Raw genomic sequence first — 65,031 nt, 5'->3', positions numbered from 1 at the left:
TACAACAGGTTACTTATGGAACAAGGTTGTTTGACCGGTTTTATGGATCATGAATGTCTAGTTATTACACATTGCTCTTCGTTTTTACTTATTTGTTTTTCACTTTAAATTGTATGACATATTCCTTAAACATGACTCACTGAATCTGAGGTAAAGCTGAATGAACTGTGAGCAGGGTAAGATTTAGAAGAAGAAAAAAAATCTTTTGATAAAGTGCTACACTAAAGATTATCTATGAAAATCACATCCCTGTGCCGTTCACTCAAGTGTTCTCTGAAGAGACAGCAGTAAGTTTATGGGGTTAGAATCCGGGGTTATATTCTTCGCAATGGAAGCAACGATAGCCCAACGTAGCTATGCTCTAATACAAACATTCAGGTGGTAAAGAGTGCCGCATGTGCCTTCCACACTTCTCAGAAAGGGATATTTTTAAAAGGTAAACTCAACTGTAAAATGAGGTAGAAATCCATAAAGAAGGTGGGTGTAAGAGATGATTCATCATCTTTGCTTGAAATAGTTTTGCAATCATCTGAACTTAGGAATAACCTCATAAACAATTGAGAACTGCACAATGTCTAAACAATATTATTTAAAAGTAAGAAATATCTCATAGACTCATTTTTCAATGTGTCTGTCGTAGTGCTTTTGTTTGTTTTTATTTTGGAGTTTTGAGCTTATCAATGACCAAACAAAACTATCTGCCACGAAGAATCGAACATTGGATTTAAGCATTGTAAGTCTGCAAACTTAATTGCTGCTGATCCATTAGCGGACTAGTTATACTACACGTGTTGTAAATAACAACCTTACTGGAGCTAATGTAACTTCAAAATTATATATTTTTGTATTTTTTGCTCAGCGCTTCATTACAAAATGGGCTATGTGTGTCGTACTCACCACAGGCGTTAAAAGTTGAGTATTAGAGTCATAAACCCTCAGAAGTAACCTGAACCATCGGGGTACTTTAACAACATATATCATAACTAATAAATAATTGTTAAATGATTGAAATTAACAGCATTCTCATTATAATTTCAGTGTTATGAATTGTCATATTTGCGATATTTGTATGTCAAAAAATTAAGTATTATTGTATCATTATCAGGTTATTTAAAATTAACTGGTGAAAATAATTCAACTTTCAATCCTTTTGTCAAAAACATATTACTTCATTTCCTTCTCTAACGTTTCTACATTCTTAAACACTAGCGTATTGTCGTAAATTATTGTAGGCCTACGTTATAAATAACGTTCAAACTGCACTACACTCGCGTGAACAAAATCCACTTATTTGTGCAAAGTAACTCAACATGCGCGATAGCAAACACGGATCCAAATGCTTCACAGTATCCAAAAATAAATATTTGTCTTAAAATAATCTTATACACACTTCACAGCTATATATTATTTATAATCTTCGTTCGAATGTGTAGAATAAAACTTAACATTAACGCTTAGAACTTACTTACAACTTATTTTAAAATACCAGTTGCTTCAGTATATCCTTCAGTTCTTATCGTGTTTTTGTATAGTATGGATAATAAAATCAGCTTTTCTAATCGTTTGACGAAGAAAAGCAGTGAAGAGTTAATCCACGAATGGAATAATCTGTGAGATAGCATTTTGACATGGTTGTTGTTTTTTTAATCATTATTTGTTAAAATATTCTGTGTTACAGTTGTGGAATGTCTTAGTAATCTAACTATCTGGATAGCCACTGGACAATGATAGCTATTGAAATTTCATCCTGGGTTTCATATTACTGTCTATGGTATTGCAGGTTTTTTTTTAATCCTAATAAGTTGATCAATAATGACAGATTGTTTGTTAGATGGTGTGAATAATAACGTAGAATAATGTGTTTAATACATGATTTGGAATATATGGTAGTAATAAGTTTGCTTATCCATAAACCATCTTCGCATAACCTGTTGAGAAAGTAATCAATGCTTTTTGGGTGCGAAATTTGTTTTTTTTTTATAAGGTAAGAGTTAAACAGTTTTCCGAGTAGCCAAGATGAAGACTAATGGAGATTTGCATATGGAGACTATGGGTTTTATAGGTACGTTTTCCGAGGGTCGCAGGTTCGAATGCTTGTCGCACCAAACATGCTCACCCGTTCAGCCGTGGGGGCGTTATAATGTAAGGGTCAGTCCCATTATTCGTTAATAAAAGAGTAGCCCAAGTGTTGGTGGTGAGTGGTGATGACTAGCTGCCTTCCCTCTAGTCTTACACTGGTAACTTATGGACGGCTAGCGCAGATAGCCCTTGCGTAACTTTGCTCAAAAGTAAAAAAACAAACAGGTATGTTTTCGAAAATGACTGGACTCTCGGTCTATCCTTCTCGTATCATTTCTTAGAGCTACCTCTCAACATTTTCTGATATCTTTGCAATACTCTTTCTTCCATTTAACCAGAATGGCAACCTTTTCTTTGGCTGTATTAATGGCTGAAGCTTGTTTCGCATATTCAGCATTACTTTTTCCAACATGGTCTCTATTCTTGATCTAATGCTCTCTTCACTGGGACAAAGACTATTCAATGTTATCAACATAAAATTTTATTCATTTATCTCGTTTTGTTTCTTTGAAAGGCAGATTTTTTAAAAACGCACTGTTTCAAACACAACCTTAGATGTCAATAGGCTACACTCATTTTGAAAGCAATACAATGAAAAATTATTCAACTTATCATTCTTGTTTTCACTCCAGAGCACTAGAGCAAAGCCGTGTCAGACTTCGGCGGTGGTTGTGTTCGTCCTTACGTCTTCAGTGTTGACTACTGTAATAGAATTGCTTTATCAAACGCAGAACCATCGAACTAGATGTATAGAACTAAAAACTTTGCTTGTTTATCTGGCTGATACGGCTACACACTGATTATGTAGTGCCTACGCACAAGTAACTCGCGCATCCACGCGTGATACGAGGATGAGTTGTTACTTGGAGACTCATAAAGCGTTCTGGTAATCATAGAATACGGCTTCTGGTGTATTGTCAAGTCGTTAGTAGTGTGGTAAAATGGTTATTGTTATCACTAAGGTTATAAGTAGAACTAAGAAAAATGCTTTTAGACATTCTGTTTTGAATTACGCACAAAGCTACACAATGGACTATCTGTGCTTTGCCCACCACGGGTATCGAAACCAGGTTGTAAGCCCGCAGACATACCGCTGAGCCACTGGGGGCATTTTCAGACAAGGTAGCGTAAATCATTTATGCATTTATATTTGCATAAGATGAAGGCAGAAAAAATTAAGTCTTTCCAACAAAGTCAGTCAGTCAGTCAGACTGACAAATTTGTGATTTTAAATGCTTTTATTTTTACTACCGACTTTCTCAAATGCTTTGGTGGATTCTTCTTGATGGCAGCTAATTTATTTACTTCTTAACAGTATGTGCATTATAATAACCATAAATATGACATTAAAATCTTGAATAATTATATTCTGGGCTTAATTTTGGGCTCAAGGTAAATTTTAAAGGAGAGCCTCAAAACTGAACTCCATACCATATATAAGTGTTTGAACAATACAAATATACAAATAATAGGTGGATAACATAAAAAACATTAATACTAATGTTTATAGCAATTTTTAAATGGTTAAGCAAATATTTATACAAAAGTTTGTTGGTTTGTTTGTTTTGGAATTTCGCACAAAGCTACTCGAGGGCTATCTGTGCTAGTCGTCCCTAATTTAGCAGTGTAAGACTAGAGGCAAGGCAGCTAGTCATCACCACCCACCGCCAACTCTTGGGCTACTCTTTTACCAACGAATAGTGGGATTGACCGACACATTATACACCCCCACGGCTGGGAGGGCGAGCATGTTTAGCGCGACGCGGGCGCGACCCTCGGATTACGAGTCGCACGCCTCACGCGCTTGGCCATGCCAGGCCCTCTTATACAAAATAATATGTTAATAGAAAATGACAAACTACTGGGTTTATATAAAACGACTAAATCACTCTTTACGTGATGGGCCATTATGAACTGTATTGAAGTATCCATGATAGAAAAATGTACTGGTCAATAAAATTTAGGTATTACGTGAAGGCCGTATTTAAGGGGGAAGTGGGAACTCTATAAGAGTTCCATCTTGGTTAAAATCCAATGCATTCTTCATACGATGGGTCAGATATATATGTTTTTTGAACGATTATTACACTAGTTTCTGTGTTAAAAATAGGTTTAGATCATTTCGTTTTGAGAAATTGATTAAAATAAAATAATACTATTATCCAAACATGTAGTTGAGATGGAAAACAGCAATAACTTGTGGGGTGAGATTGTCTTGCCATTCTCAGTTTGACTGGTGGCCTTTGAAAACGTTCAAAACATAGCAATGGCGGTCGCTTGTGCATGCTGAAAATCACGAGACTTCCAATCTCGTATTATTTATATCTATGCTATTCAGCAGTGGCTGAACTGGGGGAAGCAAGGGGATACTTTTGTCCCCGGGCGCAGCATCGGGGTTGGGGGCGCCAGATTTATGTTACATAATTAGGAATTATAGCTTACATTTTGTCACGAGTTGGCGCGAAAACTGACTTTGTCCCCGGGCGCTGAAAACCCTAGCTACGCAACTGCTGTTGGGCCTCTGGTATTAAGTGGAAGGCTTTGCCGACGGTTACAAGCGATATACAAAATGTACAGTTGAAACTCTTATACTTTCCTTGCTGTAAACATTTATAGAATCAACAATGAACTATGCGACAAAATTATTATATTTATTACTATGAAGCAATATGACATAATTTTCCCGAAAATAAAAATCTAAAAACAACAGTGTGTAACTAATTTGTCACCTTGATTTCTTGTAGAATAGTCAGTTAGGTTCCGCTAACTGGAGATTCAGAGAATACTCAGTTGAAGATTGTGTTTATGCTTGTCTATAAACTGGCTGAATTTGTATTCATAGAGCCAAATTTTATTACAAAAACAATCAAAATAACACAAACCAAAATATGTGCAAGTGTTCATGATGGACGTATTGAATTTGTATGAAAAGAATGGAGAAACATTTAAAATATTTTTCTCAGCACTCCATTGCAGTCCCCGTGTTAGCTGTACTAAATATTTAAAAAATACATATTTAAAAAAGACCGAGAGGTTTTATTGATATTATTATGTTTTGTATTTAGAGCCAGATGTGCTTATAACAACGCCTTGCACACGCGCCCCTCATCCATTGTGATCCCACTGTAAAGATGTTAGATCTCCTAGCCTTTACCTGATTTGATTTGGCAATAACAAAAAAAAAAAAAAGATTTTTTTTCCGGTATAGTCTTTCCAGAAATGTCTCTTCCTTTAAGAAAACATGACTCGTGAAATTCTCGTGCGTATCAAAGAAAGGTGTATGATGGTATGGTCCATTACTATATTGGAATCCTTAACCACCTGGCTATGCCGGACCTTGACGACAAAACCTTATTATTGGGTTGAGGAATAATTCGTGAGCGTTTTTTCAAGTTAAAAAAAATATATTCATAAATGAAACGCTTTCGCAAAATATTTCACGTCATTTGGTAGATATTTTTTTGCTCTAATAGATGGTGTGTTTGATTTTTATGTCTTTAATTTTTGCTTTCATTTTCAGCTCATTAAATGGAATGTCAAGTGGACAAAATTGAGCATTTTCGACACCATCTGCTTTTCGCATTTAATTTCTTGCAAGTTCGTTTAAAACAATGCATACTATATACCTAGGTATTACATGAAATAAAGTATCATAATAAATGTTTTGGGTGTAATGTGTTCATGCATTGAAGTATTGTATAGTCTTGCATGTAATGCTTGAATGAAATTATTTAAAAACGCTCACGAATTATTCCTCAACCTAATATTTTATTTGGTAAAATTGTTGGAGTAGTTGGTAGCTTAATGTTATTTATAATTATCTAACTAACTTAATATTTTTGTAAGCAGTTCCTCAAATTTGTATTGTTTACGTTGTGTCTTATAATAACAAAAATTGCTGTAAATTTGAAAATCAGATTTTGTATAAATTTCATTTACAAGATTAGCTTTTCCTGTTTTGTGCTGTCTTCTATATGCAAACTTTTCATAACGCATTCCACAAGCCTTCCGTAACCCCCATTGGAATCGCTTATTTCAACATATCTCTCATTGTGTCACTTTATATTTGCAGAGTCTGATAATAAAAGAATTGCTGTAAACTTAAAAAGTTAAATTTTATTAAAAGTTAAAACGGCATCCAGAAACCAAACACTCCCAATTAAAAAATCTAACTTCCGAATATTTCAAAAGATAGTGTTTGCAATTAAATGCAAGAAAAGCTACATTTCGTTCGTTTGTCCATCAGAACAACAAAAGTGCTCTTATTGCCTCATATCGTGTTATTTACCGTATTGCAAAAGTATACAAGTGCAGAAGATTTTATAAAACCATGCACAAAGGATTTGGTAGAGTACACGATTAATGAGAAATTTCTTTAAAACATTAACTCTGTGCCCCTTTCTGACAATTCGGTTTTTCGAAGAATCGAGGATATGTCAGCAACTTGCTTAACGGAGTTAATAAGACGGGTAAAAGCGAGTCCAACGTTTTCGTTCAGATGGATGAATCAACATATGTCGCAGGTTATGCGATGCTGCTTGTGTTTGTTCGCTATATTCACGAAGCTAGTTTTGAATAAGACATGCTAATTTGCAAACCTTTGCTAACTCAAACAACAGGCGAATAAATATTTAAACTGGTCGATTTATTTATGGAAGAACATAAGATCCAATGATAGCGTTGCTCAAGTACTTGCACTGATGGGGCTGTAGCTATGATTGGAAAATTTTCAGGCTCAGTGGCATGCATAAAAAAGAAAAACTCTGATATCGACAGTATCCACTCCTGTCTTCATCGTCATGCGTTTGCAATGAAACGAATGCCAGAAGACTTAAAAGAAGTATTGAATGATATCATAAAAATAGTTATTTTATAAAATCAAAACCACTCAGGATGTGAGGATCTTTAGTTTACTCTGATAGAATATGGGAAGTTTCCATAAAAATTTGCTGTTTCATACTGAAGTCCAATGGCTTTCTCGAGGAGAAATGCTTGTTTGGTATTACGAATCGCACGAGGAGATAGTTTTATTTTTATCCGAATGCCCATTTGAACTTGCATACAAATTAAGGAACAAATGCTGGATACAGAAAGTGGCTTACCTTTCTTAGGTATTTACCTATCTAAATGAAGTGAATGCTACAATGCAGAGTAACGTACTTCAAAGCTCAGAGTAAAATGGAAGCGCTTCAACGTAAGCTAAAACTTTGGGGTGAATGTATACTTATGGAAGGACTTGACTGCTTCGAAAATCTCAGTGTTTTTTTTACTTATGAATGAAATTTCCTTAAGTGAAGATGCAAAGGTTTCAGTCTTGCAGCACATATCTGATATGTTTACAACTATTGGGAAGAACTTCCCTCCTCACTTAGAAAAAATTATTGTGGATTCAAAATCCCTTGGTTAACTCTGTAAATATCAATTATTTGCCTTTGAAAGAGAAAGAACAGCTTATAGAAATTTCAACTGATTATGCCCTAAAAATAAGTTTTCAGCAGGAAGAAATTGCAAATTTTGGACTCAAATGGCCATGGAATACCCTGAAATAAGAAACAGAGCTTTGAAAAGTTTGATGCGTTTTCCAACAGCATATCTTTGTGAGCAAACATTTTCACTGTACACAGCTACAAAGACCAAATTTAGAAACGGGCTAAATATTGAAGATGATTTGTGCTTACAGGTAAAACCATAACTCCAAATATTGAACTACTTTGTGAACAAAAGTAAGCCCATCCGAGCCACTAATAAATAAATAAGAACGCTGTACTTTTACTGATATAAGTTTTACAAGCAGAATATTTTGAGCAAGTTAGTAGAAGTAAACATTTTTGTTTAAATATTGATATTTTTAATAAATTTATATTCTAAAAGCTTGAAGTAAACTTTATCTGGTGCTAGTGACAGATTGTTTCTATTTTTATTTTATTTTTTTTATTAAGTCTCTGGAATGAGAATGTTTTTTTCATTCTGATGTGAAGCTTCACAGGTCTAAAAAGTTTAAGAACCCTTGAATTCTAGATCACCAAGTGTTTACAAAGTTGTTCAAGAAGACGAAAATAAAGCTAACTCAGCGACACCTAAACTGTAAACACTAAATTATATACAAATTCATTGGATAACGATTTTTACATTTCAACAGTAAATTAAGCACAGAGAGTCAAGACTATATGACACATTTGAAAATATTAGGAAAACAAACAGCATTAATAAATTTCTAAGATATAATAAATAAGTTATTTGATAGCTTTATAACCGATTTTGTTTTCAACGCAACACGAAATGAGCCTGATCAGTAGGATGTAAACGTATATCAAGAGGGCGTCCTTTTTATAACTGAAAGTATGAAGGATAATTAGTAAACAAATATTTAGGTTCTGTAAACAAATAGACATTAGATTTAAAATGAGAACGAAGAGAGTAATTCGTACCATGAAGTTGAAAAATGTAGTTAGACTCCTGAAGAACAGGCTTTTCCTTGCAATTGTACTTACGTGTTCCTTCGTATATTGCATCGTGAGTTTAGTGAGAGAGGTATGTCCGTAGACTGAACATTAAGCTTAGGTTGATTTTACGATTAAGTTATAAAGTTAATTATTTAGACTAAAGTTTAGTAGCTTTACAACTATTAAACAGGTGATACGTGTTAAATTTAATATCATTGATTAGTAATTTGTGTCATTTGTGATAACTAATTAAAATGTTACGGAAAATTTGTGTAGTTATACTATTATAGAATTTTGAATAATATTAGATAAGAATAAGATAGCTTCAATTTCAAGTTGCAAATCATATTCATAAATAAATCAGGTCAATATGGTAATTAATATCACCATATCATTGAATGGCTCAGTTGCAAAATGTTAGACTGTATTAAAAAAAATCAGAAACAAAAAATATGTGGGAGCTAACAGTGTACTTATGAGCAGTTTTATGATTCATTAAGCACTGTCTATGGCAGTGGCATCTAAAATGTGATACTTCTTCAGATACATTATTTTAAATCCAGTATTTTAGGTGTTAGACAGTATTTAAATTATAGGAATTAATCTTGTAATAATGTTGTTTTTATGTATTTGTGTTAGTGTCAAAATACATATGACCTTAATTGAAACAAATTTTATTATAAGAGAAAACCACAAATTAAGACAATTCAAAAACAGAATCAGTAATTAGTCTCTGAAGAATATCTCAATTTCTTGTAATCATTCTTTTGTTTTATTATTTGGAAGCTAGGAACAATTTTGTCAGGATCATTACCTTACAAATAAATTTTTTTTAATGTAAGGGAATAAAAATTAAGATTGTCATTATTAATGACATGGTTTAACAATCACTGAAAGGGAAAGAAAGGTTTGACTTGCATGAATATAAAAGTTTATACAGATCCAACAATGTAAGATTATGTAAATTTGTTGTTAAAACATATATTCCTGACATTAGCAAACAACCAACATTTGGCAAAAACTAGTAACAAAATATGACATTCCAGTTAATACCAAATTTATTCAAAAACCAGGCACAAAACTAAGGTCTATACCATGTAAAAACTACACTGACAAACATCACACCAACATTATTTATAAAATACAATGTGATAACTGCCACGACTTCTATATTGGAGAAACAAGTAGAAAAATGGAAACCAGATTCAAAGAACATAAGTCACCTTCACATGTTTTTGAACACTGCAAGTCAAATAAACACAACATAACCATACAAAACACTCAAATACTAAATAAAGAAACAAACATAAACCAAAGCAAAATTAAAGAAGCCTTACTTATACAACAACTTAAACCCAAAATAAACCAATATAAAGGAATGCCTTTATACCTATATTAATATATATATATATATATATAAAATAATAAATAAAATTATATATTCAAACATTTAATACCGCCCTCTACATTCCGACACTCAGTTACACAACCCCTTTCAAACATGTGGTCAGCTTCCGGTCAGTTACCTCTTTCTTTGTGAACCTGACGATGACCGAAGAAGGTCGAAACATTGTTAGCTCTTCTATGTAAAATATTTTCTCAACCCAAACGAGCCGTTTTTGCATATAAATTAAAACTGAAAGATTTTTCATGTAATCATAAACTAAGTATATAGAGAAACAACAAGCAAAACTGTTAATACTTAATAATTAAGTAATTAATTGTTTTTATTTCAATGTATTTTAAACCTTTAAACACCTTAGCATGTAATTTGTACAGAATAATAAATTACATTTTGTTGTACACATCTGAAGATTTTGCACAGTGTTAGACAAATTCTATGGTCAGTCTTTGCAGGCCAACAAGTATTGAGCAGATAACTTATGATTGAAGAGCTATTAATGTTTTTAAAAAGAACAGTAAGAATTACTGTTGAAATTATAAGCTAGTTAATCTTAATGGGATAAGTTTCAGGAAAAGCTGATAAGAAACATTTTGCAGAATGATTTATTAGTATTGTAAAGAAAACACAATATGGATCTACCAACGAGAAACTGGTGTTACTGGTCTGCTATCCTTCATTTTTTCCAATGATGTCACTGATTATCATGATGGTGGAAAGTTTGTGAACTTTAGTGTAGTTATGTTGTCAAATGCCCTTTATTAAGGTACTATATATAGATTAGCTAAGAAAACTAGCAAATTGTGGTTCATAAAAGACTGGTTAATTTGATTTGTAAGATGATCAGATTGGAAAAGACAAAGTTGTTATTAATGGAGTCCTCTCAGATTGGATCCTTTTTGTCAGCAGAATACCTCAGAAGTCAGGGATATGGCCTTTGTATTTTCTTGTTTACTTTAAGGATATTGAAAAGGACACAACTAAAGTTTTGTGGTGACTTTAAATTATTCAGTATTGAGGATGTTGAACTACTGTAGAGTGATTTGTATCAATTTCTGTACAGTACTTCCCTTTATTCACAATATTAGCTTTTCCTGTTTTGTGCTGCCCTCTATATGTAAACTGTCTTTATAACACATTCCACAAGTATTCCTCAACTACCTTTTGGAATCAGATATTTCAACATATCATACAAATCATCATCTTTCATCTCTCCACTAATAGGAGAACACTACTATTGCTTGTGACTTCCTCTATGCACTACTACCAAACTGTCCCTTGTACAGCAGTGTTTGAGTTTAGACTTGAATCTTCCATTTATAATACAAATACTCAGTATTCCTATCATTATTTTACTCTGACATATCTTTTGCAATACCCCTCTTCAATCCATCTCATGTTTTTACAGGAAACCTGTAGAGTTTTCTGGAGGTGTCCTCTCGCTCCTCACTTCCATATTAACCTGTCTGTCATCTTCTGCTCAGGCCCTGTAAACGTAATTTATTTGTTGTTGGGACCTTTTGCATTAGGATGCTATATGGTCATGGACTTGTCTCTATACCCCTTAAATTTAAACTACTCATTTAGAATGCATAGCACATGTAACAACTTTCTACCAATAGCAGTACAATACATACTCCCAGAGCAGCTGGCTCCCTCTGTATTACATTACTTGTACCTCACATTCTTAATTTAGCATTTTACATTGGTATCAAAAGAACCATCAGCAGAACGTAATATAAATTTGGAAATGCTTGATGACAAAAAACCCACTTGAAATAAAAATGTATCTTGGAATGGCTGATATGGGTATTAACATTTTTACTAATAACCTGAAGATAATCTAAGAAGATCAAAACTTTGTTCTATGCTTTATTAGTAAAAGTGAAAATATCCATACCAACTGTTGCGAGATACAAATTTGGAAACTGTGGCTTATACATGCTCATCAAGGTTGTTCAAATTACTTTGTACTAGATCTGGAAAGTAGGTTTGATTTACTTGTCCCAAATGAATGTTCTAATATTTTTTATGGTAGATAAATTGAGTAAACTATAACAGGAAATTTGTATTTTTAATATGGTGGAAAATGTGCCCTCTGCATTTTTGTTTGAAGTATAAATTTGATTATGATGATGAAATCATTCAGTTTATTTCAGAAAATAAATCATGTCTTGTGCAATCAGTGTTGTTGCAGATAAAAATGAAAGTTTGAATTACATATTCTGCATTGCGGCAAACTGTTTGAAGCACTTGCTGCATTGATACATTTTCTCTGCCATCTTAATGGTGTAACTGTTTTCTTTACATCATCATGTCAGGCACCATTGGGAGAAGCCTAGAACACTGTGACAAGTTGGATATTATTGCATCACAGAAAGTTCTGCACATTAATAATGATAAATTAAAAATATCCTTCACATTCCAGGACTCGCAGTCTTTACTTTATACTAAGAGTATTTTATGCATGTTGAAAAGATCTGAACAGTAGTCAAGGAACTTTTTAGCTTACTGTCAAAATCTCCCAATTCATCTACATTATAAGGTCAAATTGCTAAATGTGACAACTTCAAATTAGGAATCCTAGCTGTCATAAGGTCTGTTGATGGTATGTTTAATTTTCTACACACAGACATCGTTTAGAATTGGATGCACTCCACTGACACTTTTGAATTGGATGCACTCCACTGACACTTTTAGAGTAACTACTTTAAATTTTGATTTTTGCCATTTTCATCTTTACATTTTTGTCCTCTAGTCTTATTACTCCCACATTCCTAGAAAAGAACATATAATTCTATACACATAGGTTTATCAACTTTACAATCAAACTGGGTAAGAGTTACTTCAACACAAAACAATATAACATATCAGTATCACTTTGAAGCAGTAAAGAGAACTTGGCTAATGGAGACAAAACTCCAGTAAAGAATGTAATGTCCACAACAAACTTTGGAGAAGTTTAATTTTTAATACCCCTCTCACCCTTGACCTGCTGTTACCACCAGTTTGGTTGTGTTTTCTATATACTGTTCACTGACTTGATAAGATCATAACATAACTTCAGTTGTTCTGGATCCATGCCCTAGCTACTGTGTACCACATACAAACTCAGGATTTTCATTCTCCATTTCTACAATATTACCTAAATCTTTCATTTCTATCCTTTTGGGGGAATTTATAATATAAATGAAAAATATTTGTTAAAATATTTCACACTACAGCAAAGGATGTTCCCATGAGAGCCTCTTTGTTGGCAAATCCTCCTCATCAGTGAACCACAAATTTAAAACAACTGTAACTATTAAATTAGTACCAATTACTAGTCCTGTTGTCTGTCACAGGTAAATCTTTTGATCAAGACAGTGAATTGTAAAAGCTACTTTCTTTTCAGCAGTTTTATCACAAGTTCCTTCATAATTCAGCTTGGAAAGGAACCAACTTTGTTTTCAGCATTTTTTTTACACTGTGCTCTAAAAACTTATCTATCATCTTTGTGAATTCTTCAAAGCCTTGGGTACTACAGTGGGATAGTGGTAAGTTTACAGGCTTACAACACCAAAGTCCAAGTTTCTATTCCCTGTGGTGGGCACAACGGATAGCCCAATGTGGCTTCTTTCTAAAACAAACATATTACTTCATAGCATTGTATGTTATGATAGGCACTTTTCATATCAACTGTATTTGTATCCAAACTTAAATGTTTTGAATTTTTCAGTGTATGATTTGTCAGCAATGCTCTTAAAATTTCTTTCTGTCTACTTTCCAGCTTCTTTATCCAAATGAGTGAGTCTGATTTTGAGGATTTTATAACACCATTCATATTTAAAAGCAACATCTTCTATCCTCCTTATGAAAGAGAATTTAAAATTTATCAAATTGTGAAGCATATTTTTCCATTTCATGCAAATTGCACTTTACAAAAGTACTGTATGCCTTATTTGTGTCTTGTACTCTTAAACCATAGTTTTATTGCATCCAGGTTTATTAGCCATTTCTGTACTGTAGTTATGTGATGATGGTAAGAACTGATTGCTGTATGTTTGTTTTTAAGCTCTTGTTTGGACCCTGGTCTCAACTTTTTATCACAAAAAAAATATTCCAATGTGATGTACACAAATACTCAAAACTTGTTTGTTATTGAGGTGTTTAACACTTGTATATGATGAATATGTTGTATAGGGTGGCGCAAAAGTCCCTACCCATCCATATGTTATTATGTTATATTCAATAATACTAATGATGAGTTGAAGACAGCTGTTACCATGGCATTTGGAGCAATAACCCCTGCTATGTTAGGAAAATGTTTCATAGAACATGGCATTGCATCGTCTGTTTTTTTTACTGTCCTCCCACCAGGATTCTATAGACTTGCACAGTACTTCTGTGTTTGCAAGATCACAGGTCTTATTCTTAGCTAATTTTATTGTCATCAAATCATTTATCAGTTTGGACTGCAAGTCATCCTCAATAACTGCCATTTGGGAAAATCCACGTTCTGGTTCAGCAGATGACAATGAAATCACCTGCGTGAAGCATATCAAGGCCAACACTGTTGATCCAGGGAAAGGTTTACCGTCCTCAACAGTAATTTGACTTAACATGTAGGCCCACAATCTACTTGTACTACTAGCCAGGGACTCTCCTGATTTGGCAAATCTTTGGCTTTGAGCAGTGTCTCATGTAAGTCAGCTTGGCAAGTATCAGCTGCAATGTTGAAACTTAGCTTCCAGCAGAGCACCAAAGTGGTCTAATAGTGTCTGGAGTTCATTATGGCTGTAAGATGACAATGCTTTCTTCCTTTTAGGCCAGTTGCTTGGTTCAAAAATTTGAAAGGCACCAATAAAATCTTTATCAAATTCTTCAAATCTCTCATTCAGATATGTAACAATTTTACCTATGAAGATGGAAGTTTCTTCAACCATGGATTGAGCAACTGTCTCTTTTGTGGCACTTTTTGAGCCTCTGTCCCTTGTCTGACCACTAATAGCAATCACCTTTCCTCTAAGTAACCACTTGCCAGTTTGTTCACATGTTGTGAGCTCTTTAACAATTTTTTGGGATCTCTCAACATGATTCAGATTGCCTAACTTCTCTTTGCAAACAGCGAGTTTGTCAGAAACAATGTTCACAGTAGCAGAATTGTCTTGCATTTTGAAACTAAGAGATGTCAAAATGGGCAGAACTGCCAAGAGTATGTCCATGTACAGGATGAATTTAAGGCTTGTCAAAGTACTGTATAATCCTGCAGCTTTCTGTCCACGTTCCCCTTTGTCATGCAGCTTTACTTGATACAAATGCTCTGCTAAAGCTGAGCAGTTATGAGAAACTGACTCCAGAGCATGCTCTTTTTATACAAGGCCACCCATCAGGTTCCTGTCCCTTTTGCTGGCTTTCTAACAACAATGTTGTTGGCTTTACCAGCTTTTTTAAGGCCAGCCCAGTTCTGTGGTGAATTGTCATAAAATTTCCATAGGTTTTCTAAAAATGTTTGGATACTATTAAGGTAAGGGATGTCCTTGATGGTCTTCTTAATTGCAAGTTTCAATCTGTGACTAACACAGTGGATCCCTGTCAAATAAGGTTTTATTGCCTTCTATATGTTGACAAGTCCTTTATTTGTGCCAAAATTGACAGCTGCCCCATCAGCTGTTAGACATACAATTGATTCAAGCCAGTCGGGAAACTTGTCACATATGGACAATGCTGCAAGTACAAAAAATTGGTACCCAATATTAGTTACTTCCTGTAAAAACAAACAAAATGTAAATTTGTACTTTGGAAAAGTCAATTGCTCCATTATCTATTACATTAGTTGTCCTAGGTTAAGCTCCAATTCAGTCAGTGGTAAATACATGGTTGTTGGTTTAAATCAATTGAAAAATGCTTGAGTTTTCACTGATGTATATTAATAATGGAATGACTATGTAAACCTGAATTAAAACACAAATGTACATGAAATATTGTCCATTTTAATTTTTCTTAATTAGGAATTCAGGATAAATCCAGAAAATTCTCATCCCAGGTAATTAAGAAACCTTTACCTGAATTAAGTGCCTGTAGCAAGTGTTCAGAATCAGCCTTTCAACTGATTGCAGACACAGGAAGTGGGTTACTGGGTAACAGTCACTGTCCAAGTATCTTACATAGACTGTTTCCTGCTCAATGTTGGCAGTGTCTGTTGACCCGTCAGTCATAATGCCAAAGAATGAGGTGCGCAGACGAGATCTGACATTAATTCTAATTGTTTCTGCAATATACTCTGTAAAGATAACTGCTTGTTTGTCATTGGCATAATGTTCTGTTAAGTTCATACCAAAGTTGTGCTCCTGCAGCAACAGAAGCTCTTGAAAATTGCTGATTGGTTTGGCATTCAAAGCCATATAAAGGGCAGTCCTGAACAGCACAATCAAACGATCTTTCTCAGTCTGGTTAAGTTTGCTCAATTCTTTCATCATGGGAGTTAAATCAGGTGTTTCTTTTGCTGTCTTAGCTTAATAACTTGGACTGTGGGTGCGACTGTTTTCATGCTTCTTAAAACACTTGCTCTCAGGTTGGAAGATCCTGTTATGAAGGTGTTCTTCTGCTTTTCACTACTATGGCCATATTCCTGACAAATTGAGCAAAACATCAGTCCGGTAGCGTTATTATACTCCAGCCATGGTCGGCCTCTATTCCATTCATCCTGGAAACGATGAGTAGGCTCAGCGCCAGTACTGGCGGTAACAGTTTTTTCTTTAACATTTGGGCTTGGGTCAACAAGCTTGGGCTTTTTCACTCGGGGTTCCATGGTATTGCCTTCTGATTCATAAGTCTTACTCGTGAAACCAAACTGAAATAGATCGTTAGACTTTCCCATTTTTAGTGCAGGCCATCACTCCAGGTACACTGTACGAGTATCGTTATGTAATTAACACGTGTACCATGGAACATTCTATATATAAACCTCTAACGTTAGTGCAGGCCATCACTCCAGATACACTGTACGAGTACCATTGTACCTCTGTGTATTATATCAAGTTTTTGACAATTTCATTGATATGTTGAGGTGAGTTTTCTCTACAGTAGTATTATTATGACAACAGTATGTGTATCCATATTTAAGTTATATATAAATACATGTTCATGAGCTAATCCATGTACTTTCATCCAGCATCTCTTGTTACTATTGATGTTTAAAACATACAAGATATATTAACTCTGCTGACCAAAGTTCTCTGACCAGGTTGAGTGGTAATTTCAGACTTTGAGAGATGAAAACAATGTACACCATCTCTTGAGTTCAAACTTCATTAACATTTATAAGTTAATGAAGATTAATGTGTGGGTGCTTGTGAAAAGTTTTACCAAGTTATTTAATAATGTTCTACTGCACAGACATTGGTAATTTGATCTTTGAACATTAGCAAAAAATAAATAAGTTTCTGAAAACCATTTAAAAACTAAATTAATATTTTGAAACATATTGAGGAAACCATTTGGTTTAAATGCATCAAAAGTGTTTCTGAAAAAGAAAAAGAAACCTTACAAGTTGTGCTTGTGTACCTTTTTTTAAATTTTATTACAGGGTAGTACTGTTGAGACAGAAGAGCTAGATTTACAAAAAATACACCTTCCAGGAAGATCTTTCCAGTGGCATGTTGGCAGAGACTTCAAAGAGAACAACAGTGAAAAAGTTGTCACTTGTAGGAACTCTGTTCAAGGAAAAGTTCTGATAGCAGATGATCGAGGTAAATATGTGTAGATGTAACAGCAAAAAGATAACTCAGAACAACAGTAACAGGATACAGTCTGTTAAGCTGACAAATCAGTACATGTAAAACATATTTTTAATATGTACACACTGGGTAAATATGTTTCTAGCCTTAATTGTGGCTTTAAAAGAAATGTATGATAAAAATGTAAATATAGTGATTTAAATTAAAGAAATAAGGGGGCATTACATGAACATGTGGAGGGAACAAATGTATAGATTATTAAGCCAAAAAGCTCATATTTAAAGTTAAATATACATAGATATATGTGAATAAATTTTGTAAAATATTGGTATTATGTCATACAAGTGTGAATATATCTTTAATCCATACTAATCACATTTCTAAGGTAAATATATTTAAAATTATGGTTTGTTGTTTGACTCTTAGAATCTTGATATGAACTAATGTTTTCTCGTATATGTGTAGACTTTAGAAAGCTGAGACTATCTGTAAAATTGTGCACAAATGTTTGTTTTGGTGATTCCACACAGTCATGAATATAACCATTTTTTAGTTTCAGCAAACTCTTGATAATAGCATAACCCAGACATTTATTAATTTTCTCAAATATACAGCAAAAAATTGTATAAAAAAATTAGGTGTAGTATATCAGCATAAATATATAGTAAAAATATAGTGCACTGGAACATCTATCCTCTTAATATAATTTATTTTGAAAATTTAACTGGTGACAATAGATGCTATTAATTTTTGTTTTTATGTGTACTTGTATTTTTGAAATATTTAGTTACAATGTCTGTTTGTTGGTAAAATGTTTTTGTTCTTTGATATCCTTATGTGAAGAATGGAAGAAAGAAATTATTTAGTAAAAGTTAATGCAATATTACAGTAAAAGGAGTGCACTTAATCAGATTCTCATATGTAGAAAGAAAACTTTCTGCTTGATCAGTAAAGCTTTGATTCTTTGCAATTAAACTTCATTGTTGGTAAAAGTAAATATATATTAAACAGAACAGTTTCTTTATGATTAAATTTAATTGTAAGTAAAATTAAACCTCATTTCATCAAAACAGTTTCTGTGAAATTGAGCTACAATGTTGATAAAACTAAATCTTAATTTAACTAAGCAGTTATTTTGCAGTTGGTAAAAATAAATCTTTATTGAACAAAATTTTAATTTTAATTTGGAAATTATGATTGTAAATGGTGAAGATAGCTAAGGAAGGGGATTTTCGTTAAATGTTCATTTGGTTTTCTGTACGTTCTACTGATTAAACATGTGTGATTCAGGAAAGAATTCCTCAAACCTCTTGAGAATTATTAACTTTTTACCAGGTACTACTACTATTTCAGTTCCATCTTTATATTCAGTTCATCTTGTGAGTTACATGTGTACAACAGGATCTGGAACATTTCTAACTTTGTGTGTCACTTGCAAGATAATTTGAGAAAATATTCCAACAAAAAAGGTAGACATAATGTGAACACCAAAGGACTGTTTGATTACCCACACTAGGGGATAAAACCTGGGAAAATTAAAGAAATAAACTTTTCTTTGCTTAGAGATATATTATCAGATATCCAGCACTTCATTATCAAATATCTAGCACTTGAGAACTTTATACCATGTGACTATTTTGACACAACACGTGTTTAGAGTTGAAAATTTAATAATCAAATGTGTCGAGTAATTCGTTCTCATTGACTCATAATGTGCACACACACTTAACAGTGTGTGGACTACTAGAGTACTAATTTCTGGGAAGAAAACAAATGTACAGTTTTTGGAAAACAAGTTAAACTACTTATAATTATGAAGTTTTTTTTTTCTTTTTTTTTGACAAAGCTACACAAGTCTTTATTCACTGCAGATAAAAAACTATGGATTTTATCAATGTGGTCCCCCATTTGGACAGTGGTAAGTCTTTGAATTTACAATGCTAAAATCAGGGGTTTGATTTCCCTCAGTGGACACAGCAGATAGCCTGATGTGGCTTTGTTGTAAGAAAACACACACTTAGCATTGTAAGTATGCAAAATTACTGCTGACCCAGAGAAAAATTCATAACTTGTCCCTTATGTTCACATCCCCGCTGCCAACTATACATTTGTCACTGTGACAAACACAATCATGCTACTAAGTTATCTTTGAATGTCAATAATAAACATGGCAGGCCCGTACTCTTAAGGAAACTGAAACCAATGTAACAAAGAATTAAAAACAAATTTCATATACAATTATGGTTATCATCATTAAAATAGTTTAACATAAATCTGGCAATTCTTTATTATTCTTAAGCACAGTACACATTAGAAATACATGCTTGTTCATATAGGAGTGTTTATTTTTAATTTTTGTTTACATTTGGAGATTGAAATAAATCATAACCTATGTCACGTCACATTATTACTAGTAGGAAGCTCTTTCTCTGATATTTCATGAGAATGTCCAAACTTAAATGATCTATGTTGTTTTCTGCTTACAGACATACTTGAAACCATACAATCTGATACAGAAAAGTAATGTTTCTGATTTGTTTTTGTTTTAATTCATTTGTTAACTACATGTATTCATCTGGATGCAGTATTTATGGAAAACTGTCCGTGTATTCTAAAAATATATATATTTGTGTGCATTTCATTTGGTTATATTCTGCAACTATTTTGCCCTACTATTCATAGGATATGTTTGTCAACGTCATGATGTTTTGCCAAGTGGATGTTGTAACGTAAATGCTCATACCACCAAGCAATATTGCTGTGAAACCTGCCAAGAAAATGGCTGCTGTAGCATCTATGAATATTGCATATCGTGCTGTCTTCAACCAGATAAGGTACCTTCAGTAATTTTCTTTGTATACTGGTGTGCTCTATAGCATGTATAATTTAATTTCTTGAAATACTTTTAAAAATTTTTGTTTGAATTGTAAAGCATGCTGTAGTGTCTAATTGGTAAGCATGAGATATGGTGTAACAGAAAACAGTTTTGTCATTGTATAATCAAATATCTTGCTCTTGTGCTCCGAAACTAGAATGTTTTTTGACAAATCTTAGTTCTTTTTACATTGGTTTTTAACTTTCAATTTGGGTTGTTTTATGGAAGTTGGTTTTACCAATATTTAGTATTCTTAACAATATAAAATGTATAAATATTTTAACTTGTTAACTACTGGATTTCCATTTCATTTATTTCTTTCCCCACTTTATTCAAGTCTATCTTGTTAAAATATTTAACAATCTACAAATTTAATTGAATAAGACTAGAGAATAAGAAAGAAACTGAAATGTTACCTATTTAAAACCATGGTAGAAACTTTCCACAGAAAATTAAGTGCTTCTGTCTATACAGTGTCTAGTATTTCAATAAAACATGTATCTTTAAGATTACTTCTGTGGACAACTGTATACATATTTTTCATATGTAAGTGCATAAAGTAACTTGTCAATTTGTTTTTTCTGACTTCAGAAAGTACTACTCCAGAAAATTTTGGGTAAAGCATCAGAAAAATTTAACGTGCTACTTGCATCTATCACTGACCAGTTTGAACTTTGTTTGACAAAGTGCAGAACATCATCACAGGTATGTATAAGTTCTTGTGTTGTAATAATTTCTTTAAATTTATAATTCCCTGTTGATTGGACTGAAGTGTGACTGTTCTTCTCTATTTATTGAAATACTTTAGAAGAATATGTGGTGCATTATATGGTATGCAAAGAACTAACAACAAAAGAAGATGCAGATAGGATGGTGAGTTTAGAAAATGAACCATAACAAGGTGTATGTTTGGTTTTGACTGAAAATACCTTAGAAAATATTCATTTACAATGGAAGCCTGTAATACCCAATAGTGTGCAGGAAATCCTACATTTTAATATCATGTTAGACGTCTTAAAAATATCTATATAGGACTTTACATGCATGCAATTTTCATTCTATTTTTAATTGTTATGTAAACTGCTGCATACAACATGTTTTCAATGTTTGGAAAAAACTTACAACAAAACACAACATTCCAATAAACACCAAATTTATTCAAAAACCAGGTACAGAATTAAAGTCCATACTATGTAAAAACTGCACTGACAAACACAATATCAACATAAAATACAATGCAACAACTGCCACAACTTATATATTGGAGAAACAAGCAGACAAATGGAAACTAGATACAAAGAACAAAAAAAAACACCTTCACATGTTTTTAAATACTGTAAATCAAATAAACCTAACATAACCGTAGAAAACATCCAGATATTAAACAGGGAAGCAGATGTAAACAAATGCAAAATCAAAGAAGCCCTATTTATACAACAACTAAAACCAAAAGTATACCAATATAAAGGAACACCTTAATAATCTAAAATCCAACTGCAACGCCCCCTACAGTTCCAAACCCATTTATACTCTCATTCCTAAGACATGTGGCCAGCAATGGTCATTTGCAAACTCTGTTTGTTAACCTGAAGATGATCTAGGAAGGTTGAAATGTTGTTCTCTGCTTATCAATAAAAGTGTTAATATCCATACCAGGTGTTCTGAGATACGTTAATATGTAAACTGTTTCTGGTACATTTATAACCTGCATGAATTTGTAAGGAAACACTTTTGTTTAAAATGTAATCTTCAGTGCACAGCAGCTGAAAGAACCTTGTTATGCTGTTCAGAATGAATCACTGCTGTGAAACATCTTTTAACTATTATTTAATAAAACTGTTGAAATAGTAACATGTTGTGAAGAACAGAACTATATGCTTCCCGTGAGAGCTGGACAATCTCGCACATACACAAGTACATTCTTATTGACCACAAGAACCTTGCATGGTCAGATTGCTTGGATGCTCATCTGTGATGTGCAGGTTTAAATCCCATCAATAAACAGGCTTGCATTTTCAGTCAGAGGGGCATCATAAAGTAACAGTCAGCCTCATTTTTGTTGGTAAAAGAGCAGCCCAAGATTAGGTGGTAGGTGTTGACTATGTGACATCCCTCTAGTCTATCACTTGAAAATTAGGGACAGCTAGTGCAAACAACCCTTGTGTATCTTTACATAACAGTTTTAAAAATAGTTTCATTATTAGTTATATAACTATGTATATACCGTGTTTCTCCGAAAATAAGACAGGGCTTGTATTAATTTTCACTCCAAAATATGACACTAGGGCTTATTTTCGGGGGATGTCTTATTTTGATATATTAAAAAAATGAAGTTACAAAGTAAAAATTATAAGACCTCTAAATAAATGGAAATTACAAAAAACATTCAGAAACTCAATTTGATCAATTCTTAAACAAACAGGTTGCAGTGTTATTCTGTGTGTACCTAGCATGTACTGATTTAGGAGATTTCCATTTTTTTTAAAATCTAACTTGTCAAAGGTTATCAACTGTGAGCTAATTTAATGGTTCATTAAAACATAAAAAGTCTCGTATACTTAAATATTTTCTATGAAAGTAATGCATGGTCTAAATGTTATTACTCAAATATTTAACAGAACTAGTTACCACATAAAAGTTCTTTTTTTCATCAGAAGAGACTCTTGAAAACAGTGTAAGTATACTTGTCGGAATTTCCTGAATATGCAACATACCATATCAAGACCACTTCTTGAAAACTAGTACTATAAAAAGTGTGAAAGGTATACTTACCTAAAATAATAGCTTGCATCTTAAACCCTATCTTCCGATTTTTTTTTTATTTGCTGCCTTTTTATTGGTCAATGTATATAGCAAATGGTTGTGACATACAATTTTCTTCCCCACTGGAAAACAAAAACCAGTTTGAAATAAGTCTTCATAAATAATACTTCGTTTTCTGAAGTCTTGCTCTAATTTCCTACACAACATTTTCTGTTATGCTGAACTGATAAAGAGCTTTGCAGTGTAATTTTAGATTTATTATGATAAGGGTTGGACATCCTAAAAATGTGTATGGCATATTGTCCACCATATTAGAAGTAGAATTTTATTAGCAGTGTTTTAAGTTGAAAGTTCATGGTAATTCAGTATTTCCTAGACTAAGTTAGTAAGTTAGTTATTATTTAGTCACTGATAAAATGCAGCACTAAACTTTACAAGTAAGTTTTTGATGTAGGGATTTGTGAACCTATTCACAATCTGGTGAAAGCTTTTCTGGAAGTTGTTTTGTTTGAACTGACATTATGTGATTTTAGATGTGGCCTGAAACTTAAGATTGAGTTTCTCTTCTAAATAAGTGTTTCAAGGTATGGTGCACATAGAAGATGAACTTGTTTTTACCAAATATTTCTTTATTTATAATGACAGCACCTTATCCTCAAACCTCTGGTTTCCAAAATATTTGATCCTTGGGTCTGGTAGTCTGTTTAGAGAAGTGTGCGAGTTGTACTAGCAACAAATTAATGGCAAGTGTGATAACTATCCTTTGTTATGTGCCAGGCAAACATGAGGGTTTATATATAAGATATGATAACTGTCAACAGCATGTAGTCCTTTGTTATGTGCCAGGCAAACATGAGGGTTTATATACAAGATATGATAACTGTCAACAACAGCATGTAGTCCTTTGTTATGTGCCAAACAAACATGAGGGTTTATATATAAGGTACGATAACTGTCAACAGCATGTAGTCCTTAATGTGCTAAGCAAACATGAGGATTTATACATAAGATATGATAACTGTCAACAGCATGTAGTCCTTTGTTATGTGCCAACAAACATAGGGTTTATATATAAGATATGATAACTGTCAACAGCATGTAATTCTTTGTTTAGTCCTTTGTTACCAAACAAATGAGGGTTTATAAGGTTTAACATATAAACCTCTTAAGGTAACATGAGGATTTATACATAAGATATGATAACTGTCAACAGTAATAAGTTTGACATTAATTTTAGTGTATTTTCATAAAAGTTTTAGGTATTCTGTGAAAGTGTTTGGTTCTTAATGGGCTGGCTCTCAACTAGTTTTTTGTCCAAAGTCAATCACCTCACAAAGTGTGTGTGTGTGACTGATTTCCTGATATGACATGAATGTAAATGCTATTAGTTTATGATTTAAATTGAGACATTAAATATGTGCTTTGTATAGTTGAATAATTAAGTTGTTGAAAGAATCAAAGCATAGATGGTTTTTATTTATATTATCTTTGAATTTTTCCCACAGAGTGTGGAACATGAGAATTCATATAAAGATCCAAAGGCAAAACACTGTTACGGAGAGTCCCCCCCTGTTGCTCAGCCCAGTGTTTCCTAGCAATGACTGGCACTTTTAAGTTGTATATATTGTATATCTAGTCCTTGCCAAATGTAAATAAGTATACGTATACACATGAATCTAAATATCTTTCTACTGTATACAGTATAGATACGTTTACCTGTAAATATTACATTTATCTTCGTCTTTTAATAACCAAGAATTTGTTCTCAAGACTTGCACTTTCTCTGTGTGATGCATATTAGCTATAACGAAACATAAATGAACATATGCTTGTAGTGAGTCCACAGAGCCTTGCCTAGTGATCACCTTTTCTGCATTGTGCATACTTACGGTTTCCACTTACAAGTAACAGGTTGTAACTTTAGACAAGTCTCCTACAAAATGGTAAACTTCCACATTTATAAACAACATGAACACAACTGACTTATCCATCTGGCATTTTAGTTCATATTAAGTTATGCAGGAGTAGAAACACTCCAACCAGCTAACCCAAACGATCCTATTGGGAAAAGATTGACTGCCATTTTGGACCTCCAGGATCTAAAATGAGGTAAGTCTTCAAAGAGATCTCATAGAGTAGGTACAGTTTATGTTTAAAAGATGCTGTGTTGGGTTCTTGTGAACTGGAAATAAGACACTGAAAACTGAAGCTTTTTAAATAAAAATGAATACTTGCCTATCAGAGCTTTATGTCTATATAATCTTAGTAAAATGAAGTGAAAGTTCTGTTACTTTAATATAATGAATACTCACCTATCAGAGCTTTATGTCTATATAATCTTAGTAAAATGAAGTGAAAGTTCTGTTACTTTAATATAATGAATACTCACCTATCAGAGCTTTATGTCTATATAATCTTAGTAGAATGAAGTGAAAGTTCTGTTACTTTAATATAATGAATACTCACCTATCAGAGCTTTATGTCTATATAATCTTAGTAAAATGAAGTGAAAGTTCTGTTACTTTAATATAATGAATACTTGCCTATCAGAGCTTTATGTCTATATAATCTTAGTAAAATGAAGTGAAAGTTCTGTTACTTTAATATAATGAATACTTGCCTATCAGAGCTTTATGTCTATATAATCTTAGTAAAATGAAGTGAAAGTTCTGTTACTTTAATATAATGAATACTCACCTATCAGAGCTTTATGTCTATATAATCTTAGTAGAATGAAGTGAAAGTTCTGTTACTTTAATATAATGAATACTCACCTATCAGAGCTTTATGTCTATATAATCTTAGTAGAATGAAGTGAAAGTTCTGTTACTTTAATATTTGAATTGGTTGATATTAATCTAATAATATGTCGCTTCCTACATTTCTAACACAGTCTTCTATGTTTGTAGCTGTTGGAGAAATCTGGCTGAGGGTTGTAAAAGGAAAGTAGGTAAGTGGAAAAGTGCTTTGTAAAGTAAATAGAAAGTAAAAATACTAAATGTTATAAGAGTTCTGTTTTATTTTTTTAAAAACAAGTAATATAGTTTAGAAATGGTCAGATTATACTTGCATATTTACTTAAAATTCTGTTCTTAACTTTGAGAGATGCAACAAGATATATTACCTTGTTTCTTAAAATTCATAGGTAAATTTATATTTAAATAAACACTCAACTGTTCTTCGTGATAATGAGGAACCCACTTGAAGTAAAAATGTACTTCAAGGTGGCTGGTATGGGTATTAACACTTTTACTAATAAAGCAGAGAACAGTGTTTCAGATTAACCTGAAGATGACCTAAGAAGGTTGAAACGTTGTTTTTCACTTTATTAGTAAAAGTGTTAAAACTATACCAGCTGCCCTGAGATATGCTCAACTTTACTCTATGGTAAATACTTTTGTTTTGGTTATGAGCTTTTGATTCTCTTATTAAAGTCTTTGTCAGGCAACAATGTATTGAATGAGAAACAGTATCTGCCACCTAGTGTTAACATTTGTTTTGAAATGAAAGAGTTTTGATGGATACATAGCTAACAGCTATAGACTTACACTTTTACATAAATTGAAGTATATAGCCAGTACGTTTTTATTTTATTCTACAAAGTTGTGGATATAAGGTAGGAGCCACTTATTTTGCAATTCTTTTTTTGCTTAACTTTTTCATAGCCTCTTGAATTTAGTTTCTTACCACAAGTTTTATTGTTTATTGAGTTGATTTAAGAAAACATTTTAATTTTTACAGCTGTACTAATAATGATGACCAAGTGTATTTATTTTATAAACATGAAATGAAAGCACATGTGAATATTGTTATAAACTTTATTGTGCATTTCAACTATTAATTAGCGTTTAAAATCATAAACTTTTCTAACATTTTTTTTGCAGAAACATGCATCAGTAGAATAAATATTAATGTTGACAGTTGAATGAAAGGTTGAAGAGAAAATGTCTAGTCCTCTTAAAGAACATCTACTTTTCAACAAATAGTTTAATTGCTAAGACGCACCTTCAGTCGGGGCTTTAGGTGTTGGATGAAGCATCGAATATGCGAGTTGTGATTTCAACTCTCAAACTTGCATCCACTACATCATTATAATATGGTAAAATTTATTATGTGCTTGAGTGATTTTGTTTGTTTTTTTCGTAAAAGTAATGAACTGTGATATTAGGAGGGGGTGGTAGATGAAGTTCCAGTAGTAAGATTTAACTGTATTTCTATTTTGTTGAAATCCATTGTTTATTTTGGTTATGTTTAACTACTACATGTACAATTAATCATAATTTTAAGGCTAACTTATCATGTCATAATTAAAAACATGTTGTGGATCATACTTTGTTTTATGCACACTATGGTATCATTTATAAGTAAGAAGAAATATTAGTCCTAAAAATTTGTGGGAAATCACAACTGTGTTAACAGTTTCACAGACCCTCTATTGAACATTTATTTACATTTTGGTAAATAAACTGTAAAGTCTGTTCTTAGAGCCACAAAACTCTCTTAATACACAATTAGGTTGGTGTGAAGAGGTTGAAAATGTAGATATATTGCTGATCCCTTACATATCTATACTAGTTTTGTGTTTTTTATATAATCAGTTTATGTTCAGTACGGGTCAAGAGTCTACACACAAAACTTAAAATTACATGAAAAACCGTGAGAAAACAAATCTCACACATGAGTACACATATGTGAAAGTACAATGTAAAACTATTATATTTACCATTGTGTTTAGTATAAAATAATAATTTTATTAATATATATTATATGATCTCCTAAGCTCCTCAGGTGTGTTTATAGATTTATGTTTATAAAGTTTTTATTATTCTAACACCAAATCAAGTTGATCCTTCAGTTTGTTTTCTCATACAAGAAAACAAGATATGCTGTGAGATATTACTACTATTATTCTTCATTATCTGATGGTTTGAGAAATTTTTTTTCTCTCTCTCTAGGGGTTTAGGTATATAAATTTCTATACCCATGAGGGTCAGGTACACTAGACCTCTTCCTCCTTCCTTTACATTGTTTGAGTGGACTTGTTAATATATTTAAAGTAAATACAGAGGGCCAGAGTGACAAGCATCACTCTAACTCGGGCCCTTTTCAGGGCAATGTTCATGTATATTTTTTAAAACAAGTCTAGAATGTAGGTGGCCTTTTTTATTTCAGCACTAGTTTTTTTATTATATTATTTTTTTAGTTTATTATTATTATTTTTTTTAAACTTAATTTTAGCTTAAAGATCTGATGTACAAGTTTAACAGGGAGAGGTGTTTAGGTCTCTCTCCATCATATATGCAACATCTGTCTAGTTTGCATAACAGCTCATTTTTTTACCAATTTTTATAAAAATATTTTATTTTACTATGTAGAAGTCTAATTGGTATTGTTTGTGTATTTGTGTATAAACTTTGAGAAAGTGGTTTTAGGTACTCTATATGCTGTATTAATTAATGTATTCTGTCATGTTTGGAGTTTGGTTTGCAATTGTTTTTCACTTATGTTAATCCATGCAGGAGCTGCATAGTCTATTACTGGTCTAATGTATGTCTTGTATACTTTAATGATGTTTTATGGTGTTGTTCTGTAATTTTTACAGTTAGACTCCTAACATAGTTTATTCTTCACCAAATTTTAGTTTTTATGTTGTTTACCTGTTTTATTCAGGTAAGTTTAGAATCATATGTTAACCCTAAAAATTTTGCAGATGTAGCAATCTGGAGAAGCTCTCTGTTCACGTAGATCTGGGGTTGTACTTTTTGTTGTTTTGTTGATTTTGAAAATATCACTAACTGTGTCTGCTGTGTTTATTTTAATTCTATATTTTTCGCAGTATTCACTTATTCTGTTTAGTTGAGGTTGTAAGTTAGTGGCTGCTATTTCTGGTGTAGGGGCACATTTCCAAATTGCTGCATCATCAGCAAACCGTGATGTGTATCTGTGATTTGGGCCTTTAAGTGGCATATTATTTACATACATGATGAAGAGAATTGGAATAACCACCCCTCCTTGAAGGACACCAGTTTTAGGAGTGAAGAACTCTGAGAAAGTTCCCTCTACTTTTATTCTACATTTTCTATTTTCCTAACAGTTAGATAACCAGCAAATGATTCCACGCGGTAGTCCCATTTTGTACATACGGAACCGAAGACCATTGTGCCATACAGTGTCGAATACTTTCTCGATATCGAGGAAGCAGACGACAGTGCATTCTTTTTTATTAAAGCTGTTTATTATTGTTTCAGTTAATCTAATTAAATGATCTGTTGTTTGTCTATATTTTCTAAATCCATTTTGTTCCTCTGGTAATTTTGAAGTAATCTCCAAAAAAGTGGAGAGTCTATTACTTATTATACTTTCAAGAATTTTGCCTACCCAGCTGGTCAGGCTGATTGATCGATAACTATTTGGATTGTTAGCTGGTTTTCCTTCTTTGTGGAACATTAATATATTAGCTTGCTTCCAAGAAACTGGGATGTATCCAGAGTATAGAGATAAATTAAATATGGCTAATAGGTGGTCAAATAATTTTGGAGTGCCTTTTTTGAGAAGTATTGTTTGTATTCCATCATTTCCTGGTGCTTTGTTTTTTGAATTTTTGATTGCTTGTTTGAGTTCAGTTGGTGTGATTTTTTTTTTTTTGGTGAGTAGTAGGGTATTGTAGTCATATGTGTTATTAATGTTGCTGTTAATTATGTTGACTGGAAAATGGGGTTTATATAGTTCTATGTTGTTTGTTATTTTTTTCTGATCTATTTGTAATTTCAAATTGAAACTTTTTTTTTTTTAATCTTAGGACCCAGTTGGTTTTAAAATGTTTAGGTATTGCACATTCTGTGATATCAGTATGCTTGGTAAACTGTTTGTAATAAGGTAACTGATGTTGTACAAAGAAACCATTTCATCATATTATTGGGAAAACTAAAAAGATTACAAAAAATGAGCTAGTACATAAAAAAATATAAAATTGTAGGAACTACACTTAATAATACCAGTTGGGTTCTGAAAATTTCTTGTATATGTGTATTACAGCTACCTACCAACCACAAGAAGGGAAGGACCTCCATGTGTCAAGTAATTTATTGAAACCCCCAGGAAATGCTTAGTGTTGCAAAAATGTTTTGTGTTAACTATGTTTAGTAAAAAAACAAATTAAATGTGTTCTCTCTATTTTTAATTACATATTTATTGACATAAAACATTTCTTATTATAATTTAAGTTTGTCTTGCACCAGGTGATGATTTCTCATATTGGTGGCATTACTTAATGAATCTTATACATTGGTGTTTTAGAGGTACTCAAAATAAATGTTTAAACCATCAAATTCCACTCCAAACTCTGTTGTTTTTTCCATAAGGTCTACACAAGTGCTTTAGGTATTATATACATATTAAGCATTAAATTATGTCATTGTATCTTTTTTTCAAGATAGTTTTAAACTCATGGCCAATGACAAAAACATGTTACTAAAAAATGATGAACACTCTTTTTTTTTTGTTATTTTTAATATTTTGTACCTTCAACCTTTTATATAACCTGAATTATACTAAAACTTTTAATTCTTTAAAGTGTTTTGTATTTCTACACTAAGTTAAATGCACAATGTTACTTATATTACTCATAATAAGGTAAAAAATAAAATGTTTTCAACTTTTCTGTATTAAAATATGTTTACCTCTCCCACTCTCCACCAGAGTTGCCCGATGAGGCTTCAGCATCTAAATAACCCAAAGTGAAAATTGTAATTTTATGGACGATATGTTGATGTGCAAGTCAGATATAATTCTAGAATCTTTTACCATGTATTTCATTTCCTACAAGTTCAATCTAATACCAAACATTTGTGCATAACATACACTTTACTCTCCATAACTGTGACCTCCAACATGACTGGTAGAAGTCTTCAGCGTTAGTAGTGTACGTATGTATGTATGTATGTATGTGTGTGTGTGTGTGTGTGTGTGTTTGTTTGAGAACCTTCAAGGTATGCAACCCTTTCAATATTGTACATGCATGTGTCAAAACTGTGTATGCCGAATTAGTTATTGCACCAGCGTTAGCAATCGTCGTTGAAACTATGCTTGGAACAGATGCCGCCAAAAAGGGTAAGAAAATTCCACTGTCCAATGAACCCAATTTCGCGCAGAATTGTAGACTTGTCATCAGATTTGAAGGATCAAGTTTCCGAACACTTCGAAGCACCTGAAGATGAATTGTCTCTGATATGGTCTTTTCAAGTTGATGAATCTACTGACGTTAGTGGAAAAGCTCAAGTTCTGGCTTTTGTTCGATTCGTAAAAGATGGGAAAAATCATAAACGAATACTTATTTTGCAAAGATTTAAAAAGTACAGCAAAAGGCCAAGACATTTTTGAGTTAGTGAATGAAAACATTTTGCTCTTCATATTATATTGGAATAACTGTGTCAGTGTTTACACCGAAGGCTGTCCTTCAATGCAAGGAAAAAACAAGGGATTCGTCACTCTGGTGCACCAACAAAATCCAAACATTAGGATTGTTCACTGCATGATTCACAGAGGCACTCGCCTCCAAATCTTTGCCGAAAGATTTGCAGTCTGTTATGAATCAAGTTATTCAAGTGATTAATTTCATCAAGTCTCAATCACTTCAATCTCGACTTTTCTCTTTTCTCTGTGAGGCGATGGATTCAGACTACAAAAAGCTGCTGTATTACACTGAAGTTCGATGGCCTTCGAAAGGAAAGGTGTTAAAGCGTCTTGTCAAATTAAAAACAAGTAATTTCTTTCTTGGAGGTTGAGGAAGCAGGTTTTGAATTTTCTTTTCATGATGAGATCTGGTGGCTGAAGGTTCAATTTCTCTCTGACTTGTTTGACAAATTCTCTGAACTTAAGTCTCCAAGGACCATCTGAAAACATTTTTACTGCAACGTCCAAACTGAAGGCCTTCAATGAAAAAGTGACGCTGTGGAAGAATAAGATCTCGAAAGAAGTCCTTGATTATTTTCGTTCTGTTACTGAATGTCCGTCAAAGAAGAAAATTGTCCTTCAAATTTTGAACACAATAAGCGACCTACAGCCCGTACTAAAACATTACTTCCTGTCACTTGCCGTCAACGAATGTTACTGGGTGATCTATCCATTCGGAATCAAGGAAACAACAAATCTTACAAGTGAGGAGGAAGAACAGCTCATTGATTTACGAAACAACAAATTTTATTACTACAGGATCAATGTATCGGATGTATTTCACAGTACTGGAATCTATATTACGTATTATTTTGACTTGTAGCTGCTTCTTCGGGTTCCAGCCCAGCAAGATTTCGGAAGCTAACGACAATCCAGAAGATATCCCCTGGATTTTGGAACCTAACTAAAACAATACCGATATTTTTTTATTTATCGATTTTTAATCCGAGGGAAAATATTTTATTTATGTTTCACATGTTTTAATGAAACTTTATTTACTTTGGTGGATGATAAAAGTTGAAGTTTCGTGCATATGTATATCTAGGTAATACTGAGAACTTAACATTATGCTATTTCAAATTTAAAGTTTTTTTACTTTTTTTTACTTCAAATTTTTACTTTTTTTACTTTCTTAGATAAGAGGCCCGGCATGGCCAGGTGGGTTAAGGCATTCAACTCGTAATCTGAGGGTTGCAGGTTCCGATCCCCGTTGCACCAAATATGCTCACCCTTTCAGCCGTGGGGGCATTATAATGTGCCAGTCAGTCCTACTATTCAATGGTAAAAGAGTAGTCCAAGAGTTAATGATAATGATGACTAGTTGCCTTCCCTCTAGTTTTACACCGCTAACTTAAGGACGGCTAACGTAGACAGCCCTCATGTAGCTTTGCGCGAAATTCAAAACACGCCACACCAGTCACTCATACGTTTTTATTTCTTCAAATTTCAAAATAATGTTACCAAAGCTGAGCTTGTGAACTAAAACAAATAGCGATTAATTTCTGCCGAACTTGCGAAGTATTTATAAAAGGAACATAAGTATAATAGCACTTAAGAAAATAAACCCAAACTACTTGCTATGAGAGCTATAATTATTGATCCTGTAACGATCCATATGTAATGTGTTTTTCCGTAGCGTTTCCAACATGATGTATTCAGGAACCGAGTCATGATTATTGGCTAGGAGACATGTATATTGTTCATAAGCATCACTGAAGTGGTCAATCAGGCAGGTATGTTGTTCAGAAGTATCACGAAAGTAGTTAATCAAACATGTATCTTGTTCAGATAAGTATCACAAGTCAACCAGAGATGTATGTTGTTCAGAAGTATCACTAGAGTAGTCAATCAGACATGTTTCTTGTTGAGAAGTATCACGAAAGTAGTCAATAAGGCATGTATGTTGTTCAGAAGTATCACGAAAGTAGTCAATAAGGCATGTATGTTGTTCAGAAGTATCACAAAAGTAGTCAATAAGGCATGTATGTTGTTCAGAAGTATCACAAAAGTAATCAATGAGGCATGTATGTTCAGAAGTATCACAAAAGTAATCAATGAGGCATGTATGTTGTTCAGAAGTATCACAAAAGTAATCAATGAGGCATGTATGTTCAGAAGTATCACAAAAGTAATCAATGAGGCATGTATGTTGTTCAGAAGTATCACAAAAGTAATCAATGAGGCATGTATGTTGTTCAGAAGTATCACAAAAGTAGTCAATGAGGCAGGTTTGTTGTTCAGAAGTATCACGAAAGTAGTCAATGAGGCATGTATGTTGTTCAGAAGTATCACGAAAGTAGTCAATAAGGCAGGTTTGTTATTCAGAAGTATCACGAAAGTAGTCAATAAGGCAGATTTGTTGTTCAGAAGTATCACTAAAGAAGTGAATCTGGCATGTATATTATTCAAAGTATCACTAAAGTAGTCAATCAGGCAGGTATGTTGTTCAGAAGTATCGGTAAGTGGTGAATCAGGAATGTATGTTGTAAATAAGCATCACCAAAGTAGTCAACCAGACGTGTGTGTTGTTCATAAGCGTCACCAAAGTAGTCAACCAGACGTGTGTGTTGTTCATAAGCGTCACCAAAGTAGTCAACCAGACGTGTGTGTTGTTCATAAGCATCACCAAAGTAGTCAACCAGACGTGTGTGTTGTTCATAAGCGTCACCAAAGTAGTCAACCAGACGTGTGTGTTGTTCATAAGCGTCACCAAAGTAGTCAACCAGACGTGTGTGTTGTTCATAAGCGTCACCAAAGTAGTCAACCAGACGTGTGTGTTGTTCATAAGCGTCACCAAAGTAGTCAACCAGACGTGTGTGTTGTTCATAAGCGTCACCAAAGTAGTCAACCAGACGTGTGTTGTTCATAAGCGTCACCAAAGTAGTCAACCAGACGACGTGTTGTTCATAAGCGTCACCAAAGTAGTCAACCAGACGTGTGTGTTGTTCATAAGCGTCACCAAAGTAGTCAACCAGACGTGTGTGTTGTTCATAAGCATCACCAAAGTAGTTAACCAGACGTGTGTGTTGTTCATAAGCATCACCAAAGTGGTCAACCAGACGTGTGTGTTGTTCATAAGCATCACCAAAGTAGTCAACCAGACGTGTGTGTTGTTCAGAAGTATCTTTTGTACTTCTTTTCAGAAGTATTTGACTGGCTATTGCAAACCAAGCATACACAAACAAGTCCTATGAATATTAATTGAAAACGTTCCTGAAAAAAATAAAACAATAAAACAGCAACAGTCGTCTGGCATAAAGTCATCAATTGCCATGAACATTTAGAACAAAAAAATAATTATGCTCATCACTGGAACTTAAATTATTGTCATGAGAGCTCCGGGCTGTTTTCAGATTGTCAGCTTCCACGGTAGTAGATCCACCAAGGGCGGCAGCCAGAGGCCGAGCTGGTCTTTCTGGGAAAGTGAAGTTCTTGTGCAGAAAAGTTATTTTATCCAGATTTTCTGGGTCCAGACTGCATCTGAGTTTTGACATTGTTAGTCCTGAAGCAGAGAATGTCCTCTCGGATGAAATATCAGTCGCCGGGATACAGAAAATCTTCTCAGCTAATGCAACTAACCTCGGATATTTGTTCTCTTGAAACCTCCACCAGCCTAGTGGATCAGAGGTGGAGATCGGATCAGATAGATATGCTTCCAATTCGAGCTCAATGGATGCATAGGGGCGATTGGATGGTGATTGAGTTATATCACCTTGAATACAGTCGAACAGGCTCCCTGTCGTGTGCGGCTCCACTGGTTCTTGTGTGAGCGAAATGTTTGGGCTTTCCTTTTCGTGGGTGGCGTCTTGCTCTGATATGCTGTCACGGAGTAGTTGTTCCTTCAGATAATCCTCTACCCTCTCTCTCAGGGCATAGGGAAGGAAACTCAGCCGTTTGTAGCGAGGGTCCAATATTGCAGCGAGGGACCACAATCCTGGTTCAGTGATCGGAACCCCGGAGTTGTCTACCTGAAATCGAGTCATCATTCCCTGCACGATTCTTGCTTTCAGCGTTGTCAACACATCTGCATTCCTGCCATCCATTTTTTGAAGTCCCTGAGAACCCTAACCTTCATGTACCCTGGTCAGTATATGCTTGAGTACAGTGTAAATGCTGTTCGATGTGGGAATTTTCTCCTTTGTCAGTAGCTCGGTCGCCGGCGCAAGAGGCTTGAGGACCTCTACTGCTCCTTCCATCACACTCCACATGGCATCGTCAAACACCAAGCTGACACGATCTTTCGCTTTTGTTATGCTTTCATCGTAGAGCACTGCCACGAGAGACACACGGAGGTGAAGAAGTCGCTTTAACATCTGATATGTGGAATTCCACCTTGTGGCAACTTCTTGTATGAGTATACGAGGTTCAACGCCGATTTTTTTTTGTTTGGTTGTCATGCAAGGCTTGGGTAGCTACAGTGGACCGGTCGAAGTGGCTCACACAACGTCTGGCTGGAGCAAGAACTTTGGCGATGTTGGGTTCCTTAAGAGCATCAGTGATAGCCAGCTGTAAGCTATGTGAGAAACAAAACATATGTTCTAATTTGGCCTCCTTCGCAGCGACTTTTATGTTGGACGCATTGTCCGTGACTAGGGCAGAGATAGCATCAAGCCCAAACTCCGCAGCAATATCTGTGACATGTTGTGCTATGTTCACCCCTGTATGGCGGTCATCTATTGTCCGAGTAGCAACAACTTTGGTTTTGAGTTCCCACTCCGCAGTCAAAAAATGGCAAGTAAGCGTAATGAACGGCTTCATCTTCAAGTTGGTCTACAGGTCAGTTGTTATAGCAACTGTTTTCCCTGACATTTCTTCCACAACTTCTGCTTTGCACTCCTGATATACTGAGGCTAAGTAGCTATTTACTGTCGGCATACGGATGTATGCCAGCCTTTTAAAGACGTTTGTCGTTTTCCAGCCACGGGCCCATCTTTTTAACTCAAACCTAAATCTGTCAAGTCAAAATGATCCCAGATAATAGATCTCCGACCACTTTCTCAGCTAGATGACATCGTGCGTTCATTAGCCGTTCAAGTAATCAGATATCAAAACAGGAATTTGCGCGTGACGGCCGCACCAAACGTTAACAAAAACTCTAAAGGTCAACATCAACAACAACGAAAATTCAACCAAACAAAAAGGCAAGCAGTTCGTAAAATTTCGATAGGCAAACATACCGATGTCAAGGTCAAATAATGGAATATTTACATGTCGACAATCGTATTGTTTTCCCTCGTTTATTTTTCTCGGAAAAAAATCTTAGATTAATCGGTTAGGAAATCCGTAACCGGTTAGGAGCAGTAACCGAACCGTAACAGTAACCGAATCGTCACAGCCCTACCTTTCAGCCGTGGAGACGTTATAATGCGACGGTCAATTCCACCATTCGTTGGTAAAAGAGTAGCACAAGAGTTGGCTGTGGGTGGTGATGACCAGCTGCCTTCCCTCTAGTCTTATACTGCTAAATCAGGGACGACTGGCGCAGATAGCCCTCGAATAGCTTTGTGCGAAATTCAAAAAACAAACAAACAAGCATGAGTATTTTTAGTTATTAATAAGTTCATCTAAACAACTTCGACCTACTTTTATGCGGATGAACACACTGTCACCTACAAATGATTGTTTAGTGTGTGCTTTTCTTATAGCAAAATTACATCAGGCTATTTGCTGAGCTCACCGAGGGGAAACAAACCGCTGATTTTAACCTTGTAAATGCACAGACTTACCGCTGTACTAGCGGTGGTGCTCCATTGTAGTATGAAAATTGATAGTTACAGTAGATGGAAGCCCGGCATGGCAAGTGTGCTGAGGCGTTCGACTCGTAATCCGAGGATCGGGGGTTCGAATCCCGGTCGCACCAAACATTCTCGCCCTCTCAGCCGTGGGGGCGTTATAATGTTACGGTCAATCCCATTATTCGTTGGTAAAAGAGTAGCCCAACAGTTGGCAGTGGATGGTGATGACTAGCTACCTTCCCTCTAGTCTTGCACTGCTAAATTACGGACGGCCAGCACAGATAGCCCGCGAGTAGCTTTGTGCGAAATCCAAAAGAAACAAACAATACAGTGGATGGTGGTTGAGAGTTATATTAGTTATTTTGAATAACTGGTTGGGTCCCTTCACTCTGGTATTACTTGTCTGCTAGGCTACTAATTAGTTCCTTACCTTCATATTTGGGGCTGGAATGCCAATTTCAGGAGGTAAGTTTATCTTACTTACCCCATATGGTGATATGTTATTATTTTGATTTCTTCTTCTTTACTTTGGAGAGCAGTGACTTGCCCACAATTGTTTGCTGGTAGTAAAGGGTGATATAGATGTGGGTTACCCACATCTCGCTGTCCTAATTTCAACTGATTTTGATTATTTTATTGCTCTTGAATTTCTTCATGTGAGACTGGAGAGTGGAGGTTAAAACTGACACTCAGTGTTTCCAACCACAATGTAGGTTCTACGTCATCACTCACATTCAAAATATAGAGTACTGTTTATACAGTGGAGCCCCTCACTAACGACCACCTTACTAACGACTTCCCCTGTCATACGACCGGAAAATTTTTGACGGTACCCTGTTTGCATTAAATTGACCCCTCGTGGACGACTTCCCCTCAAACGGGACTAACGACCTACCAAAATGAAGAATTTTTATTATTTTACCTCTCACTAACGACTAAGTGACATTATTATGTGGCATATTCTGTAAAGTTACATAGCGGTCTGCCTTCTCATTTATGGCATATTACAAAGGAGTTTAATTATTCCGTAGTTAAACAGTATTACGTAATCTACTTCAACAATAATTATATTTCCAGTGCGTCGAATCGAAAAGAAGATTAATTTTCATTGGTAAATTAATCTTATTCTCAATACGCTCAGTGCGCTTATTCTATAGTACATAATGAATTAGGAACACTAAATCGGATTATTTAACAGACAGGATTAGTGTGCATAATATGAAGATTCCTCATAACACAGACTCATGTTTCACCAGAATGTCGAAGAGAAACTTGCTTAACTTAGAAGAGAGAGTCTCCGTCATTAAACGACACGACAAAGGGGAACTGCACAAAAAATCGCCACGGATCTTGGAGTTGGTAAAACCCAAATTCAGACAATCATTAAAGAGAAAGAAACGATTTTGAAAAAGTGGGAAACAGGCTAAAATCCAGAAAAAAAGCAGAACAAGAGAAGATGTCTATACGACGAGTTGGATGAGAAGGTGTGGCAGTGGTTTGTGAATACAAGATCCAGGAATCTACCGGGAAACTAATTCAAGAAAAAGCATTAACATTGGCGTCTCAGCTTGGCAATGAAGGCTTCTCTGCTAGCAATGGATGGTTAGATAGATTCGTAAAAAGGCATAATATCAAAGCAGCTATTCTCTGTGGCGAAAGTGCTGAAGTTTCTCAAGAAGCAGTTGAAGATTGGACTAATCGTCTCCCATCCATCTGTGAAGGCTATTCCCCTAATGACATATTTAACGCTGATGAGACTGGGATACAATACAGATCACTTCCAACGAAATCAATGGTCATGAAGGGAGAAACGACATCCGGTGTAAAAGTTTCGAAAGAAAGAGTTACAGTAATGCTTTGCTGTAGCATGTCGGGAGAGAAAGTTCGGCCATTTGTTATTGGTCATAGTGCTTAGCCGCGTTGCTTTCGTAATTCTGATATGAATTCATTGGGTGTAGATTATTATCACAACCGAAAAGCCTGGATGACAATTCCCATATTTACCGAATGGGCAAAAAAATGAAACTTCAGAAACGCAATGTTCTGCTTTTTATCGACAACTGCACTGCTCATGTTGCAATCCCTCTATCTAATGTAAAAATCGTTTTACTTCCTCCTAATGCAACTTCTAAGCTACAGCCTTGTGACGCCGGAGTTATACAGACCGTCAAACTGCTGTATCGCAAAACATTCTTGAGACAACTTTTGTTTCACATGGATAACGACCAGACGGCTACAGGTTCCGAGTTGTGCAAAAAATCACTCTTCTAAACGCAATTGTGTGGTTACGCGTCGCTTGGCTTTGAGCTAAGACTTCCACAATTGAAAAGTGTTTCTTGAAATGCGGCTTTAACTTCTGTTTAGGCGAAGTGTCAAACGAAAGTGAAGACAATGTTTCAGAAAACCAATCTGACCCCGACTTCAGGCCTGTCTTGAATGGTGTAACTCTTGGTGAATATGTCAACTTCGACAACGAAACTCCAGTTTGTGATGATTCAGTTTCTGACAATATTATCGCGTGTCCTGAAGAAATCGAGAGTGATGATGGTGAAGAATGTGACGACACAACTGTAGAGTCTTTCGAGCGAATTGACTGTGCCACTGCAATGTCATATGCAGAAAAACTTAATACAGTTTGGTCTCAAACACGGCAAAATGGACATTGTAGATTGCATGGTAGCAGTGAGCAAAGACATTGAAACTGTACAATTTTCGAAGAAAAAACAAACAAAAATTAGTGATTTTTTTAAGAATATGTAGTTTCTTATCGTATTTTAAGTCTGTATTTGATCATTTTTGTGCGTGTGTAGCATTTCTTCTACAGTTATTTCTTTATAAAAATGTCTTTTATGATCGTATTTTAAGTCTGCATGAACTTTAGTGATTTCTTTAGTTTACGATCGTATATTCAGTCAGTATTTGAACACTTTGCCTATTATAAAAACGTACATAATTTAAATCTTGGTAACGAATTGGGTATCCACCCCTCACTAACGACTCCCACTCATTAACGACTTATTTGTCGAGGTATTTTTGAAGTCGTTAGTAAGGGGCTCCACTGTATATCACATTATAGCCTGTGTCCTGGGGATCCTTTTAATTGGTGCAGCGTCTTTGATTTTTGTTCGGATTTATTTTTGTGTTTATTACAAATATATGTTATACAATATATTAATTACAGAAACGTAAACTAATTTGTTATCGATAAGTGCTATACCTATGAAACATTATAAATGCAAAACTATGCCATGCAAATTAAATGTAGAACTGTTTGTTTATTTTTGTTTAAAGTTAGCTACACAAATACACAATGGGCTATCTGTGGCTGCCCATCACGCTTACCCAAACTTATTTTCTAGCATTATAAGTCCACAGAAATATAGAAGTGAAAGCCATTGAGTCATTGTTTAAGTAACACATATTAACACATACCTGCATAAAATATAGTGGAGTTTTACATAAGTAAAAAAAAAATAACGTATCTAAAAATGTAAAATATGCTTTTTATATGAAGTCTTATTTTACAATGGAGTAAAACTACATTTACTAAAATCATAGTGTGTTGTTGTTTTCAATCATAAGATACTTTTAAAGTGACTCTAAAGCGAAAACTATAAATCTAGTGTTATAACATGAAAAGATCAATGTTGACACTTCGTCTTGTGGTGATGGCATCACTTCTAGCAGCTCGCCCTCTGACATTAGTGACATGATCATATTATGCTGCCTGATAACATCTTCGTTTTTGGAAAAACATGGGTTTTCATATTAAGTATTTGAAAAAAAATATTGATATTAAATTTGGTCATTACTCCAAGTTGTATATTAATTAATTTAATTTTGCATATCACATACATATCAATCACCTAATTAATTTATTAATATTTAATAAAATAAAGTATTACTTAGATATTAATTGAGAATTTGCACTTCACCATATATTAATCACATTATTAATCAATCTTTAATCAATAAATCTCCCCCAGTAAAACCTCAACCACCCTCCCTCTTGGTATTGTCCTTTGGCAGATAGTACATGGCCGGCAAGATCTGCTCAGATGATTCCTGGGCAATGGACATAACTAGTGGATCTATCTGCTATCTTCTTTGCTCTTAGGTGTCCTTGCACAGTCAACTCGTGAATTTGTTCCATCAGTTGAGTCCTGTATTCTGTTGTTATGATTTGCTACACTTTCCCAGCATAATTTCTCGGTTTGATTTAGTACAGCAATTCCTTCTAACACTCTGCTCTGTAAGTGCTTTATCCCTTTGTCTTCTGCTCGATTTTTCCCCATATATTGTCACGAAGATTGTGCAGTGAAAAGTGTTTGTTTTAGGCTTCCTTCAATTTCTGCAAACCTACATTCGTGATATCACCTTTTGACCTTAGTAAGATCTTCGTGATTTTTTTAGCTCTTATTTTCTTGGGTTTGTGACTTGCCTATGCTTCTTCGTTTATATATTTATATGTTTTTCATACATATAGTCTTTGGTAGGTCTGATATAGCACTCCCTTTTGTTTCTCTATTCTGTTGGTACCATCTCGTTTGTCTTCTGTTAAATTTTCTCCCAGGTATTGTCCCAAAGTTTCTGCAATGAAGGGACTTTCTTTTATGAATTTTTTCAGTTCCTACAAACCTACATTCGGGATGTCATTTTTTTCACACTTGTGAGGTCTTGGTGTCTTGTTTGCTCTTCTTTACTTGACCACTAGTGGTGACCACCAATGGTTCATCAATCTTCTTTCGGTCTGGTATCTGAGTTTCTACTAGCTAGTATGTTTTAAACAATTTGGTCAAATATGGATGTTTTATACTGTTGTCTCCAGGTCTCCCACATAATATAATGCATTTATCTTTATTTTCTTATGGGACACTTTCTCATTGTCTCATCAATAAGTACACACACACACTCACATGTGCAGTTTGCCTCTCATTTGGTCATAATATAGTAGACTGGTTCTCACAACTGCAAACAATTTCTTGTAGGCAATTCACTCTTTTGTCCCCAACATATTCTTCACTCACTGGCATGTTGTGATTTGCTGGTACTTCTGAATATCTGTAACACGCTCCAATCACTATTGGCACTGTTGATTCATTTGTTAACTTTAGTTGATTGTTACTCGTGTACTGATTAACCATGGAAATGGAACTTCCTTCTAATAATAAATCTGGCACCTTTTATTGATTCTCTTTTTTTTATTGGCAGCAGCTTCTATGCTGACAGTTAAACTTTCTAGTTTGTTAACAACATCATCTATAGAGGTTGCTATAGCAAGTTTATACTGAGATTTCTTCTGTTGCTTGTTAGTAATGGACTTCGATTCCTTCGCAACGTTACATATTTTATAAATAATATTTCTTTACCCATTTGTCTGTTAACCCCATGTAACCTTTTGTAGACTTCTGTTTCCAGTCAACTACCAGGTTTTGTTTTAAATAATAATCTCTTCAAAATAAGACAAACATATGTACAAAAATTATTTACACCATGAAATATCACAGTTATATCCAAAACTCTAAATAATTAATTTTTATTTTCAAATATCCACTTGGGCTGATTCAATTACTTAAGACTATAATTGACAATATAAACTATTTTTCACACAGTACTTACTTTTACTCACAGTACTATTAGTAAATTATTTACTCAGTAAGTACCCCATGGGTTACAAGAGTTGTATCATAACTTTAAAAAATTGTCTACTTCTCATCAAAATCCACAGAGAATGGTTCAATTAATATAGATCCTTCTTTTACAATACAAATTATTATATTTATTAAACTTTGAAACTAACTTTATCATATCGCCAGATATGGCTAATTATTCTCACACCAGCTAACTTCACGTTTTTTCTCATTGACTAATTTTCTGAGAAAATTCGTAATCCGAGGGTCGCGGGTTCGCATCCCCGTCGCGCCAAATATTCTCGCCCTTTCAGCCGTGGGGGCGTTATAAATTACGATCAATCTCACTATTCATTGGTAAAAGAGTAGCCCAAGAGTTGGCGGTGGGTGGTGATGACTAGCTGCCTTCCCTCTCGTCTTACACTACTAAATTAGGGACGGCTAGCACAAAGTTACTCGAGGGCTATCAACGTGGTAAGATTGTTTGTATAACGTGGTAAGTTTGTTTGTACAACGTGGTAAGTTTGTTTGTTTGCCACGTCATACATCTGAACTTAATTAATCACTATTATTTTTTTAAATCATTAAATATTAACTCACCAAATAAATCGAATAATAACTCTTAAACTAAAGATTTTGTATTTCCCAAAAAATATTAATTACTAATTTGAAATCATTCTTTCCCCAACTTGTGTGTCTACAGTGAAGTTATAATTTACGAAGCTTCTGTAATAAATAATCATTTTCTTTGAAACAAACCTGGATTTTTAAAGCGATAAAACAGGCAATTTTTAAGTACTCTATAACTTTTTATTTTCTATTTACATACATTTTATTTTAATTTTTTTATCGATGTGAAGTTTGTGAAAGTCCGGGACAAGTAAACATAAATCGAGAGTCATTGTCTCTTATTAGTGAAGAAAATCGTCCGATCATAGAAGTTATTCTGTTGTTGTCTTGCATCTGGCTTTCTAATTCGGTTAAACACTAGTCAAAAAATTCTTGTGGATCTAACAATGTTTCAGGAGCTTACGTTTCTCAATTTGTCTGTCGACTCTAGTCCTCAGAACCCTCTGACTCTGACGATTTCCTTTCGTTAAACAAATCTCGCAGTTCTTTGAAGTAAAGAGGTCTCATTGATTTGTATTTCGTAAATTTGTTGTGACGTCTACAAGGTGAAGGTACCTTCTTCCTTTCAGTTAACGGAGTTTCTGATATATATGAGATAATTGGTTTATATTTATGAGGCTGTGTTGTTATAAAATATTTGGCATGTGATCCTTCAAGACTTGTGATAATGTTTGTTATTTCACTTGAGGCATTGGTATTTTGGGTGTCCTTCCTATTGGTGAAAACATTCGCCTTTGTTTCTTTCTAAAAATAACAAGAATCAGGATAGGTTGATGTTAGTTATCATTATATAGAAATTAACTCTTGAAAATTAATACAATGAAACTACCGATAACTAGGCTATATAAATTTAGTGGATATCAATTCAAATACGTTTTCGAACAACACTTTTATTGAAATATCCAAATTTTGAGCAAACTAATTGACTCTATAAATTGATTTATAATAAGTAAAAAGGGAAGGGAATGTTTATCTTGTGCATGTCGAAATATTTACAACTTTACTTCGGGGGAAAACTCTGTAGAAAGTACGATATGTCTCTAGTACTAAACAGAACAATATGTAAACAATTACTAACAAGCGTTATTAGAAATTTGAGAATTTCAAAAATAATCAAACTAAAAAAGAAATTGAAATAAAAAACGTTGGTACCAACAACTATACTTTTAAGAATGATAAATTGCGTGATGTATATTTTAATTTAGTTGCTGCAATTATCGAGAATTTTACTCTACGTTGTTTTTGTTGGTTTTTTTTTTATCAGAAAACTTCAAAACGGACAATCTGTGTCTGCTCACCATGAGCATTAATACCAGACTTTTAGAGATATTAGTGTTCGGTCCTATTACTGGGCGTCACCAGATGTCCTTAATCTATGGATGCCTTTGTATTTAAAATTCGAATATTTTAATATTTGTTTGGAAACAGTTTAACATCGAGATGGCGCTGCGAAATTAATCAATATCGATATGAACTAAAGCGCAAAAAGAATACAAACACGACAATAATGATGCTTCATAAAAAGTAAAATAAAATACATTTTAACTCTATAACAAATTATTAACTACTTTTCTTCGTGAAAGCTCATACATTGGAAATCCTGTAAGGTATAAACAAAATCTAACAAATATAGCTTACCTTGTTCTTTATCTATTGTATCGTAGGTCAAAGGAGGTTTCAACTCAATGTATTTTCATAATTAATAATAAATAAGGATTTACAATGGTAAAGTTAAGGGTTCGATTTCCCCTCGGTTGGTACATTGGATATCCCGTTGTAGCTTTGCTATATGAAAAACGCAAATTTTGGTAATTAAAGGCCCGGAATGGCCAGATGTGTTGAGGCATTCGACGTGTAATCTGAGGGTCGCAGGTTCGAATCCCCATCACACCAAACATGTTCGCCCTTTCAGCCGTGGGGGCATTATAACGTGACGGTCAATCCCACTATTCGTTGGTAAAAGAGTAGCCCAAGAGTTGGCGGTGGGTGGTGATGACTAGCTGCCTTCCCTCTAGTCTTACACCCAGATCAGAATTAAAGATATGCTCAGTAACAGATACAGTTAATCAAATAAGCTCTTCAAACTTTCTTATTTCAAATGATAAGAATGCATCGTTTCATCGCTTGGATGTGAAAAGTGGCTAAACAATGTTTCTGAATACCAGAACTTACTGTGTGTTTGTAACAAAAGAAACATTTTTCTGCTATAACACTGTAGCATTTTGTAATTTCAATATTTTCACAGACGATTAAAGAAATCATTCAACAATTTTGATTTTTTAAAATTATTTGTTCTATGACTTGTAAAGAAAACAACAAAACCTTTCTAATTTCTAACATAAGGTTATCTCGTTTTCTGACTTCACGGAATGTCTAATTTCATTAATTGTGTAATGCTATTGATTAAATTTATTCATATCTATGTATGTATTTAGTTATTGTATATAATAATGATAAATCAAAAATTATTTCGTAATGATAAATTTATATCTGCAGACAAGTTTGATTTTCAACATTTTAACACTGCAGGCTTAACGCGGAAACAATGGCGGTGAGCTGTATGTTGGTAGCTGGAAAGGTGATTTCATGGATTTTGGAAAATTAATGTACAATCATTAAATATATGTCGAACTTATAACACTTTACATAAATTGTAGTAAAAATGGATGGAATCCGATCCATAATTTAAAGTTTTTTTTTACTTCTAAACACTACCAAAATCGATTCTTATAAGCATTTACCTTCCAAGAAATGAGTGATGAAAATTGGTTTTTGTGCTTTTATCTCCCAGTTTTTTGAGTATTCAATAACGCACTTATACACACCGGTATCAGAAAAATCAAATTTATAAATCATCAAATCTCCCGTGGCTTTGTTTACCCGAATTTTATTATCGTCTGTTGCTATTCCACCGTAGGGGCCAAACCAATAATACTGGAAAAGATCAAAAGTATATCTATTGATTCCAATGCTATCAGGGACACACGGAATCACCTGTGGGGCGCCAAGTACAATATTTTCATGTTTAAGTTTGATGTGTGCAGGCATTGCTATTATAACAGCATAGAATGCCATAAAAATCAATGTTTTGAAAAAAAACTTCACCATCTCTATATCTTAAAATCTGCTTGCAGTAGTAGCTTTAACTTTTTACAAAATGTCTTCCAATTATCTGTGTTGCTAGGATACTGTTTCATTGTTAATATTATAAATATTGTAAGCACGTAAGAACAAACAATATGATATAAAAGTTACGGAGTTCCGTATTAAACACTAAAAGCTGATAAAAGTTACGGAGTTACGGATTAAACGCTAAAAGCTGACAAATTACAGAAACTAAAAGGTGTGAAATTTATGATGAGGCAACAGAAACCACAGTTCCATTTTTTAAAGAGCTTTGATTTGAATTTAAAATATAGAAATTGATATATGTGAGAAAAACATCTAATGTTTACGTTATTTTATTACAAAATAAGACATTGTTGTTTCACAATAATACTTGCTAAATAATCACAATTATTGTTGTGAAAATAGTTCAAACAACTCGCCTGGCAGGTAAATTACATAAACGGAGTTTAAAAATTTTTTATTCTTCCCTTAAGTTTCCCCAATTTGAGTTAAAATATTAAAAAATAAAAGCATCATAAACAAACTGTTTACATTCTGGTTGGAACAGAATAACAAGAAAAAGAAATTTATTTATTTTCTCCCATGGAGATACCTAGGGGGCTGAATATAAAAATCGTATAGTTAATAACATCATAGGCCTAATATCAATGTCTTCTCACAAGTACAATGAATTGTGATTAAACTCTATCAGTTTAGAAAACGTCTTCACCGTAAGATTCGTTGCTGTGACAAGCTGCTCATATAAATATTGTTCTTATTGTGTTTGGTCGTCGGCAATGGATAGGACAAAGTATAGTTGATATAATATTGTACATGTTTGTTTTTGAAAAATTCGTGAGTGCTCACGAAGCACATGAGGTAGATATAGCCCAGAGTGCCGGTTTTGTAACTATGGCTGGAGGTGCAAGCAACTCTGTTAATGGAATTATCTGCAATTATTCAGTGAGACACTGGTCGTTGTGTGAGTCAGCCACTTTCTCTTGAAGTTATTCATCTCATGAACAATCTGAACCTGTTCATTTCGAGAAAGATTTTTATAGCCTTTTTCCACCACAGGATTTTCTCATGTTTCCCTGTACACCTCCTGCAGAGTCAGCTCGGTCTAATATTGCGTATTTAGGTATGATTTCTCAGGTATGTGATGTTTTATCCCTTTTTATGAATTCCTACAATCCTCATCCTTTTTTGTTGTATGATAGTTCTCAGTTCTTCCTTACCATATTTAGTTTTCCCACTTTCTTTGGATATTAGTGTTCATACAAAGTAATTTACTTCATAATTGGTTGAGAGTTCCAGCATGTCTTGCTTCCTATGTGCTGTGGATAGTTTGTTTGACGAACCATCAAGTAGCCTATCTGTTTTAAGACTCACAGGTGTTTGAATCTATTTTGCCAATATGGGAGTACCCCCTGACTTCCAGTGCTTTTAACCCATGCCTCTGTCTTATCCTTACTTTTGTGGTATTTATCTACCATACATTTACTTTCAGATACTCTGTACGAAAGTCCTGAGGTTTATGAGGAACAGCCTCTCCTTTGTTACTTCTAAGATGACTCATTTTTCATTCTCTACTCTCAATCCAGGTCATCAGGTTTTCTAAGTTGATATACCATTTTCTATTCTTAACATACTCTCTCTTCAGGAGTCAGGGGTTTGATATCCCTTCTGGTCTCATTAATTTCAGGTGAAGATGGTATGATCCTCATTCTACACCCACCCTCTCTATCTGTGTCAGTTTCCAGCAGCACAGATTTTGGATGTAGTTGTCAAGTACAGTCCATCATGTCCTAGCCACTTTGTGTCTGGGGACACTTCCATTTTTCCCCAATACTAATTGGATTTACTTCTCAGTTTTTGTCTACCAGAATATACAACACATTTCCCAGATTGGTGAAGAGTATGGCTGATTTAGAAGTAGTGTAGTCTCCCACATCATATCTACATATCTAATTCTTTAGACATAAGGTGTGTCCTTTGTATTCTTTCAAAGGGTGCTTCTTTTCTTCCCTTGCACCAATTCAGTGTGTGATTGTATCTGATTATATAAGTACAGCTAATGTACCATATTAGAAGTTAGTTTTTCTATACATAAAATGTACTTCCTCTCCACTCAAAATGAGTGATTCAATTCTCCACTAAAACTCAAAACAGTAATTTGATAGAACCAAATAGAGGAAGTCGCACGTATAATGAGTGTATAGCACTTTCCTTTGTGGAGGATTAACCACGATAATTTGCATGAGGGACATTAAAATGAGTCATTTCCAAAGGAAGGGAGGAAAAAAAGGCTTGTGGCATGTTTTTCTTTCTTTTTTTTCACATAGAGGCAGCACTAAATGAGACTAGTTATAGGAAATACATTTTCTGTATAGGAATCATAACTTTCACTGTTGCCCTGCTTAATATCTTATTTTGTTGAAAATCACCTATATTTTCAAGAAAATTGGGATCATCTAGAAATTTTTCCTTCTCTCTAGTATGTTTTCTTGGCCTCCAAATTAACAAGGTGCCTTATATCCAATTTTATATTGTAAGCCTTGATATGGATATATCATCCAGTTGTAAAGAGACCCAAGGCATCTCTCAGTCCTAACTTGTTAATTTAGAGGCCAAAAAAACATCCTGGACAGAGGGAAAAATTTCTAGAAGATCCCAAAAGATTAAAGAGTCTGAGTTTAGTACAAAAGTAGATAAAAAAAGATTGAAGTAGGTGATGCAACTTTGAACATTTTACAGTTTTAAGTCAGCTTTATCATACTAATAAGATATAGTGCATAATGTAAGCCAGTAGTGAAAAGGAAAGGATGGTTTTCTGTGGACAAATATTTAGTCCCATCTCTTTAAGTAAGGTGTACTTTCTCTGAATTCAGCTTGACAGTGAGGATGAATCACATATATTAACCTGGTTTTGCTTGTGTTATTCAGTTGTTATAGTAGTGAGGTACAATGTATGTATAATGTAAGTACTGTGGTTCCTGGGACACAAACAGCACAGTATAAAGATGGACATTAATACAATAACAGTTTCCTTACTTGACTATTTTCCATATATTGCAACAAAGGTTGCAATTATTGTTGAATTAGACAATGACTGAAGGTGGAAATTTTGCATTTAGCAAACACATTATGCTATGATCTTTTTATGGATGATTTATGGACAAAATTGAAAGTGCTTTTGTTGTTATTTTTTAAAGCTTTTAACATCTGGGGAAATAAGGTTAACACAGTATATGCAAATCAAGAAATTTTAAGAGTTTGGAAAATTTGTACCTTATAGACCATCACACTTTAATGTTATTACCTTAAAATTGAAACTGTTTATTTAAACCACATCTGAAACATAAAACCATTTTTATCAAAATCTAATTTCAAAGATACCCAAGAATAATTAACTTCTTAAAGTTTTAGGTCAATGAGGAATTGTATTTTTTTTAATGAGATTTAGTTCTCTGTGAAGAGATTTATTTTTGTTGTTGATTAATTAATGAAATTCTTATTGTAGTTTTGTTCTTATTTATTTTTCAGTTGTGTAAATAATCAGAATACTTAACAGTCTTACACAGTATTATTTGTTTAAGGGTTCATTTATCTTTTAAGAACAACTTTCAGGCTTCCTGCTGCCCTTGGAACTATTTCATTGTAAATCATGTTCAGTTTTGATGGCCATAATAATGTATTATTATGAAAATACTTCTTTCATTGTAGTAAGTTTCTACAAACGTTGATGAGGTCAATCTTATTCCACACATTTTGATACACTTTTCACACAATCTCCACTGCATTTGGATGTTGGCTTTCTAGACTATGTTTAAGCAGATCAAAGACAAAAATGAAACATCATTTTATGCTTCAATAAAACTGAATTGTGTTGGCAATCCAAATATTTTATGATAAGGCCTTTAAAACAAATTCAGATAATAATTATTCATTAATGGATATAAACTAAACTGAGTTCTTTTTTGTCTTCAATAGTGTTTGCTAATTCAGAACCTGTTAGAGGGTTTGAAGAAGGTGCACTCCAGATGTGCTTTGCTGATCTTAGGCAGGTTAGTAAACCTTTACAAAACTCTACTATTTAAGTTCATATTAAAAGATATTACAAGTAATGTAAACATTGCTTTTGGACTAAATACATTTTATGTGGTTGCTGTAGAATAGTCATTAATATTGTATATGTATGTAACATAGACATATATTATGTATATAGATATGTAATTAACAGTTACATTATGGAAGACATTAAACCTTGAAGAATGATATATGCTCATAGGAAGAAAAGTATGCAACTCTCATGAAATGCCTTTCAAAATGAAACTAGTTAATGAAATTATTTCCTTAAAACTTGATAACAAACTTTCATTAAAGTAAGTAGTTTCAGCAAAAGTTTTATTTTGTAAATATTTTTTGGATTTTTCTGATAAAAATTCATTATTTAATGTAGTTATTTACACTTGGACTGTGAGTAGTTCACATGCAAAGTAATTTTTACATAAAGTATAAAAAAATACGTTTTAACCTTACTGTTTTCTACATTTCATTTGCATAACCTCTAGAACCTCATAAATGAACATCAATTGTTGTTTTTTAAGGTAAATGTTTGTACTTTTTTTCTCTTTTATGCAACCATTACTAACTCTATTTGTCATCATCAACAGAGAGTGCAGGGAAATGTTTTAAAATTAACAAAATGTGTACATACCTTTACATCTTTATAGAAATTTATTAGTATAGTCATCTTTTTCACATATTCATAATTTAATGTCTTTATCTTTTCATTTATAGTTTATTTTTAACTCTCCTTTAAAATTCATTGTCACTATTTATTCTGATATGTTAACTGATACCAATAGGCCTTTTATGAAGAAGTTATTTTGAGAAATTCCCCACATAGGTGTGTTGCCAAAACAGGATGGCTGTGATAGATACTATCTTGTTTATAAAGCTTTCACAATCTGTGTAACAAGTTAAGCTTATAAAAACAATTAAAACACTCAAATAGGATTTTTATAACATAAATTATACACAGTCAACTAAAATATAAAAATTAGATTTAAGTACAATTCAACTGTCTCTAACTATAGCATTTTGATGTAACAAAACACTGTAAGTGCTGTAGACAATAGTACTGCAGGCTGTTACTTCGACATCAGTACAAAAACTGTACACCAATTTCATATTAACTGTTGGTGGAGTGGAGTGTAAACTGAGCTCTTTATAACATCTTTGTACACTTGTATTAACTAATTACTTGTACGTCATAAATTTGTTTCCAAAGTATAGAAGATTGGCATAGCACCCATAAAAGGCTGTAAAATCTATTTCTCTTTTGCAGTGGATTCAGTTCTAAGACTGCATATGTCGTATGTCTCAAAAGGACATGTGAAAATACATTGGCATCTAGACAGTTGTATGCATTGTGAGCTTATGTTAAATTGAGATTTGTTGTCAATTGAGAATTGAGATTCTGTTAAATTGGAGATTTTTTTTATATAACTTGGATCATGTGACAAGCAAACTATGTGAGCAAAATATTTATTTTAAATGTTTCTGTTGTTACAAAGAATTAAAACTTGGATAACATAAACATTAAATTATATACTATAATGTTAATTTCATTCACATGCATGGATTGTAAAGATGTTTAGTTAAATTTTGCACATAATTCAGTAATTTGCATATAAATTAATTTTAAAATGCTATTGTTCTGATCAGATAAACAGATATGACTTTCAGTGTTATTTTGTTTATCAACACTACTCATCATTGAGTTTCTGATGTGAGTACTTAAGACCATGTCATTTAAATGCTTCTGTGTGAATTTTAATCTGGAATTTTTTGCCCGTTAGCTTCAGTCAAGAACACTTTTTATATATCTGGGAACCAAATATATACACGAGATTCACATTCATTGTCAGTGACATCCGTCAATGTATTTATGGCATTTGTACTTGTGATTATAAATGTCACACATGTTTGTAATTGATACATTTTTTGTTGACTTCGCTCTCTTGAACTTCGAGTAATCCAGTTACATGTCTTGTCACAGCTGTAAATGAGAGTGACTTATTTTGTCACGTAATTCTTGGAATTGTGATTTCTACATGAAGTTATTTGCTTTTATTCTCTTTTTTTTATTATTTTTTCTGTTGACTAAATCACTGGACTTTTCTACAGGCTTTAAAAGAATTTCAAAGTAATTGTTAATCAGATTGTTTACTTCTGCTATAATTATTTTGGTGAACTTTGTATTTGGTCATTCTAATTTGCTTGAGAAACATCTCTAGAATACTTTAGAATCCTCTTTTCTTAGTCTTGCCTGAAACATCAGTCTAGTCTAGTTATCTGAATGGTAAATGGTGAACAAGTTTTTGTATTTGTCTTGTCCATCCCATAGTTCTGATGCTCATGAACTGTCATGGTTAGTAACCTGTATGGTCACTTCAGCCTGATTGTTAATTGAGAACTTTTTATTAATGACTAGATACCAGTTATTCATTACTTTTTATCCTGTGTTTTGACAAATAATCTGCTTCCATATTCTTGGAAATCTCAAAGAACTATTTATTTCGTAGTCGTGGCTGAAAATCAATCATTAGTCTTCTTCATACAGAGACTGGTTGATATATATATATATATATATATATATACAGTAGTTTAAATATTCAGTGACCATCATGGAGGTCTGTTTTCTCTTTTTTTAACTCAAGGGAGTTTCCAGTTTGTATTATGTGAATTTTGTTGCATATTGCTTTTTCTTTGTATTAGAGGATGTGTGTCTCAGGTTAATAGGCTGGCTTTTATTGGTCACTAGCCATTGTTAGAGAAGGTTGTATAAAGTTTTACTTGTACAGGTCTCATGTTTTTCTAGGTATAAGGAAGCACTGTGCTGGTCTACAGTACATGGAATCCTCTCTTACTTCACAAAAGAAATATTGTTTTTATAAATACCTAAAGTTAAAAAAAGGACAAAAACAGTTACATTATTTAACTAGTGTTTCAAGCAACTGCCCTTCATTAGGTTTGATATTGTTTAAGGTTATTTAATTTTCTCAAGTTTCAACACAACTGTTCATTGTCATTTGTGAAACTTTTCCACTTTTAGAAAGAAATTAAGGATGTTTATTGGATAGCATTGTTAAATTCTATAACAGTATGACATCATTCTTAGTCCTAGAATTAATGACCTTTGTGCATCTCTTAAAAAAATTTCAAAACAACTTTGTATTTTTTTTATTATTTTATCAATATCATTTATATTTTAATTCATTTTTCTATTTCCCATATATTAGTATTGTTTCCTATATGTTAATATCACCTATATTTTTATTCATTTTTCTATTTTTGGTATATTAGTATTGTTTCCTACATATTAATATCACCTATATTTTAATTCATTTTTCTATTTCCCATATATTAGTATTGTTTTCTATATATTAATATCACCTGTATTTTTATTCATTTTTCTATTTCCCATATATTAGTATTGTTTCCTATATATTAATATCACCTATATTTTTATTCATTTTTCTATTTCCCATATATTAGTATTGTTTCCTATATATTAATATCACCTGTATTTTTATTCATTTTTCTATTTCCCGTATATTAGTATTGTTTCCTACATATTAATATCACCTATATTTTTATTCATTTTTCTATTTCCGTATATTAGTATTGTTTCCTGCATATTAATATCACCTATATTTTAATTCATTTTTCTATTTCCCATATATTAGTATTGTTTCCTATATATTAATATCACCTGTATTTTTATTCATTTTTCTATTTCCCGTATATTAGTATTGTTTCCTACATATTAATATCACCTATATTTTTATTCATTTTTCTATTTCCGGTATATTAGTATTGTTTCCTACATATTAATATCACCTATATTTTAATTCATTTTTCTATTTCCCTTATATTAGTATTGTTTCCTATATATTAATATCACCTATATTTTTATTCATTTTTCTATTTCCCATATATTAGTATTGTTTCCTATATATTAATATCACCTGTATTTTTATTCATTTTTCTATTTTCCGATATTAGTATTGTTTCCTACATATTAATATCACCTGTATTTTTATTCATTTTTCTATTTCCCGTATATTAGTATTGTTTCCTACATATTAATATCACCTATATTTTTATTCATTTTTCTATTTCCCGTATATTAGTATTGTTTCCTACATATTAATATCACCTATATTTTTATTCATTTTTCTATTTCCGGTATATTAGTATTGTTTCCTACATATTAATATCACCGATATTTTTATCCATTTTTCTATTTCCCATATATTAGTATTGTTTCCTATATATTAATATCACCTATATTTTTATTCATTTTTCTATTTCCCATATATTAGTATTGTTTCCTATATATTAATATCACCTGTATTTTTTATTCATTTTTCTATTTCCGGTATATTAGTATTGTTTCCTACATATTAATATCACCTATATTTTTATTCATTTTTCTATTTCCCGTATATTAGTATTGTTTCCTACATATTAATATCACCTATATTTTTATTCATTTTTCTATTTCCCGTATATTAGTATTGTTTCCTACATATTAATATCACCTATATTTTTATTCATTTTTCTATTTCCGGTATATTAGTATTGGTTCCTACATATTAATATCACCGATATTTTTATCCACTTTTCTATTTCCCATATATTAGTATTGTTTCCTATATATTAATATCACCTGTATTTTTATTCATTTTTCTATTTCCCATATATTAGTATTGTTTTCTATATATTAATATCACCTGTATTTTTATTCATTTTTCTATTTCCCGTATATTAGTATTGTTTCCTATATATTAATATCACCTATATTTTTATTCATTTTTCTATTTCCCATATATTAGTATTGTTTTCTATATATTAATATCACCTGTATTTTTATTCATTTTTCTGTTTCCCATATATTAGTATTGTTTCCTATATATTAATATCACCTATATTTTTATTCATTTTTCTATTTCCCATATATTAGTATTGTTTTCTATATATTAATATCACCTGTATTTTTATTCATTTTTCTATTTCCCATATATTAGTATTGTTTCCTATATATTAATATCACCTATATTTTTATTCATTTTTCTATTTCCCATATATTAGTATTGTTTTCTATATATTAATATCACCTGTATTTTTATTCATTTTTCTATTTCCCATATATTAGTATTGTTTCCTATATATTAATATCACCTGTATTTTTATTCATTTTTCTATTTCCCATATATTAGTATTGTTTCCTATATATTAATATCACCTATATTTTTATTCATTTTTCTATTTCCCATATATTAGTATTGTTTTCTATATATTAATATCACCTATATTTTTATTCATTTTTCTATTTCCCATATATTAGTATTGTTTCCTATATATTAATATCACCTCTATTTTTATTCATTTTTCTATTTCCCATATATTAGTATTGTTTCCTATATATTAATATCACCTATATTTTTATTCATTTTTCTATTTCCCATATATTAGTATTGTTTTCTATATATTAATATCACCTGTATTTTTATTCATTTTTCTATTTCCCATATATTAGTATTGTTTCCTATATATTAATATCACCTGTATTTTTATTCATTTTTCTATTTCCCGTATATTAGTATTGTTTCCTATATATTAATATCACCTGTATTTTTATTCATTTTTCTATTTCCCATATATTAGTATTGTTTCCTGTATATTTATTTACATTATCATTTTCTGTAATACCCGTTCCTTTTTATTTTTCTATTATGTGAAAACTGTTTAAACATCTTTTTAACTGTTGTCATTGCCATCTTTCATGTGATGCACACATTTTTTATGTACATCTAAACATGACAGGAATGTATTCTGTTATTATTGACATAAATGACATCAACATCTGTACTTGTAATGTGCCCTACTAATCATTGGTCTTTATTATCCTAGAAAAGGAATAGTCAATCTAGTTAAAATATTTTGTCACCTTTATTGGGTTATATGTAGTACTGATAAAGATTTAAACACTCATTCAGTTTCACATGTACATGAACAGTCAAAGGATTGTTAGGCTAGTTTGGCCTGCTTGAAATGAATCGTGTATTTTGTTCAGTTTAAAGTCTTGCTCAGTATGTTAGTTATTGCTATTTCTTTTCCAAAAGTTTAGTAATGCATTTGAAAGCCATGCTGTGTAACATTGAATAGATTCAAAATAGTTATTAGTATCTGAATAGACCTATTTGCTTAAAAGTTCCACCAGTCTATAGAAATACAGAGATAAAAGTTATAGTTTTGTAAATCACCTTTTGAGTACATGCATAAAGATTGACTCTGCTTACTGTTACTGGGAAGATTTTAAATTTTTCATGAAACATTAAGAACAAGTTATGAAGTACTTTATAAAAATGATAAAAGTAGCATGAGATAGACTTAAAAATTCAAATAACTTAACTTTATTTTAACTAAACATTTTAGTAAACTGAAAACATTGAAGATCAACATGTTGCATTCTTTGGAAATAAGAAGCTTTATGGCTGTCAGGTATTTACAGTGTTAAAGAGAATAATGTGTGGATAGTAGAAGGAACACTCTAAATGTCCCTGTGGTGTTGATATATATAATAAACAGTTTGTCATGCTTCTTTGTTTTAATAGTAATGGTCTACAATTTATATCATTGTTTTGTAACAAAATTCCCAATTGATATTGTTAGGTCAACTATGGTATTTATGTTGTGAATGTTTAATATACATATTGGTTTGTTTTTTATTCTTGTTAACTTTGGTGATAGAACAAAACAATTTAATTCAGAAATTATTTAGATTTAGAATTGATATTTTGTTTTTATTGAGCCTAGAGTAAGTTATTGCACAGTACATTTTTAAGCTTAATTATAAAACAAATAATACCCTAGGCTCACTTATTGCACCACGATAAGTTAAATAGCATTTTATTTATATTTTTTTAAGTTGTTTATTAACATTGAGGTATAGACAAATGTAAGATAGAAGTTACCAAGGGTTTCAATGGAGTAGTGTTTCAACTAAGCCTTTGTTATAATAATGTTTTACACCCAATGCTTATATTTAGGCCATTAAATACACCTTCTGTTACTAATGTTAAGATCAGATGATAGCTAGTTGTGTCTTAGTGTGAATGTGTAGTATTTAAAGTACATAATTCCCTCCAGTTTTACACTGTTAAATTAGGGATAGCTAGCTGACTTCCCTCTAGTCTTACACTGTTAAATTAGGGATAGCTAGCTGACTTCCGTCTAGTTTTACACTGTTAAATTAGGGATAGCTAGCTGACTTCCTAGTTTTACTGTTAAATTAGGGATAGCTAGCTGACTTCCGTCTAGTTTTACACTGTTAAATTAGGGATAGCTAGCTGACTTCCTTCTGGTTTTACACTTCTAAATTAGGGATAGCTAGTGCAGATAGCCCTCGTGTAGCATTGCATGAAATTCAAAAACAAACAAACATAATTGAAGATGTATTAACTGTGGAAACTCTTCCAAGTAAAATAGTTCCATATATTTTTTGATATCACATCTTCCAATTATTTTAGTTTAGTCACAGAGTCCATCAGTCTCCTTTCACTAAAACTGATTTCTTATTATTACTTTCTGACTTATAGTGTACAATTCATTCTTCTTGTAATTTTTGTTAGTTAATTTATGTATGGCAGTTTACTTTATTTTGGTGCACTGGAATTTATCTTGCAGAATTTTTGTAGTTATATTTTCTTATAACTTCTAGACCTTTTCATGACATGGGACTGGGCAACCTACTTTCATGACTATGGACAAGAAAATAGTAAGTATTGAAGGGTAAACCCACAAGTTGCTGTAGTTCTGCTTAAAAATTAAGTGGAACATAAAAGTGATCAAAGTTGATTTTAAATGTCACTATAACTTGCTTTATTATAAATTGTTAAAGTCTTTTCAATAATTATTATGCATGTTTTGATTTTTAAAAAAGGCAAAAGGAAACGTATAGCCGCCTGAAAATTTGCATGTTTAGTTACCTAGTTATGTGTTGCCCTTAAGAAACCTGATACTATTGATGTCTTACTCCAAGACAAGTCCTGCAAGATGTCAAGTTTCATTTTTTAAATTAAAAGTTAAGTCTTATTTTGTTTCTCAACTAGCCTTTGACAGATGTAAATACAAATTTAGAAAGAATGAAGGTAAGATGATAAATAGTTGTAGACTGTGAATAAAGTAATGTTTTATTTTTTCTTTCCTTAATGTTAGTTTATTTTTAGTATTGGTTAAATTGTTTGATATATATATATATATTTGTTTATGAGGATTATTTTGCATTGTTATCTTAAGATAAGTGTTTAGAACAAAACTAAACCTCCTAAGCTAGCTGAATTTTGTGTTTGGGATTATAGTAAAAAAATTTGCTTGCATTGAGGGTACCATAACAGATGAATCAATACCTTTTAATCATCATAAGTATGGTGACATGTTAGACGTTATATAATATTCATTACTCGTTTAATTTTTATTTGAACTATGTAGGTATTTTGTTTTGATCAGAAGTTGGAAACAGTTGTAGATTTTATTACCAAAAAGTTTCTCTCTGTAGATGTTTTTTATCACAGTAATATATTAAACATAAATTGAGAATTCTCTGTATTAATACCATAATTATTAATGAATCAGTTTTAACTGTCTAGAGTTTAATAATAGTTGAATGTCTGTTGTGTAGTCAGTTAATCATACATGCATACAATTTGCACATATTCACAAGATGATAGGTTCCAATGCTTCACATTAAATAAACATTCTTAGATTTTCATCTCCACGTGTTAATGTGAGAGTAATAAAACATTGAATACAAAGTAGATAAATATTATCAATATATTATTTTTCTAAGGTAGATAGAAATAAAATCTTAAATTTATGGTATAATGTTTATAACTAAAATTCTATTTTACATTTTGAAGTTAATAATCATGAATGTGTTAGTTAATTTAGCCATAATTAGTTTTATTTAGTAGAAAACCACTTAAATTCAGAATGTTTGTTTATTCATATATTTAACAGTGCTTACCACAAATTTGCACAATTAATTGATACTTTCTTGCATATAAATACGATAGTTTTCCTTAACCTTTTTTTTTATGATAACTAGGTGCCTGGGATTTTTATAATGAAAGAACACCTCATATCTGTTAAAGCATGTCTTGTTAGTTGGCATAACTAAGAATATAGGTACTTGTAGGAATATCATGAAGTATATAGTTTGTACAGGTTGATCTGTAAGTAATTTTGAAAATTTTATATTTAAGGTTGTTCTGTGTGTAAGCTTCTTTATAATATAAGTTATATATGGTTTTAACTATCAGCTTTGAGTTGTACTTATGAGATAAAATTCATGTTTTTTGTTTGTGTTGAAATATCCTTAAGTCATTCAATCAAAGTAATTTTTTAGAAATATGTAAAGCATATAAGTGTTTGAGTAATTTTGCACAGTAATTATATGTGTTTAGAAGTTACACTGTGCACAAAAGCTTCTCTACTACAATAAAAATACAACTGTTCATGAGTCGTTTGTTGATCCTGATTCTAAAAATTGTTGAATATTACTGATCACCTCTAGTTTTTGAGTTATCTTATGTTTATTCTAAATATTCTTATATATTGTGAAAATAACTGTCTCTGATAACTTTATTTATTTATTGAAAATTGCATTTAAGAATGTTAAAAAACAACGTGTAATTATATACTGAAAATACACTTAAGCTATGTTTAAAACTTTCATCATGGTATTATTATTTATTTCTTTTTACAAAATACCTGACTGACTTATTGCATCTTTTATGTATGTTGTTAGTTTCATGCTATAAGAATCAACAGTAATCTTCTGTCATCACATGATTCCACTGTCTTTCTTTATGTTACTGTTCTATTATAGACATAACTTAAGGGAAGTGCTCACCAAGATTATTGCTCACTGCACCTAGATCATTTGATAAGAAGCTTAATTAAAAGTGTGAGAAGTGTAACTGTAGTGACATCTTGGACCCAGTTTTCCTCTTGTTCTAGAGATATCATAATCGACAAATAGTTTTCATCTCTGTAAATTCAAGAAAATTTTAACAACCAGTTTGAGTGATTTCCTGCAGGAAGTTCTTTCTGACTGAGTAATGTTTCAAAATCACCATTCATCAGCACTTCCCAAATCTGTGACCCAACAAAGATACCACCTTTAGATTTTACTTCACTGAATTTTGAAACTTATAAGACAGATGGAGTGAGGGAAGAAACATATCTTGATGATTCAGTGAAAGTTGGAACTCAACTTTCTGTTTTCCTGGAACATAATTCTCTCACTGGCCATTCCTTTTTTTTTAAATGAATTTTATGATATTGGCTATCCCAGACAGACTACAGTGTTTAGTATACTCACTTTATAGACTTAGCAGTAGTGGATATTTGATTGCTTCAGGTATAAGCTGCATGTTCTACTATGTTTACAGCATTAATAACAGGAACCAATGGCTTAGTGTTCTCATTATGTGAAAGCACAGTTTTCACACTAACTTTAGATGTATTGGTAAAATGTTTTCTTTCTTGAGAGTATATTCATTACTTGATTCTTCAATTAGTGCATCAACATTTGTACAGAAACACAAAGTATCTTGCGTGCTGTAGTGAGAAGCAAGACTTTTATGATAAATTCCATTGCCGTAAATGAAAATTCCCATGCTGTTTCAGTATAAAACAAGTCACAGATCTGATCATTTAGCTCATCTTGTGTGATCAAATGAGGCAGTTTATGCTGAGATGCCACAGGGGTAAAATTACTAAATGAAGGAAGTAAAGATGATTCATTGTCTTTTTTGCAGTATAACTTCTATTTCCCACTTTGCTGCTGGATGTGACACAAGAAAATCATCCCCATGAGGAACTGGTTTCATCACAATCTCTGGATATTAGGTGTATTGTTTAGTTTTGTCTGAATATCCAGAAATATTAATGCAAAAATAACAGTTAGGTGATCTTTGGGCTCACACTGTATCATTGAAATTGTCAATGACACAATTGCTCTTCTTTTATTTAGCCACTGTGTGAAGCTAGATTTGGAAACTGTACAACACAAATGTAGCATAAACTGTTTAGGTGGTTTTTGGACTTGAAGTGAAAGCAGTCAGTACATGAAATAATTTTCTAAAAAGTATAAAAGAATTATGTTTAGAGAACTAGTTTAAAATATTTTAAAAACAAAATTTTGATTTTATTTGATTATATCACAGGTATGATGTGAGGAAGATGGACTTTGTTTTGAGTGTGCACAGAGCCAGACAAAGTAACCAACTGAGTGAGTGAGTGAAAAGCAGTTGAGAGAGAGGTGTATCACTCTGCCCATTTTAAGCTCAGTTGAAGGACTCCTCAAATATTCCTGGGCAGAAAAGGTGAACATGGGAATGAAGCAAAATTGGTGCAAGTCATTATAATTTTATCAAGAACAAGTAGCACATATAAACAATATATATGGAGTTTTACACCAATACAATACAGTTACTGTTTGAAGTTATCAAAATTTATTCCTTTTGTTCATTAAACTTTCTATGTAAACTTAATTTCACAGTATAAACCTATTGAACTGAGCTGATTGTATGGTATTACACATATTGTTGATAAAGTAGTGAGATACTACAGTATCTTAAAATCTGAGGTGATGGACAAGTTGTGATTACATATCTGAAACCAAAACTATTTAATTACCAAGAATCACTTGAGTTTTTCTAGTAGCAAATGATTTGTAATGCAGTGTTACCTAAAACATTGTTTAGGGCAAATTTGTGTGTGCAGACTTATAAAAGAATTGATTGATTGATGAATTTGTGTTATAAAGATAAAAAGTTTTTTTTTGTTTTTTACTTTACAATGGTGTGTTTACACTTTATATTTTATAATGCATGCTTTTGAACCAATTGCAATGTTTATTTATTTATGAAAAGTGTATAACTTCCTTTCAAGTTGTTTTAGAAATAAAATTATTGCTAAAAAATACAAGTTTCAAATAATGCAACATTTTTTTAAAGGGTCTTATTTTTTTTAGGTAGGTCTTGTTCAGGCTTGTGAATGAAAAGGATTTGTACAATGTTAATAATATAATTTACTAATTTTTTAAAATATTATTAATTTGACCTGTCCATACTTTTAGTGTGAATTAATGTTCTTTACTCCCTTAAGGGTGAGAGAAGCAGACAAGAAGAAAAATATATTTTCAGCATTAAAAAAGAATCAACGAGACAAGAAGAAGTTGGTAGAAACCGTCCCAAAACAGCTCAGACAGTTAACATCAAACAGTGATTAGTATAATTGTACTTTATTCTTCCCTTTGTTACATATTTTGGTTTCCTATAATTACTGGCTTGATGGAAAGTATCCATTCAGTTTTTGTGTGTTTAATGAATTAGTAAAATGTGACTGTTCAATGTCAAGAACATTGATATCAATTATTCTGAGAAGTGAGTGAACCAGGCTTTCAGTTAACATTAATAAAATATAAAGATTCTTATCATTCTTTACTGTAGTTTTGTTAAAAATGGACAGTTCTAGAGCAGAGCTTACCATATTCATGTCTGCCATAAAGGGAAATTAGGCCAAGAAGTGCACTTTCTACTTATTTCTAACAAAATATATTGACCAGTTTTGATTGTTTGGCTATATAGTTTTAAAATTTTGTGAGAGACAAAAACGTTTATGACACTAAATTATTAAAATTATTTGACCCATGTGTTGCTTTTATTTCTCAGTTTTAAATCACTTTTGTTTAGCCCATTTATTGTGTTATAGAATAGGAAAGAGTGTGATTCTAAGGAAGTTTGATATTATAATTAAATTGTGATATTAACACAAATAATAAAAAAACGACATTAAACTAGGGTCAGTGTTATAGTTCTCTTCTAATTTTCCATTTGATTTAATAGCCAGCTCATAACTGTTTGGTCTCAAGGTAATACATAGATAGTAGAAAATGAACTTGAATCATCTAATAAACTGTTGTTGTGACACAACTGAATTCCTTGTGTTTTTCTGAATATAACTTAACAACTAATTGTAAAGTTACATACAGATATTAGAATATAAACAAACCTTGTGGTCTAATAAATAGCAGCTATGATAGATCTAAACTGTCTTCTTTATGATTCAACACACTGATATAGTTGTGTTAAGAGAGTCATCTGTATAAACAATATCTGTAAAGATGTGTTTTCAAAACAAACACCAAGGGCCTTTATGAGATTTTTAGAATGGTACTTAATACAGTTTTTCAAGTGTGGTTCCAGTTATTACTGGAAGAAACATCATCATGTGGATACAAAGTAAAATTGCCAACCTGGTATGTGGTGAAGTTAAATGGTGAGCAGACAATACAGGAGAGAACAGTTAGTATTATATACAATAATTTAGATATAGTTGACTGGTATGCTGTAACATAATAATACATTGTGTTATAATAATCCATAAATGGCTAAATGATTGTTACTATACCACAACTGCTGCATCCTAATGGCAGACACTAGAAAAACACAGTACTCTGACAAGGAAAAAAAAGGTTAATGTGATTGTTACCCTGCTAATATGGTATACCCTAATATAGTGGGAGATGCTAAAAACAAACAAACAGTACTACAACCATGAAAAAGTGGCTAAATGATTGTCACTGTGCTGTACCTTGATGTTGCTATAAGGTGACTTTTTTGTGGTGCTAAATAATTTGACAAAGTTGTTTACCAAACTAATGCAGAAGAGCATATTATAATACTACTATAGAATAATTCAGTTTGTTTGTAACATATATAAAACAAATATGTCTGTAGTAATATTACAAGGTAGTTTAATTTGTTTATTATTGTATAAACAGACTTTTCATCCTCTACTTACATCAGATACTTAGAGCTGGTTTTTACTCAATATTAAACATATTTACGTGCTGCGTATCTGAAAGCCAGAGTTCAGTTTATTTTGAAATAAATCTCACACATCTCATGCTTGTAAGAAATGTTTGGTAGGATAGTCTACAAATGGGAAAAGAACTTAAAAAAAATCTTAAAAATGGGAATTATATTTGACATGTTTCTCTAATAATTGGACACTGAAAGAAGTTAGTTGTGCTTAACTTTTATGAAATA

General features: G+C 32.6%; 2 protein-coding genes across 14 annotated transcripts; both read left to right on the top strand.

Moving 5' to 3' along the window:
* Positions 1-8,371: 8,371 nt before the first annotated feature.
* Positions 8,372-30,608, top strand: LOC143256130 (SREBP regulating gene protein). Its single transcript, XM_076512911.1, has 8 exons — positions 8,372-8,610; positions 17,492-17,654; positions 20,325-20,476; positions 21,109-21,222; positions 24,786-25,389; positions 26,190-26,230; positions 27,165-27,379; positions 30,316-30,608. The coding sequence occupies exons 1-5, from the start codon at positions 8,482-8,484 to the stop codon at positions 24,873-24,875; spliced, it is 648 nt and encodes a 215-aa protein (XP_076369026.1). The 5' UTR covers positions 8,372-8,481; the 3' UTR covers positions 24,876-25,389; positions 26,190-26,230; positions 27,165-27,379; positions 30,316-30,608.
* Positions 30,609-47,445: 16,837 nt separating this feature from the next.
* Positions 47,446-63,910, top strand: LOC143256121 (exocyst complex component 6-like). 13 transcript variants are annotated; one of them, XR_013031095.1, is made up of 7 exons: positions 47,478-47,989; positions 50,828-50,901; positions 57,347-57,412; positions 58,632-58,688; positions 60,018-60,144; positions 62,143-62,301; positions 63,086-63,910. XR_013031095.1 is itself a non-coding variant. In XM_076512886.1 (5 exons), exons 1-4 carry the CDS (start codon positions 47,921-47,923, stop codon positions 58,669-58,671), a joined length of 249 nt encoding a protein of 82 aa, XP_076369001.1. In that variant the 5' UTR covers positions 47,478-47,920; the 3' UTR covers positions 58,672-58,688; positions 63,086-63,910. The 13 variants fall into 13 exon arrangements, 3 of the variants coding, with proteins under 3 accessions (XP_076369001.1, XP_076369002.1, XP_076369000.1); XR_013031094.1 differs by lacking the exon at positions 60,018-60,144; XR_013031096.1 differs by lacking the exon at positions 60,018-60,144 and having other exon boundaries at positions 62,143-62,406.
* The last annotated feature ends 1,121 nt before the right edge of the window (positions 63,911-65,031 follow it).

This window comes from Tachypleus tridentatus, chromosome 7 (assembly GCF_004210375.1).
Source record: "Tachypleus tridentatus isolate NWPU-2018 chromosome 7, ASM421037v1, whole genome shotgun sequence".
NCBI classification, from domain to species: Eukaryota; Metazoa; Arthropoda; class Merostomata; order Xiphosura; family Limulidae; genus Tachypleus; species Tachypleus tridentatus.
Note: the sequence above shows the minus strand (reverse complement) of the source record. Positions and strands in the feature narration are given on the sequence as shown.

Bases quoted from the DNA above. Each gene is read 5' to 3' on its own strand.
- LOC143256130 (XM_076512911.1), top strand. From the start codon at position 8,482: ATGAGAACGAAGAGAGTAATTCGTACCATGAAGTTGAAAAATGTAGTT. The intron at 20,477-21,108 runs GTACCTTCAGTA...TTCTGACTTCAG, and splicing joins GCTGTCTTCAACCAGATAAG to AAAGTACTACTCCAGAAAAT. The intron at 21,223-24,785 runs GTATGTATAAGT...TTTTTCCCACAG, and splicing joins AGTGCAGAACATCATCACAG to AGTGTGGAACATGAGAATTC.
- LOC143256121 (XM_076512885.1), top strand. From the start codon at position 47,921: ATGTTTCCCTGTACACCTCCTGCAGAGTCAGCTCGGTCTAATATTGCG. The intron at 47,990-50,827 runs GTATGTGATGTT...TGTCTTCAATAG, and splicing joins ATTTAGGTATGATTTCTCAG to TGTTTGCTAATTCAGAACCT. The intron at 50,902-63,085 runs GTTAGTAAACCT...TACTCCCTTAAG, and splicing joins GCTTTGCTGATCTTAGGCAG to GGTGAGAGAAGCAGACAAGA.